Source organism: Odocoileus virginianus, chromosome 10, assembly GCF_023699985.2.
Source record: "Odocoileus virginianus isolate 20LAN1187 ecotype Illinois chromosome 10, Ovbor_1.2, whole genome shotgun sequence".
In the NCBI taxonomy this organism is placed as follows: domain Eukaryota; kingdom Metazoa; phylum Chordata; class Mammalia; order Artiodactyla; family Cervidae; genus Odocoileus; species Odocoileus virginianus.
Genome location: NC_069683.1, coordinates 2,873,850 through 2,943,789, shown reverse-complemented (window position 1 = coordinate 2,943,789; position 69,940 = coordinate 2,873,850). Strand labels below are relative to the sequence as shown.

The 69,940-nt window shown below is 55.5% G+C and overlaps 1 protein-coding gene and 2 long non-coding RNA genes across 4 annotated transcripts; 1 reads left to right on the top strand and 2 right to left on the bottom strand.

Moving 5' to 3' along the window:
* Window positions 1-11,585: 11,585 nt before the first annotated feature.
* On the top strand, window positions 11,586-18,667 carry LOC139037056 (uncharacterized). The gene is made up of 2 exons (XR_011489842.1): window positions 11,586-11,661; window positions 12,666-18,667. It is a non-coding gene; the product is annotated as an uncharacterized lncRNA (long non-coding RNA).
* LOC139037055 (uncharacterized) lies at window positions 15,945-45,382 on the bottom strand. 2 transcript variants are annotated; one of them, XR_011489840.1, is made up of 4 exons: window positions 41,579-45,382; window positions 41,329-41,439; window positions 28,486-28,594; window positions 15,945-20,981 (listed from the first exon to the last, which is right to left on the bottom strand). It is a non-coding gene; the product is annotated as an uncharacterized lncRNA (long non-coding RNA). The 2 variants fall into 2 exon arrangements; XR_011489841.1 differs by having other exon boundaries at window positions 28,486-28,591.
* A 1,560-nt stretch (window positions 45,383-46,942) lies between these two features.
* Window positions 46,943-68,570, bottom strand: TNKS1BP1 (tankyrase 1 binding protein 1). The gene is made up of 12 exons (XM_070472928.1): window positions 68,487-68,570; window positions 68,034-68,141; window positions 66,334-66,964; window positions 64,738-64,807; window positions 59,112-60,851; window positions 54,908-56,988; window positions 49,643-49,985; window positions 49,303-49,453; window positions 49,084-49,211; window positions 48,302-48,459; window positions 48,014-48,087; window positions 46,943-47,373 (listed from the first exon to the last, which is right to left on the bottom strand). Exons 2-11 carry the CDS (start codon window positions 68,092-68,094, stop codon window positions 48,027-48,029), a joined length of 5,424 nt encoding a protein of 1,807 aa, XP_070329029.1. The 5' UTR covers window positions 68,095-68,141; window positions 68,487-68,570; the 3' UTR covers window positions 46,943-47,373; window positions 48,014-48,026.
* Between the last annotated feature and the right edge of the window lie 1,370 nt (window positions 68,571-69,940).

Below are 69,940 nucleotides of genomic sequence, written 5' to 3'. Positions count from 1 at the left end.
ACGGCCCGGGGGACTCAGCTCAGGCAGCCTGGATGGGAGGGGTCTGGGAGAGAAGGGATGCAGGTGTATGTATGGCTGAGCTCCTTTGCTGTCTACCAGGAAAAAAGATAACAAAAAGATAATGGAGAGTAAAAAACAAAGTTACAGGAACTGAATGAGCAAAAAATAAGAAGAAGAAAGCCATTTAAAAGAAGAAGAAGAATGTACAGGGGGCATGATGGCTGTCACTATGACCCAACAGCAAGCTTGGATGACAATGGTTAACTTCCAGCCACGTCACTGGAAAAGACTCTGATGCTGGGAAAGACTGAAGGCGGGAGGAGAAGGGGACGACAGAGGATGAGATGGCTGTATGGCATCACCGACTCAATGGACATGGGTTTGGGTGGACTGCGGGAGTTGGTGATGGACAGGGAGGCCTGGCGTGCTGTGGTCACAAAGAGTCAGACACAACTGAGCAAGTGAACAACAGCAAGACTCCATCAGTGATGACCTTGACCTGTCAAAGGGACCTAAGGCCTCCTAGGGACCAGTTCAGGTCAGGTCGCAAGAGATGGCCCTGTTATGAATAAAAATGACTACCCAGGACCTTCCAGGATAAAGGCCAAAATCAAGACTCCCAGTGAATCCAGAGCTGCTCTGGTTCTCTCAGAAAGATGTGCTCTTTGCAGTTAGGAACACAGAAGGATGGGAGCAAGTGAGCTTGGAGCATCCCCCAAATCAGCCAGCTGTTCTTGGCTGCTCCCACTTGAATCCTGAGGCAGACAGGAGCCTGAGACCCCTGCGGGAGAGGATGCTCATCCATTTCTTTAATCCTCTGGCCTCCAGGCTCTCTGACTCAGACAAACAGTTAATCTCACCAGAGGAACCAGACCCACTGAAACGGGAGGGACTAAGGAGCTAGGCCCAGGAGGGGGCTATTGACTGGGGCCAGAGGGGCTGGAATGTTGATAAGATCTGCCCCTCCTCCCTGCCCCGGCCAAGAACCAGCTGGAACCAGATGGTCTGAGTGCCCCTAAGATGGCAGCCTGCCCCGAGCAGCCAGCCCGCCTCCTCTCCCAGGCTGACACCCGAGGCGCCTGGTCACCCGGTGCAGAGACGAAAGTTGGGTCAATGGGACCAGTCTCAGGGAGCTGACCTTACATGCCCCGAGGCTCAGAAGTCAGCCCCCCCCAGAATGAACTTATGGTCGCCACGGGGGAAGGAATAGCTAGGGAGTTTGGGATGGACAGGTGCACTGTACTGCGTTTAACGTGGGTAATCCACCAGGACCTGCTGTAGCAGAGGGAACTCTGCTCCGTGTTACGTGGCAGCCTGGATGGCAGGAGGGTTTGGGGGAGAGTGGATACGTGTCTATGCATGCACGAGGCCCTTCTCACCCCTGAAGCTATCATAGCATAGTTAGTGTTATACCCTAATACAACATAAAAGGGTTTTTTAAACTATAATAAAAAGTGTTTTTAAAAAAAGAAAGAAAAAGAAGTTAGCCCTCCCCGGGCAGAGCGTACCTGGGCAGAACCTGCTCTTCATTTCTTTCCCCTTCAACCTGGTGCTGGTGTGTCTGCTGAGTTAGAGCCGAGGGAACGTGTGCTCAGGGAAAGGATAGAAAAAGGCCGTCACCTCAGGGCGGCTCTGCTGAACTGACGAGGGTAACTTTTGCTGAGTCGACTAGAAGCATCTGCCCTGAGCCATCTGGCAGACCTGCAGCAAGGCCAGAGCCTTGGCCCGTGTCCCCCTGGGCTGGCCTGCCCTGGAGAGGCCGGGCAGGTTTCCCGGAGGCCTTCTCCCTCTCCTGGGTGATTTCTTCAGGGTATTGTGATGAGCCTGGCAGCCCGGCGCCCCGGACCTGCTGCGGGTTCCTTTGAGGAGCGCCCAGACTGCTGGGGGCAAGGGGGGTTTCTGAGTCAGGGAGTCCATTGCCCTCACCCACCCCACCCTCACGGTTGTGGTCCCAGGCCCAAAAAGCAGAGACTGGCTTGGCCGGGGCTGTGTGTGTCTGTGTGTGTCTGTATGTGCCCGTGTGTGGTTGTGTGTGGCCGAGTGTGGCCGTGTGTGGTTGTGTGTGGTTGTGTGTGGCCGAGTGTGGCCGTGTGTGGCCGTGTGTGGTTGTATGTGGTTATGTGTGGCCATGTTTTTGTGTGTGGCTGTGTGTGGTTGTGTGTGGCCGTGTGTGGCCGTGTGTGGCCGTGTGTGGCCCTGTGTGGTTGTGTGTGGCTGTGTGTGGCCGTGTGTAGTTGTGTGTGGCCGTGTCTGGTTTTGTGTGGCCGTCTCTGGCCATGTCTGGCCGTGTCTGGCTGTGCAGTCGTGGGCAGGCGGGCTCACACGGGGCAGCTGTGAGCAGTCGGGAGCTGGGTGTGCCTGGGTATGCCTGTGTGTTGACTGAGGGCGCTGTGAGGACAGGAAGAGCGCCTCTCTCTCAGAGCTGGGACGAGGGCACCGCGGAGCCTCGCCTGCCCGGCCCCAGGCCAGGACCTCAGGGTGGATGCCTGCCTCCCCGCCCGCGGACTCACACTCCTCCCCGCCGCCAGCGGCAGCCCCCTGGCTCCTAGACTCTGCTGTGCACTCCAGCGTCGGGACCCACCCAGGCGTGGGGCCTTTGCCCCTTTCCCTCGGGCACCAGCGTCGGGACCCACCCAGGCGTGGGGCCTTTGCCCCCTTCCCTCGGGCACCAGCGTCAGGACCCACCCGGGCCGTGGGGCCTTTGCCCCCTTCCCTCGGGCACCAGCTGCACTCCTCACAGCTGGATGCGGCCTCTGAGCGGGCCGGGTGGGGTGGGGGAGCGGGCGGGGGGCCCGTCTTGGCTTATCTGACCACAGCAAATGGCCAGCTGCCTCTGGTCACTGAAGCGGACCCACATCCTCAAGGGCCCCTTCTCCCCCCTGGCCATTTGGTGCTCCTTCAAAGCCCCAGCCAGGACTCCAGGACTCTTGGATGTCCTGGGATCTCGGGAGAGCAAATGCAGGAAAACCCACTGGCCTAGGGGCCAGAAAACATGAGCTTTTTCATGTTCCAAGATGACCAATTTCATCTTGATCATGAATCCATTCACTCAATAAGCAAATACTTATTGAGCAGCTACTATACTGTGAACAATTTAGACCGCATCCCTGATCCCCTGAACATACCTTCTAGAGGCAGGAAACGGACAAAATAAATAAGTCGTCAGTAAATGCAATGATCAGAAAGTTATGGACAATGACAGAGGAAACACAAGGAAACGGTCGGCTTTTGACAAGGTAGACCACCGAAACCTCCCTCCTAGGAGCGCCAATGTTCTGGCCGAAACCTGAATGACTGGCGCACTGTGACCCTAGACAAGGCTCTTCCCCTCTCTGAGCCTCAGTTTCCCTGTCGGTCCGTGAGGATGCTGAGCCAGCAGGCACTAGTTTTCTGCAACTCTGGGGATTGTGGCAGTGGCTCCCAGAGGTGATTGGAGAAGTGGATTTCCTGTAAAAAAAAAAAAAAAAAGAAAGGTCAAAAGAAGGAAGCAAACTGACTCTCTGGGTGAGAAGTCAGTGATGGGCAGTGTCATCTTCCCCGTCATGGAACCAAACCCCATCTAATGGGTTGTTGGTTAGACTGTCAGTAAGAAGAGGGGTCTGGAAGCCTCTCCTTATCTCCACACCCGCCTCTCTCACCTCTTTACCCATCACTACCCACTTCCCCCATGACTGAGCACAGCACCCTACACCTGGTCAGTCGCTAAGTCATGTCTGACTCTTTGTGACCCTATGGACTACAGCACTCCGGGCTTCCCTGTCCTTCACTGTCACCCTGAGTTTGCTCAAACTCACGTTCATTGAGCCGGTGATGCCATCCAACCATCTCATCCTCTGTCACCCCCTTCTCCTCCTGCCCTCAATCTTTCCCTAATTCCCTGAAAAGACCCAGCCTCGGGGTCTTTTCCAGCGAGTCAGCTCTTCCCATCAGGGGACCAAAGTATTGGAAGTTCAGCTTCAGCCTCAATCCTTCCAATGAATATTCAGGACTGATTTCCTTTAGGATGGACTGGTTGGATCTCCTTGCTGTCCACCCTAGACTTAACGGATCACTAGTAAATACGCAGGGACGATAGGGCTGCAGGCGGAAGGAGCACCATTTCTATACCTTCAGAGGTGCCCAGGGCTTTCCTCAAGACCACCTGGATGGAGGGCCAGTTTCCCATGACTTCCAAGAGGAAAGACTCCTAACTGGTGCTGAGGCCGTTGATTCCCAAGCTGAGGTCAGGGGCCCTGTGAGGACAGGTAACGGGGGAGAGGAAGTCTCCGGGAGCAGCATCAGCGTTTCATAAAGCCTGGTGCCCCGCCGCCCCCTGAAGGAGATCACCCCGTCTGCCTGCTGGGCTTGGATTTCGTGCCTCGCCGCTGACTCTGGTGACCCCATGCTGCCCAGGGTGCCCCGGTGAACAAAAGCTGGGAAGACGCATCCATCATCATTGAACAAATGGAGTGGGCTGGATAAACAGACTCCTCCAAAGTGATGACTCCTTAGTGAGGGGAGGTCAGGAAAGCGGGCAGAGTGGCCTTTGCTGGTGAGGAGCTGGCAGCCGCTTATCCGCTGTGCACACTTGACTTTGCCGAAGAGGAAAGTGAGGCCGGGGGAGGGAAGGGGAGCGCCTCCAGGCTTCCCCATGGGACCCAGCCCCCATCCCCTGCCCCCCTGGGCCTCCCCCTCCCATCCCTGGAGGTCGCACCCAGAGGAAGCCCCTCTGTGAGGCTGGGAGGGGAGGGGGCCTCGAGCAGGAGACAGCAGGACAGGAAACAGCAGGGCCCGGAAAGAGGGCAGGAAGGGGCGGCCGGGCTGGACCTCCACTCACACCCCGCTCCATCGGCCTGCAGGAGAGCTGCTCGGTGTTGCCAAAAATATATACAGTGAGTCTAAACTAACAGAGGTGCCGGACCGGCGCTGACAATGGGAGGATGTGTGGCCCGGCCGTCCAGGGGAGAGACCAACGCAGTCAGAGACGGGAGCTTCGAGCCACTGACAAGGAAGTCAAGGCTTTCCCCCCACCCCAGGCCAGAGCCCGAGCTAGCGCTGCCTGTCCAGGCTGCCTGCAGCCCGGCCCCCAGTCCCAGGGTGGGAAGGCATCCCAGGGCCTCAGAGCTGCTCAGAGCGCCGTCAGCCTGCCACCCTGCCCCCACCCTGGAGCCTAAGCTGAGGGTTCGCATCCTCCGTCTGTTACACAGAAGCCACATGCGCCTCACACTGTAGGGAGAGCAATCCTCCTCGTATTGTATTTGATACCCGCAGCTCAACCTCATTCGCCCTGGCCACCTCTCGAGTGCTTGATAGCGACTGTGGCAAGTAGGTAATGTGCAGAAATGTCCTCCACGGCACCTCGGTCCAAGGGCCATCATTCAGCAGCTTCTTGAATACCTCTGCTGACCAGACACTCACTCCTGCCCTGGAAGCGCATTCCAGTCCCATCTGGAGCATACCTGCTCCATCCACAGGCTTCCTTCAGTGGAGCAGAGTGGTTCCGAGCCCAGAGCTACCGCTCACCAGTCGTGTTGTGTTGCCGTTGGGTGAGCCGCCCAATCATTTCAAGCCTCAGTTTTCCCGTCTGTACAATGGGAGTCATGGTAGTGTCTACCTTACAGGGTTAGTATGAGGTTCCACGAGACAGTAGTGATCGCTACTTGGAGACATCGCCAGGGAGGCGAAAAGACGTGGGCAGAAGTACAGAGATGCGAAAGAAAGAGCAGCAGATGTCCTGGGGCTAAAGACAGATCAGGCTGGGAAGTCGGCCACCACGACTGCCGTTACAGAGACATCGAGGAAGTCCCGGGCGGTCCAGAGGGTAGGACTCTCACTGCGCTCACTGCCAGGGGCCTGGGTTCAAGCCCTGCTCAGGGAAGTAAGATCCAAAAGTCAAGGGGCATGGCCAAATAAAACAAAATGAAAAAGAGACGCTGAAGAGCTGGACCGGTGCATTACCCACTTGCTACAGCACTTCAAGGACTTGAAGGGTGGCCAGGGTGAATGAGGATAAGTTGCAGGATAAAATACAATGCAACAGGGGCCTCCCTGTGGTCCAGTGGTTAAGGCTCTGCCCTTCCAATGCAGAGAATGTGGGTTCAATCCCCGGCCAGGGAACAGAGGTCCCAAATGCCAAGTGGAGCTGCTGATGAATAAATAAAAATGCCATGTCAGATAGCGCATTGGTAAGCTTTTATATTGATTGCACATCAGCTGATGCTTTGGATACATTGAGGCAAATAAAGTCTGCAGTAAAATGAACTTCACTCGTTTCCGTCACTTTTTCAGTGTGACTACTGGAGAAAGTAAAAGCACACGTGTCGTTCCTATTATATTCCTATGGGGTAGCGCTGAGCTAAGAGGGTCAGATCCAAGCTTTAGAATGATCACTCTGGAGACCTTCCGGGTGGTGCAGTAGTTAAGTCTTCACCCCAGTGCAGGGGGCCTGGGTGCAATCCTTGCTCAGGGAACTAAGATCCCACGAGCCACACGGCACAGCCAAAAATAATAACAAATGAATAAAAATACACAATTAAAAAGAGATGACGGCATCTTTGAGGGGTGTCAGAATAGAGATGCTTGTTAGGAAACAGGGGCAGCTGTCTGGACCCAGGCCTGGCCTATGGAGAGGACTTGGGGATTTTTTGGCCACAGGTAGATTTGAGAGGGAAGGACTTCTCTCCTTAAGAGCCACACAAATGCAACCACTAGTAGTAGGTGAAACTTATCAACCAAAGTGATTAGTAAAGTGCGTCGGGCACGGCCCACACACGGAAATGCTCTTCCCCATGTAATTTCACAAAATGTTTAAAAATTCATTAAAAAAGAAAAAGGCTATGTGCTAGAGAATTGATGCTTTTGAACTGTGGTGTTGGAGAAGACTCTTGAGAGTCCCTTGGACTGCAAGGAGATCCAACCAGTCCATCCTAAAGGAGATCAGTCCTGGGGGTTCATTGGAGGGACTGATGCTGAAGCTGAAACTCCAGTACTTTGGCCACCTCATGCAAAGAGTTGACTCATTGGAAAAGACCCTGATGCTGGGAGGGATTGGGGGCAGGAGGAGAAGGGGACGACAGAGGATGAGATGGTTGGATGGCATCACCGACTCAATGGACATGAGTTTGAGTAAACTCTGGGAGTTGGTGATGGACAGGGAGGCCTGGCGTGCTGCAATCCATGGAGTCGCAAAGAGTCAGACACGACTGAGCAACTGAACTGAACTGAATAGAGTCTGTGAAGTTCTCCTTTTTGGAACAATCTATAAAGTCATTTTTTTTTCCTTGTTTTTTTTTAATGACACTTTCTTCGTTTCTCAGGCCAGGAAAGGTAGCTGATCTACCTGCCCACGGCTTCGGGAGCTGCCAGTGGGACAGTCAGCTGCTGGGTGTGAGCACAGACGGGTCCCTGTCTGGACGCCACAGGGCTCCACTGATGACTTTCCCATCAGCTCCAGGGGTACCACAGGTATCCAAGGGCTGCGATCTTTGCCAGGAGGGCCCGAGGCAGGTGCGCCAGCGTCTCCCACCTTTGTGACTGCGGGGGCCCAGGGCTCTTTGCGGAGATGGACGTGAGCACTGGAGACGGTGCAGAGCGCACAGGAGTGCAGAGCGACCTCCCGAGTTACGGATTGCGGGGGCCTGGCGGGCAGCGGCAAAGCCCCTGACGGCTGTGCCATGCTGCCCTCTGGTGGACGCGAGCTGGAACTCAGTCTCCACCTTCCTCTGAGCCCGCCTGACTTCTGGAAACTCTGCCGCTGGGCGGAGACTCCACCCGCTGGGCGGCCAGGGGGCTCAGGAAAGGCAGGCCTGTCCTTCCTCTAAGCTCCCAAGTAATCTTGGAATTGCCAACGCCAGAATCTTCCAACCCTGGGGCTGTGCTCAGAATCCTTAGCAAAGAGGGGCATGCGTGCTCAGTGGCTATGCCGGACTCTGCAACCCACCGACTGGAGCCCACCAGGCTCCTCTGTCCGTGGGATTCTCCAGGCAAGAACACTGGAGCGGGTTTCCGATTCCTCCTCCAGCGGGATCTTTCTGACCCAGGGATCGAACCCACATCTCCTGTGTCTCCTGCATCGGCAAGCGGATTCTTTCCCACGAGTGCCACCTGGAAAGTCCAGCAAAGAGAACTCAGAGTCAAACCAGCTGATGATCCAGGCTTGACCGTGTCTTAAGCTCAGCTCAGGCCTCCAGTCTCCTGGAGAGTCGAGTGCCAGGCCCCGACACGCAGCTCAGAGTTGTGAGCTATGCGTTCTCTCCTGAAATGTGGTTATATTGCGCTGCAATTATCCAATATCATTTTATGACTCCCATATAGGAAAGGAAATGTTCCTACCATTTTCTCTCTGGAAGATGCCTGCGTAAAAAACCCAGAGACATTGAATCATCCTCGATATGACTCTTCAACAAGCATGTCATTCTCTGAAGATATCCATGAAAAGGAAAAGCATAACTCTGTTTTGTTAAAGAAAATTATGGACTGGAAAGAGACTAAGGAATCTTGGTTAAACAAACTGTCACTTAAAAAAGGTTGAAGGGTTAGTCCTGAGGCAAGTCTCATGACTGGGCACCCAGCGCCACCTTGTGGCTACTCACAGAACAGCAATGCCAGCCTCCACTCACCCTACATGAACCGTCCAGCCTTTAGGAGAATGTAACTGAGAATTGATCAGCATCTTCTCTCTTCATCAAATTTGTACTGAAACCTCTCCTATTACACCCACCAATTTGTAGCATGAAAAAACAGGCAGAAGCACAATCGAGTGGGCCCAAGCAAGAAGTGTGAATCTAGAAAAATTCTTTACCCATAACCCCTCTAGCTCGCCTGGTAAAGAATCCACCTGCAATGCAGGAGACCCCAGTTCAATTCCTGGATCAGGAAGGTCCTCTGGAGAAGGGATAGGCTACCCACTCCAGTATTCTGGCCTGGAGAACTCCATGGAGTCCATGGGGTCACAAAGAGTCGGACACAACTGAGCAACTTTCACTTCACTTTTCATAACCCCTCTTAGCTATTCCAGTCTTAGCCACATAGAGATTTAATTAACGACATCTCAACAGGTGTGCATGCCTTCTTCTTTTCCTCTTTCTAGAAATGCCTTTCCCCGTTTCTCAGGCCCCAGACGCTCAGATGAGGAGTGATCTCCAGCACAGACAGGTGTAGGACAAAGCTCGTGGGTGACCGAGCCAGGCCGGAGTTCTGCGCTCTCGCGACTCACTCAGCAAAGGTTTCCTGGGCTTCCCCTCCTTGGGAGATGCTACGCTAAGTTCACTTGTGAGCCAGAACACTGCCAAGGCCTCTACCTTCAGAAGACCAGGAGCCTGGGGACACACAGTCTTCGGAAACGGGAGCCTGGTGTGTCTCCCTTACCTGGCAAAGCTGTAAAGCCCACCCTCTGCACTTCACCCACACCTCTGTCTGCAGGATTTGATGTGGCATCGATGTGGAGACGCTGGGCTTTTGGAAAAGACAGAAAGAAAGAAAGAAAAGAAGGAAGGAAAATGGAGGGATGAAAAGAAAGAAAGAAAGGAAGGAAGGACAAAAAAAAGACTGAGAGGCTTGAGGGGGAGACAGATTTCTAACTGTCAGATTAACCTGTCTAACCGACAGATTTCTAAATTAGACAGATTTCTAACTAATGATGTAAAAAAGCAAACCTGCAAAAGTGGAAGGAGAATTATTTCCACAGCCAGAGTTTAGATCCTGATTCCTTGAGGCTTTAAGTACTGAAAAGATTATGACCTCCTCCACAATCATTTTTTTTTTTAAGATTTTGTGATGTGGACCGTTTTTAAAGCCTTTATTGAAGTTGTTACTTGGGCTTCCCAGGTGGCACAGTGGTAAAGAATCCATCTGCCAATGCAGGAGATGCAAGAGATGTAGCTTCAATCCTTGGGTCAGGAAAGTCCCCTGGAGTAGGAAATGGCAACCCACTCCAGTACTCTTGCCTGGAAAAGTCCATGGACAGAGGAACCTGGTGGGCTACAGTCCATGTGGTCACAAAGAGTTAGACACGACTGAAGTGACTTAGCATGCAAACAACACCTCTTAAACATGGGCTGGACCTACTGACTTGCTTCCATAGTCTGTGGGATTGCAAAGAGTTGGACATGGCTGAGTATTGCTTCTGTTTTACATTTGGTTTTACGGCCGAGAGGCATGTGAGATCTTAGCGCCTCACCCAGGGATGGAACCCGCACCCCTTGCACTGGAAGATCAAGTCCTAACCACTGGAGTGCCAGGGAAGTCCCCACAACCAATGTGGAATAAAAACAAACAGAATCAAAAGATAAGTATTGGGGGATTCCCTGATGGTCTGATGGTTAAGACTCCGTGCTTTCACTGCTGAGGGTGCATGTTCAATCTCTGGGGAACTGAGACCCTGCAAGTCTGCAGCACAGCCAAAACAAAGCAAACAAACAAAAAACAGATAAGGAGAGTGAAATTTCAAAAGTCTTGTCTTTCCCATGCTGACTTCTTTGAAATGAGCATCTTACAAAAAATTAGGAGTGACCGTGTTTCACTAACACCTGAAATACAAAATACATACTCAGCCTGCCTCTTGGGGAATCCAGGACTGGAGATATATATATATATATATATATATATATATATATATAAAGAATTAAGAAAGACTTCCCTGAGAAAATAGTAACTTCTCTGGGAGCATCAAGATGAGAAGGCAGATAGGAGAAAAGGCTGGCCAGTACTGGGCAGAGCATGTGCAAAGGTCCTGTGGCAGCCTGGAGCTTCAGTGAGCTGAAGCCAGAAGTCAGCGGGTGAGACTAGAACAGAAGGCAATGCGGGGCATGTCCCACGAGGAGCCAGGAGCCAGGCCACACACGGTTTTGTGAGCCACCAGGAGGCGGTTCATCTTTATCCTCCAAGCCCTGGTAAGCTGTCAAAGGGCTGAAGTTAGCAGGGTGTGTGACAAGATCCAGTGGGTGTTCCAGAAAACCTGCTTGGGTTGTATGTGGGAAACGAATAGGAAGGAGTTCAATTAAGTGATGCTTGTCCCCAGAGAAGATGAGAGGAGCCCTGATTAACAGCACGGGGGTCCGAACGGAGAGAAGCGAGTAGACGGCGGAGATATGTGGGATCAGAAGCAGGTCTAAGGACAGGGAGCTGTCAGGGAGCCTCTTAGGTTTCTCACTTGCTGGAACTAAATGAACAGGGGTGTCATTCATGGAAACGGGGTGTGGCAGGAAGTGGTAAGTGAACCCCAGGATCTCTTTTCTCCTTCCTCCGGTGACTGCATCGAGTCCCGTACGGGCCACTTCAGGCCCCCTCGGCCCCTCTCCCTTTGCCTCCAGCTCTGCCAGGGCTCTGAAGGGGCTGCAGGCACCGCTGGCGGGACGGACCGGCGGACGGGCGGACGGGCGGACCGGCGGGCGGACGGGCGGACGGGCGGACCGGCGGGCGGACGGGCGGGCGAACCCGCTGACGGACCAGCGGCCGGATGGACGGGCGGACCGGCGGACGGATGGACGGGCGGACCGGAGGACGGACGGGCGGACGGGTGGACCCGCTGACGGACCGGTGGACGGACGGACGGGCGGACCGGCGGACCGGCGGACGGCTCCGACCGCCGGCGCAGACCACGCCTCCTCCCCGCCCACGCTGGGGCTTCCTGTTGACATGGCCGCTGCCTGGCGTCCTCGAATTCCGAGGCAGAACAACAAAAGGGTGAGCACCCCAGGGGACCAACTGGTGACCCTGGGAGACAGAAGCCAGAGGAAAAATTCTTCCGGCATTCTCTCCCAGAGGGCTGGTCTGCGCAGGAAGTTTACATAACTCAGAGTAGTCTCGCTCCATGTGGGCCAGTTCATAATGTGCCTCGTCCTCTTAACGTTCCCTTCTTCCTGCCTCACGCTTCTTATTACTTACTTCTATCCCTTATTAGAATTGAATAGGGTAAGTGATATTCTATCACTTATTACTGACTTCTACTTCTATCTTATTACGTACTTCTGTCTTCTCTCTGGGGTTTTATTCCCTAATAAAATTTATTAAGACCGCAGAACTCCCCTGCCTCAGACCTTTCTCCTAGGGGACCTCAGTCTAGGCGGTAATCAGTTCAGTCACTTAGTCGTGTCTGACTCTTTGCGACTCCATGAATCGCAGCACGCCGGGCCTCCCTGTCCAGCAGCAACTCCCGGAGTTTACTCAAACTCATGTCCATCGAGTCGGTGATGCCATCCAACCATCTCATCCTCTGTCGTCCCCTTCTCCTCCTGCCCCCAATCCCTCCCAGCATCAGGGTCTTTTCCAATGAGTCAACTCTTCTCATGAGGTGGCCAAAGTATTGGAGTTTCACCTTCAGCATCAGTCCTTCCAATGAACCCCCAGGACTGATCTCCTTTAGGATGGACTGGCTGGATCTCCTTGCAGTCCAAGGGACTCTCAAGCGTCTTTCCAACACCACAGTTCAAAAGCATCAGTTCTTCGGTGCTCAGCTTTCCTCACGCGGTAATATAACCCCGCAAACTGTAACTGGGGACGCAGCTGCAAGACTCGAGCTGGGGCGCCCAGGCTCCCCCGCTTCAGCCCGCTCCCAAGCTGCAGCCTCCGGATGCATCCATGGGACAGAAGCAGACTGTGAAAGGCTTTTTCTGGGTCATATCCTTTTTTATTAATATTTTTATGGGAGTATAGTTGCTTTACAAAGTAGTTTTATTTTCATTGTACAGGAAAGTCAGTCAGCCGGATGCACACACAGATCCCCTCCCTCTTGGGTCGCCGCAGAGCCCTGAGTAGGGTGGCCCCTGTTATCCGGTAGGTTCTCACCAGTCATCTGTTTTATTTATAGTAGCGTACATGTGGGATTCCCTGGTGGCTCAGAGGGTAAAGCGTCTGCCTACAATGAGGGAGAGCCGGGTTCAGTCCCTCGGTGGGGAAGATGTCCTGGAGAAGGAAATGGCAATCCACTCCAGTACTCTTGCCTGGAGAATCCCATGGACGGAGGAGCCTGGCGGGCTACAGTCCACGGGGTCGCAAGAGTTGGACATGACTGAGCGACTTCACAGCATATATATGTCAGTCCCAGCCTCCTAATTCATCCCACCCCGTCTTCTGCCCTTGGCGTCCACACGTTTGTTCTCTGTGTCTGTCTCTATTTCCGCATCTTTTAAGAAGGAAATTGGCAACTCTTCACTTTCTTCCCCCTCCCCCCGCCCTTGGTCTGGCACAGGATGGCCCAGGTGAGTCAGCTTTGCCCGGGTGGAGGAAGACAACATCTTCGGGAGTGGGAAGCAGCTGGGCCGCTCCTGGAGGAGAGCTGAGCCGCCCTCCTGCCACTCCGTCCCACAGCTCGACGTGCACCATAACCCGCAGGTAGGACAGAGAGGAGGAAGGCCAGGTCTGCGGGAGGCCCACGAGTCCAGCTTCAGATGGTCTATATTTGAGTAGCCTTTGAGAGATCCAAGTGAAATGGCAGCTGATCAGTCAGACATGAGTCTGGAACTCAGAAAGTAGGTTTCGACTGCAAATATGAGTTTGTAAGTCATCTCCCTCTCTCGTGTGGCTGGTAATTAAAGTTTAAAGGCATCCAAGGCGCAGGGAGAAGAGAAGGGAGCCTGTGGCAGGCAGCTGCGAGGATGGCCCCGGTATAATCTCCACCTCCCGGTAAAGAGCCTGTCAGTGCCGGAGACATAAGAGACACGGGTTCAATCCCTGGGTCAGGAAGATCACCTGGAGGAGGGCATGGCAACCCACTTCGGTATCCCTGCCTGGAGAAGCCCATGGACAGCAGAGCCTGGTGGGCTACAGTCCATAGCATCACAGACATGACTGAGGTGACTTAGCATGCAAACAGTATCTCTTAAATGTGGGCTGGAGCTACTGACTTGCTTCTAAAAAGCAAAGTATAGTAAAAGTGATGGGTTGTCATTGCCAAGGTTAGATTACAAAGTCTGGCTTCCAGCTTGGCTGTCCTTTCCTCCACTCACTTGCCCTGAGGGATGCCCACCATGGTGCAAGCTGCCCTATAGATGGACCCCACGGCAAGGACCCAGGGAGACCTCTGACCGACAGCCGATGGGAGCCTGACACCCTCCGTCCAACATCCTGTGAAAAACGACTCCTGCCAATAACCACGTGGAGGAGACTGAAAGCAGCTTCTGTGGTCTTGGTGGAGATTTCGGGTGATGACTCAGCTCCAGGCAACATCTTCACGGCTGGTGAGACTCCTGCCAGGAGACACCTAGCTGTACAAGAGCCAGACTCCTGACCCAGAGAAACGGATCATGAAAGCCTGCTTTCTACGCTGCTAAGTTTGAGGTTCCTTTGTTTCTCAGCAACTGAAAATTAAGGCAGAGTCCAGGCCAGGGCCTTGAGGACCCCTCTCAGCGGCTAGCAGAGAGGAACGCACCTGCAGAGGAGGGAAAGGAGGTGGTCCAGGTGGGTGTCCAGTCACCGCGTCCAGGAGCAGAGGACAGTTCAAGGAGGAGGGGACAGGTGATGGTGGTGGGATGCTGCTGACAGATGGACTAAGATGAGAGAAAAATACCTGACGGACACGGAGACGTGGAAATCCCTGCTGACCTTAGAAATAAGCCGCTCCTTCAGGACAAATGGGCATGGAAAACCTGTTTAAAGTCGCTGAGGAGAAGGTTGGAAATGTCCAGAACTTTTACTAGAACTTTGGCGGGGAAAGCAAAAAGAATCAGAGCAGCGATTGGAGCCAGATGGAACTTTTTTTCTTCAATGGCAAAAACTTGAGTTTAAAAGCCAGTGGGGACTTCCAGATTACAGGGTGAGGGGTTCCGCCTGCCCCCCAGGAAACAAGCTTAACTAATGACTTACTAAACCCAGCCACTTCCAGTCACCGGGAGTCGTCCTACAGGACAGCAAGTGAAGAAACAGCTATTCAAGAGCTAAGTCTCATGGAGAACAGTAAGCATCTGTGAAACCTGAACTGTAACACATTCCCTCTCTCCACATCTCAACAAAACAACGGCAGCTGTGCTTAAAACATGAGCCTTCCTACCCCCTTAGTTCCCAGTCAAGGTGTAAACTGTTTCACTGTGAAAGGCAAACTGTCGTTTCTCGTTTCCCCAAACTCCCAAGTTGCAAAAGCGAAACTCCTGGCCTATGCAATTGTGCTAAATCACTTCAGTCATCTGACTCTGCGAGCCCATGGACTGTAGCCCACCAGGCTCCTCTGTCCATGGGATTCTCCAGGCAAGAATACTGGCGTGGGTTGCCTTGCTCTCCTCCGGGAGATGCATGACCTAGGGATGACCCAGGCATTTCCTGTGACTCCTGCACTTCAGGCAGATTCTTTCCCACTGAGCCACTCTTGGCAAAGGCAACCAAGATATGAGGGCGCACTTACCCCCACCAAGTCTTCATCATGATCGGAGAGAGGCTCCATGCCAGGCATTGCCAGCCAAGAAGAGGGGGACCCTGACTGCCCTCACCCGAGTTCATGTCAAGAGAGGCAAGCGGAGGACTTCCCTGGTGGTGGAGTGGATAAGAATCCACCTGCCAATTCGGGGTCATAGGTTCGATCCCTGGTCTGGGAACATTCTGCATTCCACAGAGCCACTAAGCTTGTGTACCACAACTACCGAGCCTTCGCTCTAGAGCCTCCAAGCCACAGCGACAGAGCCCACGTACCGAGATGACTGGACCCTGAGTGCCCCAGAGCCTGTGCTCTGCAACAAGAGAAGCCGCCTCAATGAGAGGCCTGTGCACTGCAACTAGAGAGTGGTCCCCGCTCCCCACACCTGGAGAAAAAGCAGCAGCGGAACCAAAAACCAGCAGAGCCAAAAAGTTAATAAATAAACTTACATGGAAAAAAGAAAGGTGAGCTGAGAAGACTTGAGACCACCCTCTCTGCTCAGTGCCCTGCTCATAAATCAGGAGTGTCCTCTGAAAAAGTGGACCACGGTCCGTGCCCCCAGCTCTGGAGAAAGACTTCAGAGATTTCACCCCAGAGGAAAGGCAGTAAGAAATGGAGAGCTCCATAAAGACAGACAGCACTGACATTTATTTCAGTGGGTAGAATACAGCCTCCACGAATAAACCCTCACATGTACAGTCAATTGATTTTTGGCAAGCATGCCAAGACAATTCAATGGAGAAAGAAAAACCTTTTCAACAAATAGTGCTAGAGAATGGTATAAAGGAATGCTGTTGAATCCTTATCTTAGGCCATATAGAAAATTAACTCACAGCGGTGTGTGCGCATGAGTGCGCAGTTGCTTCAGTTGTGTCCACCTCTTTGTGACTCCAGGGATGGCAGCCCACCAGGCTCCTCTGTCCATGGGATTTTCCAGGCAAGAATACTGGAATGGGTTTGCCAATTCCTCCTCCTGGGGATCTTCCCAACCCAGGGGTTAAATTCCCACCTCCTGCATCTCCTACATTGGCACAAGGAGTCTTTACCACTGAGCCACCGGGAAGCCAACTCACCAGGGGCCAAGATCTAAATCTAAGAGCTAAATCTGTGACGCTGTTCATAGGAAGCATAGGAGTAAATCTCATGACCTTGGATTAGGCAGCAGTTTCTTAATATGACACCAAAGCACAGACTGCAACATCAACAAAGCCTCAAAATGGGTAAATTGGGCTTCATGCAAAATTAAAAACTTCTTTGCATGTTTTTATCCATTAAAAAAAAAACAAACCCACCATCAAGAAAGCAAAAAGACAACCCCTAGAACAGGAGAAAATGTTTGTAGTCATATTGCCAATAAGAGGCTTGTATCTAGAATATAATAAAAGAACTGTTACAACTCAATAATGGAAAGATAAATGACCCAATTAAAAACTGGCAAAGGATCTTCACAGGCATTTTTCCAAAGAAGATATAGAAATGGCCAATAACCACATGAAAAGATAATCAACCTCATTATCCATCAAGAAAATGCAAAGCAAAACCACAATGAGATACCATTTCACACTCACAAGGATGGCTGTAATCACAAAGGGAGATGATGATAAGTGTTGGCAAAGATGTAGAGAAATTGAAAACCTCACGCACTGCTGGTGGGAATGTAAAATAATGCAGCCACTTTGGAAAACTATCTGGCACTTCCTCAAAATGTTAACGATAGAGTTACCACGTGCGTGTGTGCTAAGTTGCTTCAGTTGTGTCCGACTTTGTGACTCTGTGGACTGTGGCCTACCAGGCTCCTCTGGGATTCTCCAGGCAAGAATACCAGAGTGGGTTACCATTCCCTTCTCTAGGGGATCTTCCCAACCCAGGGATTGAACCTGTGCCTGCTGCATTGCAGGTAGATTCCTTATGGCTATGACCAGAGAAGGCCTAGAGTTACCATCAGTTCAGTTCAGTTCAATCACAGTCGTGTCCGAATCTTTGCAACCCCATGAACCCCAGCACGCCAGGCCTCCCCATCCATCACCAACTCCCAGAGTTTACTCAGACTCATGTGCATCGAGTCAGTGATGCCATCCAGCCATCTCATCCTCTGTCGTCCCCTTCTCTTCCTGCCTTCAATCTTTCCCAGCATCAGGGTCTTTTCCATTGCGTCAACTCTCCGTGTGATGTGGCCAAAGTACTGGAGTTTCAGCTTCAGCATCAGTTGGATCTCCTTGCAGTCCAAGGGACTCTCAAGAGTTTTCTCCAACACCATAGTTCAAAAGCATCAATTTTTCAGGGCTCAGCTTTCTTCACAGTCCAACATCCATACATGACCACTGGAAAAACCATAGCCTTGACTAAATGGACCTTTGTTGGCAAAGTAATGTCTCTGCTTTTTAATATGCTATCTAAGTTGGTCATGACTTTCCTTCCAAGTTACCATATGGCCCAGCAATTCCACTCCTCAGCATGTACCTGGCAGAAATGAAAATATATTTCCACACAAAAACACATACACAAATGTTCATTCAGGCATTATTCATAATGACCAAAAAGTCAAAACAACCGAAATACCCATCAAGTAAAATGTGGTATAGCCATACAGTGGAATATTATTTGGCAATTTTTTAATCATGAAGTATTAATACATGGCTTCCCTGGTAGCTCAACTAGTAAAGAACCTGCCTGCAATGCAGAAGACCCCGGTTCGATCCCTGGGTTGGGAAGACCCTGGAGGAGGGCATGGCAACCCACTCCAGTATTCTTGCCTGGAGAATCTTCATGGACAGAGGAGCCTGGCGGGCTGCAGGCCATGCACTTGCAAAGAGTCGGGCTCAACTGAGCAACTAAGCACAACGGTACCCAATACAAGAAGCTGATTGTTTAAAGCATCAAGAATGAAAGCTGGTTTTTACTACTCGGAAGAAGTCAGTAACGAAGAATCACAAGGTGTATGAGTCCATTTACTTAAAATGTCCAGAACAGGCAAATCTATAGAAACAAAGTATATCAGTGGTTGCCTAGGGCTGTGGGGCAGGGGAGGTGAAAAGGGAAATAATTGCTAATGGGTATGAGAGTTTTTTCAGGGTGATGAAATGTTCTAAAATTGGTTGCAGTGTTACTTTTCTGGATTTTGTGACTTTGTAGCATTTGCCATCTTTTTAAATTTTGTAATCTGTTGTGATTTGTTCCCATTCTAAATAGTCTCTTCTGTAAAATGAATTTCATCTGCAGAATCAGAAAAAATAAAAAAGTAAAACTGATCACTATGTTGTATAACAGGAAGAAATATACTGCTGTAGGTTGATCATACTTCAAAACCAATCAATGACCCAAATAAACAAAAGAACTCATCGAAAAAGAGATCAGACTCACATTTTTTCTATTTCTTTAATGTTGCATCAATATCTATATAAGATGATGGATATTCACTAAACTCTTACACCATATCTGCTGTAGTCAGTCACTCAGTCATGTCCAACTCTTTGTGACCCCATGGACTGTAGTCCACCCAGCTCTTCTGTCCATGGGATTCTCCAGGCAAGAGTACTGGAGTGGGTTGTCATGCCCTCCTCCAGGGGATCTTGCCAACCCAGGAATCAAACTGGGTTCTCCTGCTTTGCAGGTGGATTCTTTACCAGCTGAGCTACCAGGGAATACCTTACATTTATATAATGCTGTATGGCAATTATATCTCAGTTAAACTGGAACCAAACAAAATTTTTTTTAAGTTTCTTTAAAAAAACAACTGTAATGATGATTGCATAACTGAATACACTAAGAATTATTCAGTTGTACACTTAAATAGGTAAGTTGTATATGAATTATATATTTTTAAAACTTTTATTTTTTTAAGCTGTTATATGAAAAATAAAAGTCAATAGGAAGGATCCCGTTGAAAGAAAGTAAAACAGATGAAGGCAAAAAGGTTTAAAGATAATTAACGGGGGAATGGTCCAAGGCTGAGGCGGGAGGCTGGACCCTGGTTCCTCAGAGGGTTGGGGTGGATGCACACGTCGGGAGGTCAGAGGCTTGAGAAGACAGCTGCTCTCGTCGGTCAGGTGAACCATCGGGAGGTCAGAGTTTGAGAAGATGGCTGGTCTCGTCTGCCGGGTGAGCCATTGAGAGGTCTGAGTTTTGAGAAGATGGCCCTTCTCATCTGCGGGTGAGCCATTGGGAGGTCAGAGCTTTGAGAAGATGGCCGCTCTCATCTGCGGATGAGCTGTCAGGAGGTCAGAGCTTTGAGAAGATGGCAGCTCTTGTCTGTGGGTGAACTGTCGGGAGGTCAGAGGTTTGAGAAGATGGCCACTCTCATCTGCAGGTGAACCATCAGGAGGTCAGAGCTTTGAGAAAATGGCACCTCTCATCTGTGGGTGAACCGTCAGGAGGTCAGAGATTTGAGAAGATGGCCACTCTCATCTGCAGGTGAACCGTCAGGAGGTCAGAGATTTGAGAAGATGGCCACTCTCATCTGCAGGTGAACCATCAGGAGGTCAGAGCTTTGAGAAAATGGCACCTCTCATCTGTGGGTGAACCGTCAGGAGGTCAGAGATTTGAGAAGATGGCCACTCTCATCTGCGGGTGAGCCGTCAGGAGGTCAGAGCTTTGAGAAGATGGCCTCTCTCATCTGCGGATGAGCTGTCAGGAGGTCAGAGCTTTGAAAAGATGGCCCCTCTCATCTGTGGGTGAGCCGTTGGGAGGTCAGAGCTTTGAGAAGATGGCCGCTGTCATCTGCCCGGTGAACCATCAGGAGTTCAGAGCTTTGAGAAGATGGCAGCTCTCATCTGTGAGTGAACCGTCGGGAGGTCAGAGCTTTGAGAAAATGGCCCCTCTCATCTGCGGGTGAGCTGTCAGGAAGTCAGAGTTTTTAGAAGATGGCCCCTCTCATCTGCAGGTGAGCCGTCAGGAGGTCAGAGCTTTGAAAAAATGGCCCCTCTCATCTGCGGGTGAGCCGTTGGGAGGTCAGAGGTTTGAGAAGATGGCCCCTCTCATCTGCGGGTGAGCCGTCAGGAGGTCAGAGGTTTGAGAAGATGGCCCCTCTCATCTGCGGGTGAGCCGTCAGGAGGTCAGAGGTTTGAGAAGATGGCCCCTCTCATCTGCGGGTGAGCCGTCAGGAGGTCAGAGGTTTGAGAAGATGGCCCCTCTCATCTGCGGGTGAGCCGTCAGGAGGTCAGAGGTTTGAGAAGATGGCCCCTCTCATCTGCGGGTGAGCCGTCAGGAGGTCAGAGGTTTGAGAAGATGGCCCCTCTCATCTGAGGGTGAACCGTCGGGAGGTCAGAGCTTTGAGAAGGTGGCTGCTCTCATCTGAGGGTGAACCGTCGGGAGGTCAGAGCTTTGAGAAGGTGGCTGCTCTCATCTGCCAGTGAACCAGAAGACAGAGGCCTGAGGATGATGGAGAAGGTCAGAGCGCCGTCGTGGACGGGAGACATGGACTGCTGGGATGCCCGATTCCGCTTCCCTGCAGCTCGCTGTGGTCCTCACACAATTCGAGGGCTTCTCGAGCGCAGGCGCTTCTTAGGGGGTGGAGGGAAGTGGTGATCCGGCCAACGAGCCATGGACCAGCTTACTCAGGTCTGAGAAGCAGCGAGTGGGGAGGCGCCCAGAGGGGAGGAGGGATCAGAGTGGAAAGCAGAGACGGGACTCCCCTGATGGTCCAGCAACTCCGGCGCTGCACTTCCTGCGGGGAGAGCAGACACATGTATGTCCGTACGGCTGAATCCCTCCACTGGTCTCCTGAAACCATCACAGCACTGTTGGTCCGCTACACCCCAGTACAAAATGAACAGTTCAGAAAAGGAAAGACTGCACTTCCAGGGCAAGGGGTGAAGGTTCGATCTCTGATCGGGTAACTAAGCTCCCACATGCCGTGTGCCGAAGCCAAGAAATTAATGAAGCATTTTTAAAAGGAAGAAGGGGAGGAGAGGGAAGTGCTAGCCACCCGGAATGTTCTGAACCACGGGCACCCACACACAGGCCCAGCATCCTGGGCAGACACCCTGTCCCGCTGTGCAGCACGCACGCTGAAAGGAGCTCCACGCTTGGCCAGCGGCTTTACTGTCCCGGTCTTGAAATTCTTAATAATTTTTGAACAAGGGGTTCCGCATTTTCATTTTGCATTGCCTGCCCGCCCCGCCCCCCCAAATTATCCTACCCCCTAAAGAAAACTCAGCCATCCAGATTTGGGCCCAGAATGGCTACCCTAGTCTAAAAATGACTTCTGCATAGCTAGAGGGAAAGATTATAAAGCTTAGACTTAGGTTAACTCAAGAAAGAATCCTCTGATCAGACCACCTATCTCCCTACTATCTATGCATCTCCCTATCTCCCTAGCCTACTTACCCTTTACACAAAATTTCAGGGGGGGTCTGGGGTAATTTTGCTGTTCAGAAACATTTACTGCTGGCTTTCTGGGAAGGGAGAATTGTGCCTTCCCACCCCACTGCCATCTGGCTGGGTCACAGGGTTTGCTTTAGTCAAGGAAATGTGTCACTTCTAGGCAGAAGCTGTTAGACCCAGAATGTGGTTTGCCATGCATTACTTTTCTTCTATTATAAGAGTAGTAATGTGCCTAACATAGGGCTGCCCCATCAGCTGATTTTGGAGTGAAAAACCATTAAGGCATGCCACAGTGGCTTCCCGGGGGCTCTGGTGGTGAAGAACCTGCCTGTCAATGCAGGAGACGTAAGAGGCAGGGGTTCCATCCCTGGGTCAGGGAGAGCCCCTGGAGCAGGGCATGGCAACCCTCTCCAGTATTCTTGCCTGGAGAATCCCATGGACAGAGGAGCCTGGCGGGCTACAGTCCACAGCATCACACAAAGTCGGACACGGCTGAAGCAGCTTAACAGACAGTGCTATAGTGGGCACCCCAGGTGGCATTCGTGGTAAAGAACCTGCCTGACAATGCAGGAGACCTGGGTCTGATCCCTGGTTCGGGGCGATCCCCTGGAGGAGAGAATGGCAACCCTCTCCAGTATTCTTGCCTGGAGAATCCCATGGACAGAAGAGTCTGGTGGGCTACAGTCTGTGGGGTTGCAAAGAATCAGACACTCCTGAGCGTGCGAACACACACACACACACACACACACACAATGCTATGGTGACTGAAACTGTGAAGTGACCAAGAGATAAATCTCTGTTGCTCTAAGCCACTGGAATTCTAAGGTCATTTGTTACTACAACATAATCAATTTACCCACACTAACACAGAACAGCCTCTGTTTTCCAGGACCACATCAACTTAAAATCAGCAAATCTTGAGATCCTAGATGGCTTTTCTCTGACCTCTAGAACCTGACAGAACACATGTATTTGCTGAATTCATAGTTGGAGAATCCTGTTTCCTCAGCATAATACCCAGACTCCTCTGTCTGTATTCAGAACCCTCCACGATTTCTTTACAACTTTATCTCCCACTACCCCCAGAACAGCTAAGTTTGCTCATGCATCTCCACATGCTTTTCAATTTTTCATGCATTCATTCTTTTACCCAATATAGGAAATATAGGAAATAGTGGTACCCACTCTCTCCTGGGGATTGTGCTGAGTGCAGAAATGTTCACCAGTCCTGGTCTGCCTGCCCTGGTGATTCTCAGAGTCCCAGACTTTGGTCACATCACTTCTCTCTGCCCAGAGCATCGTTTCCACCCCTTACTGCTTATTTCAGCGGCTAACCATCCTTCCAGACACAACTCAGACCCTACGTCCTTCTGCTAACCTGCCCACTGCCCCACCTACTCCAGAGCACTCTGCCCCTCCTCTCAACTCTTGGCAGCAGTCACGTGCCCACAAAGCTTGGCAGTTAGTTACATCCTGCCTGGTGGTCTGTCTCTGTTGTGTTTTGCAGAGCTAGTTAAGTCTCATTATTAAAAGATTTGTGGGTTTTGTCTTGTCCTTAAACAGGCATGCAGAAACATCACGTTGCTTGCTAAAGACTCAAAGTCAAGCCTTAGTTATCTTACAAGACTTAAGTTCAACCAACTTTTGACCTAGAAACACGGCAGCCTGCTGTGGTTCGACCTGATCTAGTCTGAAACATAATCTGCTGGCTCTGGAGCAGAACATACGCGACCTGTCCGCACCAGGGTGCCACTCACGGCCTCTTCTGCTCTGGTCTGAAACCTGGAAGTCCCAGCTCGCTGTGACACCCACCTGCCTCAGAGAGTGTCGGTGGGTGTTAGGGGAGAGCTGGCTTCTGGAACATCAGCTTCTTTCAAGCTCCTGACCAAGCCCTGCCCTCTTATCTTGCACTAGGAATACTTCCCAAGATGCAGCAGAAAGAAAGGGAAAACCAAAAAGGAGGGTAAGATGCTGACCATATGCAGCGTGCAGGCGTTACGTGGAGGCATGCATGGTTACTGCTGCAGGACCACCTTTAGAAGTGAGTGTCCCGGGTTTTCCAGAGAAGAAAACAGGCTCAGAGACAGGAAGAGCCCGGTCCACGGCCACTCAGCAGCAAGACTAGAGCGTCCTTGTCTGTGACGTCCGTTCAGCCCATGTAACGGGCGTTCTCCGAGAGAATCTCCCCGTCTGCCATCATCTCCCCGACCCCTCACTACCTCCTTGCTTGGGTGCGGTCTCCGTCTCGCTGGTACAGAGCCAGGCCGCCCCCCTCCCCCCCAAGACCTTGAGCCTCGCCTCTCGCATCAGGGCAGGGAGGGCAGAGAAATGCTTCCACGGGGTTCCCAGGTCATCCCATGCAGCCTGGCGGACTTGGCACGACTGAGCCGGCAATGTGATGCTCCCGCAGGGCCGCTGAATAATCAGAAGCAGCGCGGCCTGAGTCTTAACCACTCTCATTTTAAAGATGATTATTCACAGTTATTTCAGCTAATTAAGCCTTGAGTGCCAGCCAGCTCGGCTTCCAACTCCAAAAGGGAGTGCAGGAGCGTGTCTTCAGCTCTTCTCTTGGGGGGGTGGGGGGTGGAGATGGAGGGTGGGGGGGTTGGGAAGCAGTCATAGCTGCTGGTTTGTGAGGACCAGGGGTGCGGGGGGCCAGGCACCTCCCCCAGCACCTCCCATCAGGGAGAAACAGGAGGTCTGGTCCCTCCCGCTGAAAATGGACCTTTGTCCTCTCTGGGGAGTGGACAGCCTGCCCCTATGGGTCCAGCAAGGAAGAGTCGGGACTGGCGGGAAGCCTGGGGTGAAAGCCAGGAGCAGTAGTCACAGCCTCAGCTACCGGGCTTAGCAGCCGTGAGAATCGGCAGAATCTCCTTGCTCTCACCGGCAGGCTGTCTGAAGTTCAGCTTTGGTGCATCAGTTAGGAGGCATTACAGCCTGCGTGCTGTGCCTATGCAGTGCAGTGCCCACGTGCCCACACGGCTTATAAGGGCTGTTTTCATTTTAATTAATTAAAATTAAATTAGGGGCTTCCCTGGTGGTCCAGTGGGTAAGAGTCCTCGCTTCCACTGTACCAGGTGTGGGTTCTGTCCCTGGTTGGGGAACTAAGATCCCAAAAGCCTAAAGAAAACAATTAGATTAAAATTTTAGTTTCTCTGTCACACTAGCTACTTGTAAGCGCTCAGGAGGACTGCTCTAGTGAACGGGGCAGGTTTGAGACATCTCCATCATCACAGAATGTTCTACTGGACAGCTCTGCCCTCTGATGAAAGGTATGAGCACCCACGTTTGAATCATGGATGCAAACTGCAGCACCATCTCTTACTGGTCATCTTTCTTGCCTACAAAATAGGGGATTATAGCGCCCAGCTCCTAGAGTTCTTGTAAAGACTAAATGAGAAATAGATGGAAGACACTTAGAAGAATGCCAGATAATAGTGTTTAAATGTTAGCTCTTATTATGTGTGTGGGGGCACATATTCCCATGGACATGAGTCTTTCATTTTACAAAGCGATTTCACAACCGCTGCCTCATCTGCGTTTCACAACGGCTCTGTGAGGCTGGTTTGGGGCATGAAGAGCCAGCTCAGCCATTTTACAGACAGGCACCCCAAGACCCGGAGGTTACCCACCTCTCAAGTGGCTGGCAGAACTGAGACCTGCACTAGGTTAATAACTCAGCTGCTAACATCTGAGGATTCTTTCCTGCCTGGCGGCCTGAAACAGCCTGAAATGTCAGAGTTCAGCCTCAGCCTAATCCCAGGAGGTCAGGAACATTCCTGCCATTTTAGTGCGGTCGTAAGAGGGAAGCCATCCTGACGCTCACTGGCACGCACACGGCACCGACTCTGGGGCAGGCGCCATCCTCAGCGCGAATCTCATCTCCGCAACAACCCCGTGCAAGTAGGGACACTGCTGAGTACTAAGGCAGGCGAGGCGCTGGGGGGCGACTTCCGCAAAGTCACACAGCCGGGGGTCAAGGCGCGAAGCCAGAAACAGCCTGACTCCAGCCTGCTTGGAGGTCTTGGGCTTTGCTCAGCCACCCCCAGTGCGGGTGGAGGACAGAGCCCACCTGCCCCCCAGGGCCACTGTCTTTCTCTGCCCTCGGTATCCCAGGGGCGGAGAGTTCAGGTGGCTTTCCCAGCCCCAGGGGCAGGGCAGTGGCCCGCAGCCCCGGTGCTTGCCCCGCCTGTCACCGTCGCCCTCTCTGAGTCTGCTCGGGCTACCAGGCCTACCGACTGGGCAGCTTCAGCTAGGCAGATGTGTTTTCTCAGCTTGGGAGCCTCAAGATCGAGGTGTCCACAGGGTTAGCACCTCCTCAGCGCTGGGAGAGAAGGGCTCATTTCAGGCCTCTCTCCTTGGCTCACAGACGCCCATCCGTGTCTTCACAGGGCCTTCCCTCTGCAGGTTTCAAAATCCTAATTCCCTCTTCTCATGAGGACGCCAGACGTATTGGGTTAGCATCCACTCTAATGGGCTTCCCAAGGCAGGAGACATAAGAGAAAAGTTTCGATCCCTGGGTCGGGAAGATCCCCCGGCAACCCACTCCAGTATCCTGGCCTGGAGAATCCCACGGACAGAGGAGACTGGCGGGCTGCAGTCCATGGGGTCGCACAGAGTCAGACACAACTGAAGCGACTTAGCATGCTTCACACACATCCACGCCACCTCATTTTCACTTCAATGACCTCCTTAAAGAGACCGATCGCAAAACACCATCACATTCTGAGGCCCAGGGGTTAGGACTCTAACACGGGAATTTAGGAGCGAGGGAACCCAGTTCCACCCAGAATCTGCCCATCTCTGCGCTCACTGCCCAACCTGGAGGAGCCGACGGGAGCAGGGCTGTGGGCAGACAGCTATGGGGAGCGGGTGAACACGGAGGAAAGCGGACATTCTGGGAATCCAGGGACAGCTCCAGTCACACCGCACCAAGGATGAGCGGACGGGACCTAAGGGGAGGAAACGGTATTGCTGCCCACCTTCTCTCTGCCAGGCCCTTTAACGCATCGTCTCATTCAGCCCCGTGAGCAAGCCAGCAGAGTGGGTTTTCTTGAGTTGTTTTGTGTTGGCCATGCTAGGCCTTAGCTGTGGCATGCAGGATCTTTTTTTTTTTTTCAGTTGTGGCATGTAAGATCTAGTTCTCTGACGGGATCGAACCCAGATCCCCTGTGTTGGGGACGCAGAGTCTTAGCCATTGGACCACCAGGGAAGTCCCTGCAAGTTGATATTGTTATCCTGTTTTATAGACGAAGAAAACGATACTCAAGGTGACTGGGGAAAAAAATCATAAGTGAGAAAGCCATGGAGTTAAGAGTCATGGGTCCTAACTTCTCAGTAAAACAGCCAAATGCTTGGTTCTGTTTGCCTGGTTATTCAACTCCTTCTCACCACGGGAGCTGCGAGGACGTCTTCCCATCTACGAAGGATCCATTCCACCGGATCTTAGTTCATTCCTGCTCCTCCTTCGACTATACATTCAGGTATTTCCTCTTTGGAGAAGCCTCTCCTAAACCCCAAAGTTCCTTGGTGGTTTGTTCTCATAGCCCCATGATCCTACTACCCTTATACTTTATTCTGAGAGGTTGGGTCACCCTGTTTCCACTACACGGTCAGGGACCGTGTCTGTTTATAAATATCTGCTTGTATATTCCCAGCACTGAGTACAGTATATAACACGTAGCAGATGCTCCATCGATACCTATTCAGGGCCTTCCCTGGCAGGTCAGTACCTAACATGCCACGTTCCCAACACGGGTCACGGAACTAGACCCCACATGGCACAGCTAAGACTTGGTGCAGCGAAATACATAAATAAGCCATTGAAATGAATGAGTATTGTGTCCTCTCCACAGCCTTAATTAACACCAGGCTTCCTTTCTCCAGTTAGTCCCTATGACAGCTCACTTTTATCTCAGCACAACTTACAATGAGCTATTCTAGTTATATCTGTCCCTCTTTCTAGATCATGACTCTTTGAAGATAAAACTCAGGTCGTATTCCTTTTTTATACCAGGAGCCCAGCCCATAAGCTGCCCCAGAGTAAGCAACCCACTGTGAATGGAGAGGAAGTGAGGAGAGTGAAAACGCATTCTGGTGGAGAAATAGCCACCATCACTAGTGTTCAGAGAGCCATATATGTATTTTGGAGAACCAGTGTATCAATCAGGACTCTTAAATCACTGAAAAATTCATCAGCCTTCAGATACGGTTTGATCCAGGAGCTCACACGCTATAGCATCAGGATGTGGCGTCTGTCCTTCTCGCAACACTATGTTTTGCTGGGTTAGCATTGGGGAGAGTTTCCCCTGTACCCATTAGCTTCCAGAAGTTCCAGGCTCATATTCTCTGACATGAGTCCAGTGAAAAGAGAGATTTTATTCCCCCACACTCAAACAAAAGTTCAGAAATCCCATCTGACCAATCAGGGACCCCTGAAGCTGGAACTGGTCAGGTTCAGGTCACTCGCCCAGCTCTGGAGCTGGAGCCAGCTCTGCTGAGCCTGTGGGTTTAGAGCTGCTCAGTAACCAGGAGACAGGGCAGCAAAGACCCACTATGTTCATTCTGACTTGTGTTCACAACTCAGCTCTGTCCACACCAGTTGTTTTCACTCTTCCCTCAGGAGTCACAGCTCCTAACACTCCAATGAGGCTGCAAAGCAGTGCTTCTCCTTGCCGCTGAGATGTAGCTTCAGTGAAGCACCTCCCGGCTTCCCACCATCCTGCTCTCCTTACAGCAGCCCAGAAACTGGTGGACTACAAGCCAGAGACCCTCAGCTGTGGAACCCGGAGGTGGACAGTCTCCCACCCCTCCCCATGCAGCTCTTCACACAGAGGAGCACTCACTCCCAGGAGAGGCGCTTAGCCTTGATGCTGGCTTCCTGTTGCTGCCCTTTCCGCAGAGACGTCATTGGCCTTGGCTCCCTTCCAGATATGTCTGTTTTTCTAGCTCCTGCTAAGGAGACAGCAGAACCGTAACAGAGTTTCTCCAATATCCCCAGTAATTTCAGGCTTCAGCTCCCTGTTGGTTAGAGACACCTTTGCAAAATCCAGAGAGTGATTTTTTAAAATTTTGTTGAGATCATTGCGTGGACGGATGGATGGATGGATGGATGGATGTGTGGATGGATGGATGGAACGCAGGCTGGACGAATTGGTTCCAGGTGCCTCAGGACACTCTATCTCCACGTCTCTTCCTACTTACCATCTTAGGCTCCAGATTTCTGTAAAACTAGAACACCCTTTCCTTTGTCCTGCAATCGGTTCACATTCCTCCCTTGTAACAAAGACTGATATTTACCATGGCTAATTATTACCAGGCACTGAGTAAGACTCTCTCAGAATCTTCACCACATCTCCATGGGCTGGTCGAGGAGCTGCTACTGTCTTAAATTTATGGTTTTGAGGAAACCAAGATTTAGTAGTAATTTGTCCAAGACACACAGCCAGGACTCCATGCACATGACTTTAACTATGTTGTACGGCCCTGTGTGCAAGGAAACCTCAGCTCCATCCACACCAATTGTTTTCATTCTTCCTTTAATAAGGCATATCTTACTCACGCTGATCTGCCTGGAGTAAGAGTTTCCCTGCCCCCCTCTAGGTACACTGATAGCAGAAAATACATTTGTTGGGGTCATGCCAGGCTAGCATTGCTTACCAAATGAGTCCCAGTCTCAGCAGTTCATCACAACAAAATGTATTTATTAGAGATGGCTTCTAGCAGAGGGAAAAAGAGGTGGAAGGGGAACACGGGAACTTAACTGCCTCGGTCTGAAAGGAACATGTGTCCTTTCTGCTTACATTTCTTTGGCCTCAACCAATTAGCCTGCGGACATTTGATAAACACATTCTGTCTCTGCCGCAAAGAACCACACAGCTCCTGCCAAGGGGCGAGGAAGAAAAGGTCAAGACAACCAGCTCAGCCCACCCGTGCAGATGGGAGTACGGGGATGAAGGCAAAAGGACCAAGATTCGGGACGGTGGTTGGGAAGTAGGTGGCGATGGGTCGGAGTCAAGGTTTGACCGAGTACCACAAGCCCCAAGCTCTAGTGCTTGGGCGGGGTCCCACTGCTATTGTCTGAAAGCAGTGAGCCAATGCGGAACTTCTTGGCTAAGACTCGGAACTCTTGTTATCTAGATTTGGGGCTGCTAATTACAGGATTTGACCTGAATTAAGGGAACAATGTAATAAGGATAACAATTCCTGACTTTTCAGACTTCAGCGTTTACAAAGCATTCTCACAGCTATAATCTCATCTGACCCTCACAATAACCCTATGACGTAAGTGTGTTATCTCCACTGTAGGGTAAGGAAACTTGTAGGGAGATGATGTCATGGACCAAAACCACACAAAACCTGAGCGTGCGAGGGTAGCTCTCACTGCCAGTTTTCTGAACCCATGCTCAGGGACCCTGATACAGCTCAACCACCTCCCAGGCAAACATCTATGGAAATCGACAACGTGAAAACGAACATCAGCAGGATTTGGATTCAAGAGCCTGGTCACTCTTGAATTTGAGAAGGAGGAGTTTCAGCATGCAGGGGTTGAAGGCAGACAGCCTGCGTTTGAATCCCAGCTCTGCCCCTGAGGTCTGGGTGAGGGCTGGTGACTCCATCCATCCGGGCTCACTTCCCTCATTTGGAAAACAAGGGTGAAACCCTGCCTAATCCGTAAGCCACGGTGGGGACTTAAGGAGATAATGAGCATAAGATGCTTAGTACAACGCCCGTCTTGTCAAAGCTGTGGTTCTTCCGGTAGTCACATATGGATGTGAGAGTTGGAGAATAAGGAAAACGGCGCCGAAGAACTGATGCTTCTGAACTGTGGTGTTGGAGAAGACGCTTGAGAGTCCCTGGGACTGCAAGGAGATCCAACCAGTCCATCCTAGAGATCAGTCCTGGGTGTTCATTGGAAGGACTGATGCTGAAGCTGAAGCTCCAATACTTTGGCCACCTGATGAGAAGAGCTGACTCACTGGAAAAGACCCTGATGCTGGGAGGGATTGGGGGCAGGAGGAGAAGGGGACGACAGAGGATGAAAGGGTTGAATGGCATCACCAACTCAATGGATATGGGTTTGAGTGAACTCCAGGAGTTGGTGACGGGCAGGGGAGCCTGGCGTGCTACAGTCCTTGGGGTCGCAAAGAGTCAGACACGACTGAGCGACTGAACTGAACGGAGTACAATGGCTGGCTCAATGTGAGAGCTTAATAAACATTGGGTGCTGCTGCTGAGATCCTTCTTGGAGACAAAATGATGGCCCTAATCCCCCTCCTTCCTCCCCAGGGCATGATGGTGCCTACCATGCTACGTTCTTGGCTTCAATCACAGAAACAATCTGACCCCTAAGCAGCTGTCTGCAAAAAAAAAAAAAAGGAACGTTCCTTTTTCTGTTGCTTTGTTTTTGTTTACACCACTTTATTGAGGTATACTTGGTGCATAAAATGCTGTACATATTTAGTTTATACGGCTTGCTGAGCTTGGAGGTAAGTGTATACCCATGAGACCATTACCATCATCTGTGCTGTGCCATCGATACATCTGTCCATCGCCTCCAAAGGTTTCCTCCTGTCCTCATCACTGTGTGTGTGATAAGAACACTTAGTAACAGATCTACCCTCTTTGCAAATTTTTAAGTATACGACACAGTATTATTAACTATAGACACAACGCCCTCCAGGAGCTCCGAGTCCTTTCTAATGGTGTAAAACCTAAACTTTGCGGCTCTTGATTAACAGCTCCTCATTTCCCCACCAGCTCCTGTCGGCTGTCAGTCTACCCTCTGCTGCTGTGAGTTGGACTGTTTTAGACTGGTTATGTAAATGATAGCATGTTGTATTTTTCTTCTGTGACTGGCTTACTTCACTAAGCATAAACGTCCATGTTGTTGCAAATGGCAGGGATTCCTTCTTTTTCACAGCTGAGTAATATTCCATTAGGGAAAGACAACGAAGCCCAGTGTCTGCAGTCCCATGGGGTCGCAAAGACTCACACACGGCTGATCGACTGAACAATAACAAGTGCACATTTCGCATCTTGGCTGTTGTGGACAAGGCCACAGTGGACATGGGGCAGGTGTCTCTTCTACATCCTGATTTCAATTCCTTTGTCTACATACCCGGAAGTGGGATTGCTGAAAAACAGAGTAGTTCTGTTTTTAATTTTTGGAGGAAACACCATACTCTTCTCTTTGTCTCAGCATCAGCACTGGCCATAGCTGCCAATCCCTGGGTCTTCATTTCAGTTTCGCTGCCACTCAGACATACCTGCAGTAACAGTCAAGTTTGTCCTCGGAGTACAGAATGAAGCAGGCAAAGGCTAACAGAGTTTTGACAAGAGAACACACTGGTCACAGCAAACACCCTCTTCCAACAACAGAAGAGAAGACTCTACACATGGGTGTCACCAGGTGATCAATACCAAAATCAGAGTGATTACATTCTTTGCAGCCAAAGATGGAGAAGCTCTATACAGCCAGCAAAAACAAGACCAGGAGCTGGCTATGGCTCAGATCATGAACTCCTTAATTCCAAAATCAGGCTTAAATTGAAGAAAGTAGGGAAAACCACTACACCATTCAGGTATGACTTCAATCAAACCCCTTACAATTATACAATGGAAGTGACAAATAGATTCATAGATTCAAGGGATTGGATCTGATAGACAGAGTGCCTGAAGAATTATGGACGGAGGTTCATGACATTGTATAGAAGTCAGTGACCAAAACCATCCCCAAGAAAAAGAAATGCAAGAAGACAAAGTGGTTGTCTGAGGAGGCCTTACAAATAGCTATGAAAAGAAGAGACGTGAAAGGGAAAGATATCCCTAACTGAATGCAGAGTTCCAGAGAATAGCAAAGAGAGATAAGAAGGCCTTCTTAAGTGAACAATGCAAAGAAATAAAGGAAAACAATAGAATGGGAAAGACTAGAGATCTCTTTAAGAAAATCAGAGATACCAAGGGAACATTTCATGCAAAGATGGGCTCAATAAAGACAGAAACAGCAAGGATCTAACAGAAGCAGAAGAGATTAAGAAGAGGTGACAGGAATACATGGAAAGACTATACAAAAAAGGTCTTAATGACCCAGATAACCACGATGGTGTGGTCACTCACCTAGAGCCAGACATCCTGGAGTATGAGGTCAAGTGGGCCTTAGGAAACATCACTATGAAAAAGCAAGTGGAGGTGATGGAATTCTAGGTGAGCTATTTCAAATCCTAAAAGATGATGCTGTTAAAGTGTTGCAGTCAATATGCCAGCAAATTTGGAAAACTCAGCAATAACCACAGGACTGGAAAGGGTCAGTTTTCATCCCAGTCCCCAGGAAAGGCAATGCCAAAGAATGCTAACTACCGCACAATTGTACGCATTTCACATGCTAGTAAAGTAATGCTCAAACAGCTGTGCTCATTTCATCCACATGTTAGCAAAATAATGCTTTGCTCAAAATCCTCAAGCTAGGCTTCAACAGTAGGTGAACCACGAACTTGTAGGTGTACAAGCTGGATTTTAAAAAGGCAGAGGAGTCAGAGTCAAATTGCCAATATCTGTTGAATCGTTGAAAAAGCAAGGGAATTCCAGACAAAAAATCTACATCTGCCTCACTGACTACGCTAAAGCCTTTAACTGTGTGGATCACAACAAACTGAGGAAAATTCTTAAAGAGATGGGAATACCAGGCCACCTTAGCTATCTCCTGCGCAACGTGTATGCAGGACAAAAAGCATAAGTTAGGACCAGATATGGGGCAACAGACGGGTTCAAAATTGGGAAAGGAGCACATCAAGGCTGCATATTGTCACCCTGCTTATTTAACTTCTATGCAGAGCACATCATGAGAAATGCTGGGCTGGAGGAATCACAAGCTGCATTCAAGATTGCTGGGAGAAATAGCAACAGCCTCAGATATGCAAAGGATACCACTGTAATGGCAGAAATTGAAGAGGAACTAAAGCGCCTCTTCATGAGGGTGATGGAGGAGAGTGAAAAGAATGGCTTAAAGCTCAACATTCAGGACTTCCGCGGGGCCCAGGGGCTAAGACTCTGCCTTGTAATGCAGGGGACACTGGTTTGATCCCTTGTCGGGGACCTAAGATCCCACATGCCTTGGAGCAGCTAGAGAGTTCATGCATCTCAACAAAAGATTTCACGTAATGCAATGAAGCCACCAAGTGCCGCAACTAAGACCTGACACAGACAAATAAATACATAAAATTCCACACTCACAGAAACCAAGATCATGGCATCCAGTCCCACCACTTGTGGCAAGGAGGTGGGGACCGTGTGGAAGCGGTGACAGATTTAATTTTGGGGGGCTCCAAAATCACCATGGACAGTGCCTGCAGCCATGAAAGTAAAAGACGCTTGAAAGTTATGACCAACCCAGAGAGCATATTAAAAAGCAGAGACATTACTTTGCCAACAAAGGTCCATGTAGTCAAGGCCATGGTTTTTCCAGTGGTCATGTATGGATGTGAGAGTTGGACCATAAAGAAAGCTGAGCACTGAAGAATTGATCCTTTTGAACTGTGGTGTTGGAGAAGACTCTTGAGAGTCCCTAGGACTGCAAGGAGATCCAACCAGTCCATCCTAAAGGGGATCAGTCCTGGGTGTGCATTGGAGGGACTGATGCTGAAGCTGAAACTCCAATACTTTGGCCACCTGACGCAAAGAGCCAACTCATTGGAAAAGACCCTGATGCTGGGAAAGATTGAAGGCAGGAGAAGAAGGGGGTAACAGAGGATGAGATGATTGAATGGCGTCACTGATTCAGTGGACAAGAGTGTGAGCAAACTCTGGGAGATGGTGAAGGACAGGGAGTCCTGGCGCGTTGCTATTCACAGGGTTACAAAGTTGCACAAGACTGAGTGAGTGAATAGCAACAACATAGAGGCCATTTCCTGCCATGCCAGCCTTCATCTCAAAGCGTTCCGTTTAGGACAGTGGTTCTCAAAAAGATGATGGGGACCAGAGGAAGGATGAAAGCGCATCTAACTTTTGGAGGAAGCTGAGGCTTTTGAGGGTTGAAAGAGTCCCACAAAGACTTCCGTGGTGGTCCAGTGGTTAAGACTCTGCACTCTCAATCCAGAGGCCTGTGTTGGATCCTTGGTCAGGGAACTAGATCCCACATGCTGCAGCTATGAGCTGGCACAACCAAATAAATAAAGCAATTTTTAAAATTCTCTTAAAATAAAAAAGGAAAGAGTCCTACAGGTGCTTCTGACATGTATCTCCCCTCTATACCACATGAGACTCACTGATTTAAACAAAACTCAGGAAAAGAGAAATGAGAAGCAGGACGATCTCATCTGTTTTCACCAACACCAGGAATGTATATTGCTTCCAAGAGGTATCAGCTCTGCCTCAGGAATGAAGCAATGTTTTGTTTCTGATGCAATTCTCCAGCCAGTAAACACAGGATCGGGGAAGTTATGTAATGGCCTTTCCTAATGATTCTTCCAAATCAACTGGGATAAGGAACTTGTATGGAGAATACATAGAGAACTCTTACAACCCAATAACAAAAAGACAAATCAGAAAAGGGTCTGAAGAGACATTGCTCCAAAGAAAATATACAAAAGCTCAATACGAAAATGGAAGGTGATCATCATCGTTACCCATCAAGGAAATGCAAAGCAAGACTACAAACATACACCACTTTATACTCATGAGGATGGCTGGAATCAAAAAAAGGTGTTGGTAAAGAGTTGGAGAAATCAGAACTTTCCTGCATGGCTGGTGGGAATGTAAAATGGTGCAACTGCTTGGAAAACAGCCTGGCAGTTTCCCAAAAGGTTAAACATCGAGTTTCTGTGTAACCAGGCATTCCATTCCTGGGTTTGTACCCAACAGAAATGAAAACATATGTCTACACAGAAATATGTGCACAAATGGAACTGTGAAACTCAGACTGAGTCTTGAACACATGGTCTTTAACTGAGGTCACACACACACCTGGTCTCAGGACTTAATGAAGCTCAGGTTCTTGATGTCTCATCACAGAAAGAATTCAGTGGGAAACAAAGTGATAGGTAAGAAGATTTATTTAGAGAAAAACACACTCCACAAAAGCTGAGCCATCTCAGAAGGTGGGAGAGGTGCCAGGGGTTGAGGCTGTCAGTTTGATAGGAGTGGGGAATTTCATAGACTAGTGAGTGGGAGAAGTACTCCAGCTATTTGGGGGGAAGGGTAGGGACTTCCAGGAATTGGGCTACTGCGCACCTTTTGACCTTTATTGTCAGACTGGCGACTCTCACGGCAGCTGCGGGGTGTCATTTAGCTTGCTCATGTGTTACAGTGAGCAGGTACTGAGGCTCGAGGTCTAGTGGAAGTCAGTCCATCCACCATCGTGGACCTGTTTGGTTCTAATCAGTTCGTGTCGTGTCCTCAGGCTATGTCACCCTTTCAGAGGTTGTGCCCTGGCCCCTCTCCCTCCTGTTTCACAAATATGTATAAAACCACTCTTCTGAACAACCAAAGAGTGGAAACAACCCAAGCCTATCAAAGAGAACGGAGTAAAGTCCTACAAGGAATATTACTCGGCAATAAAAAAGGAAAGGTACCTGCCACAACATGGATGAACCTTGAAAACACGCCAGGTAAAAGAAGCCAGACACAAAAGACCACACATGATTCCATTTATATGCAATGTCTAGAAGAGACATATCTACAGAGGCAGAAAGTAGACTAGTGGTTGCCTGGGGCTGGGGTCAGGGGAGGGCAGACAGTTATGCCCAAGGGGTGCAATGTGTCTTTATGAGGTGAAACAAATGTTCTAAAACTGATGGAGCTCGTGCCACTCTGTGAATATCCTAAATGCCACTGAATTGTACACTTTAAATGGGTGATTTGTATATGTAAATTATATCTCAATAAAGCTGTTAAAAATAATAATATCAGTTAGACTCTTCCTGGTACACCTGCTTGAAACAAGCACAACTTCTAAGCACCTGCATTCAGTCTAGGTCACAAAAAAAAAAAAATCAGGGCCTTCTGGAAGGCAGGACAGTTGTACTGCAGTGCAACCTTCTAGACCCAGAGGGCTTCTCAGTGGCTGCAGCCCGGCAGGGCCTGGCTCACTGGGGCTGGAGGACGCACTGCAGTGGGCTGCCCACAACACTGCAAAGACAGCAACCCAGCTCCACTGACCTTGGACATGGCTGCGAGCCTGGGCAGGTCAGGAAGCCCTGCAAGGTCACACATAGGCTCCAGACCTACAGGCACCTGCTGTGATGAGAAAAACACAGAGAGAAAGGAGCATGGGCATCCGCAACAATCAGATCCGACTTGGCACCACACCGCTTCCCTATATTACTTCCACGACCTTAGGGCTTTTCTTCGTCTGAAAAAATTCAATAATAATTCCTATCATATACACTCCCCTCCTCCCCACTCCATTTCCTTTCGTTTGGCTGGGCTGACATTTATGGAAGGCTTACTCTGCCCAAGCTGATGCTGTCCACGCACTATTACCTCATTTAGTCTTTGCTGCAGTCCTGGACAAAGCCAGGGCTATTTATTACTATGCCCTTTCTACAAAACTGGGGACTGGAGGCTCAGAGAGGTCAGACAGCTTCCCCACTGTCACACAGCCAACAGGAGGAGAGCCACTGTGCCACCTCTGTCTGCCTCTTTAAGTGCCGCCCTACGCTCCACCCCCCAGCAAGGATGCCATTCTCAGTGTAGGCAATGAGCGTGACCCAGAGCTGCACTCTCAGAAAAGAGTCCCAAGAGCCGGGATACTGAAGTCCTGCTCCTGGAGCAGGGTCTCCACCCAGCGGCCGCCGAAAGGACCCCTGGAGGTGGGGCGGGGGCGGGGGGTAATGGTGCTTTTGATACACAGGTCTCTTGAGCACTCCCTAGAGAAGGAAATGGCAACCCACTCCAGTATCCTTGCCTGGAGAATCCCATGGACAGTGGAGCCTGGCAGACTACCATCCACAGGGTCGCAAAGAGTCAGACATGACTGAGCAAAGAGCACCCTCCTCTCTTGAGCACCACATGCCTGGCACTGTGTTCTAGTGTTCTTTGCACAGAGCAGAGATTGTCTGTACTCCCCCAGTATTCCACGCATGCCCCTCTTCAGGAGCTTCTGAGAGGGAGGAATCACATTCTTTCTAGGAGAGGCCTTTGGCTTCTGGGGTGGGCAAAGCAGAGGATCAGTGGACAACTGGCCTAAAACCAGGAAGACTAGGTCTGCAGAGTGGCCCACAAGATGAGACCACAGCAGGGCTCTGAAGCAGCAGGTAGGCTCTGGAAAGCAGATTTTCTCGCCATTTCCCACCCAGGGAGAAGGCTGTAGTCAGCCTTCCCAAATCCAGCCGCTTCTCACCCCGTATTCCAGTTATTATTGGGGTAACCAATGACTCCCAAACCTGGTAACTTAAAACAGCCATTTAATTATGCATTCCGTGAGTCAGGGACCTGAGAAACAGGTCAATCAGGGCAGTGACTTGTCTTTGTTCCATGATGTCCTCGGGCTCAATGGGGCAGAAAAGGCCAAGGATGATGGACATCGGGGGGCCGCGACCCTCAGGGACCCGCTGACCCACCTGCCGGACGCCTGGGCTGCATAGACTCGAGACGGATAGAGCACCCACGTGGTCTCCCCTGTGGCTTGGCCTTCTTACATCACGGCGGCCTCCGGCGGTGAGACTTCTCGCTTGTGGAGCCAGCACTCCAACCAGCAGCGTTCCAGCAAATCGGGCAGAAGCTGCCTCATCTCTTATGTCTCACCTAGGAAGTCCAGCGTCGCTCTCCACACTCTTGGTCAAAGCAGTCACAAGTCACCCAGATTCAAGGGCAGGGACACTTTGCCAGGAGAAATGCCAAGGAATTTTGGGGCCAAGTCAAGGGGCATATAAGGAAGAGACTGAGGAGGTTTTGCCCTGTTTCCTGCAGAATCCAGTGGGAGAATCTCTCAGATGTAACAAGTGTCGAAAGAAGCCAGAGGTAAAAGTATACGTCCCCTATGATTCCCTTATGTGATCTGTGTGCATGCTCACTGGTCAGTCGTGGCTGCCTCTCTGGGACTCTATGTCCACCAGGCTCCTCTGCCCAAGGAATTTTCAGCCAGGCAAGAATGCTGGAGTGGGTCGTCATGCCCTTTTCCAGGGGATCTCCCCGACCCAGAGCGCAAACCTCCATCTCCTGCATTGGCAGGCGAATTCTTTACCCCTGAGCCCCCGGAAAGCCCACTGATGGGCCTTCAAGGAGGAAACTAATCTACAGTCAGAATAGTGGTGACCTGGGGGTGGGGTGCAAAAACTGTAGAGGAAGGGAGTCTTCTGGGCTACATACATTCTATAACTTGATCCGAGTGGTGGTTACACAAACGTATTGGTACGCAAACATTCATCAAAGCTCTGTGCTTAAAATTCATGAATTGGGCACGCTAGGTCAACAATTTTTTTTTTTTTTTCCTTTAATCATTCAGCGGAAGTATTCACCTCACCCTCCATCCCGGCCAGCCAGCTTCCGGTAAAGTCCTGGGTGGGAGGTGGCGCAGAAGGGCTCTCGGGGCGCCTGTTCCACGCTCTCAGCTCAATCGGCCCTTCTGCCTCCATTTCCTTCTCGTTTCGGAATCCTAGAGCTAGTGGCCGAAAAGGCCGGGCCCTCGTGTTAAGGAGGAGGAAGCCGGAAACAGCGGTGGAGGGATCTGAACGGGGGACCTCACACCTCCTCGGGGCCCACGGCCCACGATGGCCGGCGCCCTCCAGGCAGAGCTCCGCCCGGCTTCCTGCGGGTGGAGAGCAGGCCTGAGCGCTCATTGTCCACCGGGCGCTGCTTGGAGAGGTCTTCGACCAACCCTGCCCATCCAGATGGGACTTCCCGACAGCAAGAAGGTTTCCGACAAGACAGGCGTCTGGGACTCCCACAGCGGGCGGGGCTCCCACTCGCCCAGGACCGGGGTGGGTGGGGGGCCTGGCCCCTGCTCGGGGCGGGGCCCCGATGGCCAGCCCTGCAGGGAGAGGTAAGCCTGTGAGATCGCGCCCCGCCCAGACTTTCCAGGCTGCTGGGAACAGGAACAGATGAGCTCCTTTCACTTTGCAGCTTAGGACGAGGTGCGGGCGCCCCCGCGTCCTGTAAGGTAGAGCTTAAGGCAGACAGCCAAGGCCTCAGCTGACCCAGCTCCGTCCACGCCCACCCCCAGCGGCCCTCCGCGTCCCACAGGCCACTCCTCTTCCCACAGCCTCAGCTGTGCCTTCTGCCCTGCAGTCACATGTAGAAATTCCCCCAAGGCCTCAGACTGGGACCGTGACACCGTCCTTAAAGAGGGCGTTCTGTGGAAATGAGGGCATGTGGGTGGGCCCCAAGCCACTATGATTAGTGTCCTTATAAGAAGAGGAAGAACTTCCCTGGTGGTCCAATGTCTAAGACTCCACACTCCCAACGCAGGAGGCCCAGGTTCAATCCCCGGTCAGGGAACTAGATCCCGAATGCCACAAGAGTTGGTGCCGCCAAATAAATAAATTTTTTTTTTTTTAAAGATTTTAGGACAGGAACATGCACAGAGGGAAGCCCATGTGGAAGACACAGGAGATGGTGGCCACCTACCAGCCATGGAGAGAGGCCTGTCACTTAAGCTGCCCGACCATGGTGTTTTGTTATAGCAGCCGGGGCAGACTAAGACAGCTCCCATCGTCAGCGTCACACGTTTTCACCCTGGCTGTGCCCAGGCTGACCACCCCTGATCCACCCACCCACCTGGGGTGCTGTTCCTTCGCTCGTGCCCCGCCCCCACCAGCCCCCAGCAAGCCCCACCTTGCACGCTTTGCTAAGTGGTTAACAATACTTCCCTTCAAGCTCACCCAGGTCAGCATAGCACTCTGCCCTGTCTTGCACTGTACCTAGTCACCACGACTGTCTCTGTGACACCGGATTTCAGTTTACCTCCTGTAGTCATCTCTCTTGACTCTGAGATGCGGGCTATTCCTGACTCATCTCCACATCCCCAGCATGAGTAACAGATGGCCCGATAAACGTCTGTCAGATTGCACTGCATGGAGAAGTCTGCGGAGTGTCTCAGCCTAGCCCTGGCCTGGGTCCCGGGCCCTCAGAGCTCATGACTTCCCATTCTGTGCCTCTGCCCTGCCCCCTGCACAAACACTCACAGAAGACTTTAAAGTCCGAGGAATTACAGTGCCTGAGGGGCTTAGGAGACACTAGTGGTAGAGAACCCAACTGCCAGTTCAGGAGACGTAAGAGATGTGGGTTCCATCCCTGGGTTGGGAAGATTCCCTGGAGGAGGGCATGGCAACCCACTTCAGTATCCTTGCCTGGAGAAAACCATGGACAGAGGAGCCTGGCGGGCTACAGTCCATGGGGTCGCATAGAGTCAGAGACAACTGAAGTGACTAGCATGCACACACGATCATACAGAGTGCATATTCTAAACCAAGAGCCCCAGGGAGGACAGTGCTTGACTTAAAGATGTGGGTTGCTAATGATGACGATCCTGGCTGCCAGGGGCTGAAAACTAGCAGACTTGGGGGCGGAGGCTGCCTTCTTATCTTCCTAGAACCCCAGAGCTTGAGTCAATGGCTTCTTCTCCTGCTGGGTGCAATCATTCCCAAACTGGCTGTGAACCTGAGGAAGCATGTGTGTGTCTGTGTATGTGAGAGAGAGAGACAGGAAGGGCTGCCTATGTGTGTATCTTGGAGTGGAAAAGACCCCAGACTCACCCGGGTGGCGAAGCAAAGCTAAAAGCTTCTGGAACCCCGGAGAGAGCACAGCAGGATGGGCAGACCCGGGGTTTGACGTCTCGCTCCTGCCCTGCCAGGAGATGAAAAGAGCTGAACACTTGGATGAGAGGGCCCGACGTCTCGCTCCTGCCCTGCCAGGAGATGAAAAGAGCTGAACACTTGGATGAGAGGGCCCTGCAGAGCGCCTGGCCTTTGGCAGGTACATCTCCGATCTTCCCCTTCTCCTGACCTCTCTTGTCCTGGTACGGAGCCCGGAGCACAGAAGGCATCCTGTTCGGAGCCAGGCCGGCAGGGGTTAACAGGAGAAGGCAGGTTGCTTCTTGAAAACAAAGGGCCCCGGTCAATAGACGCGCTGCAGCAGCCATTTGTCAGTGAGGGCAAAGTCTCCGTGGGGAGCTGCCAGCCGGCTTCCCTGAAACCTCCAGAACAACGCGATTGGGAAAGCCAGGTTGAGGCTCCCAAGGCCCCATGGTGCGCCTGGGCTGGGGGTCGATACCCACAGAATACAGGGCTCCTCCTGTCTCTCCACCCCCTCGACCCCTTGGGAGCAGACTCCAATCACATGTTGGAAGAGCTGGATCTCCCCGGCATCCACCAGCTCCTTTTTAAAACCTGGGGTCCTTGTTAGGAACTCAGCCATCTGTGAACTTGGAGTGAGGGGGAAAGATGTTCACTAAGCGTTTAATAATGCCAACCGAAGTGGAGTGTTTCTACTGTGAACACAGACGTCAAACCACAGTAGAAACAGGAGGACCTAGGACTCTCACTAGGAAGCAGTCATCAAACGACTGAAAAGCAGATTTGTGCCATGGTGATATATACGTTTATCTGTTAATGCATTAAACAAGCTCTGGAGGCCGGTCCAGTAACTACCGCAGTTCTGAGGTTGTGTATGAACAACGGTTTAAGGATTCTGCCGTGACTGCAATGAGCGAGAAGACACTTCACGGCGGAGAAGTCTCCCCTGCTGGCTCAGATGATGAAGAATCCACCTGCAGTGCAGGAGACGTGGGTTCAATCCCTGGGTCAGGAAGATCCCCTGCGAAGGGCGTGGCAACCCGCTCCAGTATTCTTGCCTAGAGAATCCCCTGGACAGAGGAGCCTGGGGTCACAGAGTCGGACACAACTGAAAGATTCACGCTGTAGAAATCTGACAAACACTGCCTCAGCTAGGTGATCGGGTTAATAGAGTGACAAGTCATATGGATAGCAAGTACCTTTATTTTTAAAATTTTCATTATTTATTTTTGACCACACTGGGTAGCATGTATCTTTGATATGATATCATAAGCATGGTGCTTTGCTTCTTTTTTTCTTTTTTAATGTTTATTTATTTAGCTGCACCAGGCCTTGGTCGCAGCATGTGGGGTCTAGTTCTCTGATCAGGGATCGAACCCTGGCCCCCTGCATTGACAGCTCAGAGTCTTAGCCACTGGACCACCAGGGAAGTCCCCCGGCACTTTACCTCTCCCTCCTAAAAACCTACAACTGGTGTCTAATCAGGAGAAAAACATCACACTAACTCAAGTTTAAAGGACATTCTACAAGCACTCCTCAAACCTGCCGGATCATCCAAAATCAGGCAACTCTCAAACAGTCACAGTCAAACAAAGCCTCAAGAAACATGACAAGGAAGTGGAACGTGGGGTCCTGAGTGCGTTCCTGGAACAGAAAAGGAGTCTTAGGTAATGACTAAGGTTCCTTTGTTGCAATCCAAGTACCACGCTAATGTCAGATATTAACATTAAGGAAAACTGGGTGTGGCTTGAGAAGAACTCTGTACTCCTTGAGCAATTTTAATCTATTCTAAAATAAAAATGAGTCTTTTTTAAAAAAGGTGTAGCTGGGTGGTAAACAGACAGGCAATTCCTTCTTAATTGTATTGATATTTCTCTGTATTTTCTAACTGGTCTACCATGAATCTGTTTTGCTTTTCTCATGAGAAAAAAAAAGAATTCGAAAAACTTAAAGTATTTAAAAAAAAAAAAGAATGAATGGGTGTTTGGCCCTTCGGACACAGAGTGCCATATAAATGAAAGTATAATTAGAGTCAGTCTTTGGGCAGCGGTTAAAACCCACTTGATCATTCTGTACCCAGGAGGCTGCAGACGCGAGGGCCTGGCCCTCTCTCGGGCTGGAGGGCTGCATCTCTGAGACCAGCCAGCGTGTTTCCTGTCTGCGATGGGCCCCCTCTGGCAGGGGAGGGGCCGGGAGGCAGGGCAGCTGCTCGGGAGCCAAAGGCTTGTCACAGATGAACCTACACGTCTGGCTCAGCAAGGTCCCAGAGGCAAACCAGCCCTTGGGAAGCCCTGTCCACCACCAGCTTCTAGGCCCAGGGTCAGCCTGCTCCAGGCCTCTGAGTCAAGATGGATCCAGAACAGTACCTCTGCTCCCCCCACCTGAATAAACAAAGGCAAGAAGGCAAAACCAGCCAGGACCACGTTCTCTGTCTCAGGTACGTTCGTTGCCACCATTTAGACCTCGAACAGCACTGCAGAGCAGATCCTCTATTTTACAGCTGTTTTAAAGCTGAGGCTTGGGCTTACCTTAAATACATTTAATTCGAAAGTGAAAGTGAAGTCGCTCAGTTGTGTCCAGCTCTTTGCGACCCCATGGACTGTAGCCCACCAGGTTCCTCTGTCCATGGAATTTTCCAGGCAAGGATACTGTGATGGGTTGCCATTTCCTTCTCCAGGGGATCTTCCTGACCCAGGGATCAAACCCAGGTCTCCCCCATTGCAGGCAGACGCTTTACCGTCTGAGCCACAAATAATAGACTCAGGAAGGGTCCCTGAGGGTCAAAAGCAGATAAAGTCTGACCTGCTTCACTCCTCCACTGGGACTGCCCATCTCTAAGCGTCTCGGGGATGGGCTCTAACCATGGCAGATGGCTGGACCACTTTTGGCGGGGGGTGGGGGGATAGGATGCTGGTGGAAGGACAGCAGGCATCACTAGTAGGTAGACTTCCCACAGCACCCACCACCACCACCCAAGTACCAAGAGCGCCACGGGCAACCGTCCGCTTGTCGTCAGACTCAGCCCAACATGAATCCCAACCTCGGGCTGCAGGGAACGTGGGACAGACCGCTTTGATTCCTTTAGAAACACATTGACTTGTTGCCTTTAAAGGGGAGCCCTCGGGACCTTCCCTGGCGGTCGAGTGGCTAAGACTCAGTGCTCCCAGCACAGGGGCCCTGGGTTTGACCCCAGGTAGAGGAACTAGATCCTGTCTGCCGCAACTAAGAGACCTCGCCTGCTCCAAGGAAGATCTAAGATCCCGCACGCCCAGTGGTGGTGGTTCAGTTGCTAAGTCGTGTCCAACTCTTGCAACACGATGGACGGTAGCCTGCCAGGCTCCTCTGTCCATGGGATTATCCAGGCAAGAATACTGGAGTGGGTTGCCATTTCCTTCTCCAGGTGATCTTCCTGACCCAGGGATCGAACCAGCGTCTCTTATGGCTCCTGTATTGGCAGGCAGGTTCTTTACCGACTGAGCCACAAGGGAAACCCCGAATGCCCAGAGCAGCCAGATAAAGAAATATTACTATTTTAAGATATCAGAGGACTGGTGATTTAAAAAAAAAAAAAGTGATGCCCTCGAAGTCTGTATCTTTATTATAAAGACTTTTCTAAAGCTCACTCAACTCCTTAGAAATTGCCTTCAGAGTCACCTTTAACCAAAATTGATGAGCCTGCCTGACTGCCCAAGGAATTCCCCAATCCAGGCATCCGAGTGACTCAGTTTCCAAAACTCAAAGCCAGGTTCCACAGACCTGCCCCTCCGAGGCCACTCCCAGGAACCCCGGCACGGCTGCGCGGTAGGAACACACTTTTCCGACTGTCCTCAGACACTTGCCGTTCATCTCAGAGCTTGTGTACGCTGCTCTCCTCTCTCCGACCCCCAACGCGGCGGTCCTCGGGCGGAGGGAGGCTGGGCCGCCCCCGCCCCTCAGCCCTGGCTCCGCCTTCTCCGGAAGCAGAGCCCGGCTCTCGGACCCGCCGGCTCCATTCTCCCCGCTAATGAGTCCTGAGTGTTTGGCTTGGGCCCCTGCCAGGCCTACTCCTGCGAGGAGGAAGGACAGAGCTCGGCTCCGCCGGCTCCCAGGAGGGCTGGCGGGGCCGCACGGCAAAGACGCACCCCGGGCACGGCCAGGCACCCGCGGGAGGGCCCCTGTCTCTCCCCTCCTCTCCAGGGGGCTTCCCAAAATGCAGATCCCTGGGCACACCTACCAGATCGCAATTCTGGAATGCGCATTTTTAGAAAGCACGCTAGGAGGCCAAGGACCACAGCTCTAGGACGGCAGGGATGGAAATTCCGGGCTGGTTTGTGCATTTCTCTAGAGTCCACAGTGTTGGTCAGACTCTCGAGTTACATTAAGACCCCCCCCCCCACGCAAGTGGTTCTGTTGGGCCTCCATCTTCCCTGGTGCCTCAGAAGGTAAAGAATCCGCCTGCAATTCAGGAGGCCTGGGTTCAATCCCTGGGTCGGGAAGACCCCTGGAGGAGGGCATGGCAACCCACTCCAGTGTTCTTGTCGGCAGAATTCCATGGACAGAGGAACCTGGTGGGCTACAGACTGTGGGGCTGCAAAGCACCGGACACGACTGAGCGACTAACAGTTGCACTTTCAAGGTGAGTCCACACAAGTCTCTCCCTTCCCCAAAGCTCAGGGAGAGATGATGCCAGCCCTGGACCAGGCTGGCACCTCTAGGGTGACAGAGAAGACAGAGGAGTAGGCTGAGGGACAGCTGGATGCCGATGGGCAGGGGTTAAAGTGGGGAAGACCAGGGCTGGGGAGACATTCTAGAATATATGCGTTCAAAGGACCCTTCAGGATCACAGGAACCAACACCCTCCTCCCGTGAGAAGGATGAGTTTTTACCAATATCTGGTTCTCTCTCTCTCTCCCTACAAACATCTAAACTGCATTCTCCCTCACAGTCAGCAGGGGGCATGAGCTGAATTTTGGCCCGTGAACCCCGGGTCTCCGGAAGGATGGACCCCTCTCCACTGGATGCTATGGAGACCCTAGGGCCCCTGACCACGGCTGAGTCACAACAGGGAAGGGGCCTGGGTTCTGCAGGACTGTGAGGTTCACAACCCTTCTCCAGGGGGTTTTCCCGACCCAGGGATTGAGCCCAGGCCTCCTCTGTTGCAGGCGGATTCTTTACCCTCTGAGCCACCAGGGAAGACAGGGGCCAAACAGAATCACCCGAGCTGCAGCTAAAGCTGAGCCTGGAAATCATGCCGTCCACCAGAGCTGCTGAAGCCTTTCGGGTTTTTTATTATTATTATTTTTAGGGAGTGTGGGGGCTATTACTATAATTTGACAGTTAACCCACCCCAAATGGGACTCTGATTGATAAAGAAACTTTTGTATGTTAAGCTCTGTAGATTTGAGGGTTGTCCGAATCGGGAATCACCTACTGTAACCAAGACACCTTCCTCCGGGTCCCTGATCCCAGGGAGTGCTAGGGAAGAGACAGGCTGGGCATCAGTACAGGCTCCAGGCTGGGCCAGGGTGAGAGCTGGCACCTCCTGGGTTCAGCCTCAGACGGAGGAGACATGCCATGACCACACATCACAACCGGGGCAGCACCAATTCCCAAAAAACTTTATTGTTTCAAGTGGCAAAACGTTATCGATTTCTGTGGGGCCCCTGGCAGGGCGGAAGGAGACGTGGGGGTGGGGCTGGGCTCCGCCCATTACAAAAAAATCAAAGGCTTTTATAAAAAAGGCTATAAACTGGTATCAAAAGAAAACCCAAGGGGGGCTGCAGGAGGAAGCAGAGAGGGAGGCAGGAAGAGCGAGGGACCAACACCGTGGACCACGGAAGACCAGCAGCAAGGGGCGGTGTAGGGGAGCTGGGACGCTGATACAAAGTGCATATCGGGGCCTCCCCCCGACGCCCCCAGAAGTGGACGGGCAGGGGCTGTGGCCTGGGGCGTGGGGGGACTCAGCCGTCTCCCCGCCGGGGACCCCATGGGGACGGGCACTGCCTGAGACTGCCAGGTGGGAAGGACCTGCAACAGACGCAAGAGAAGAGGCTGGATGGGGACGTGGAAGCAGAGAGGACACTCCACCTCCCTGCCCGGGCACCCCTCTGCGAGGCCCAGGGTGAGGAAGGCCCTGCTGGGACCTCCAGCCTTGTGAGTGCCCCCCAGGGGTGCCAGACCAGAAAGGCAAGCGTACCACACTCAGGCCACCATCCTTGAGCCCTAGGAGGAAGGTAGGAATGGACGCCCCCGAGCTGAGGGACCCAGGACTCTAGAGCTTGGCCTTAGCCATCTCCTTCCAGCCTTGCAGTGTGTGAGTGGCTCAGTCGTATCCGACTCTGCAACTCCATGAGCTGCAGCCCGCCAGGCTCCTCTGTCCACGGGATTCTCCAGGCAGTAGTACTGGAGTGGGTAGCCATTTCCTTCTCCAGGGAGTCTTGCCGACCCAAGGATGGAACCCAGGTCTCCCGACTGCAGGCGGATTCTTTACCAGCGGAGCCCCCAGGGAAGCCCAAGAATCCTGGAGTGGGTTGCCATGCCCTTCTCCAGCCTCGCAGGGGAGGGCCATAAAAGCAGGTCTGGGCCTCCGGAGGCCTCAGGGAAGGGCCCCCAGCGGCCCTGAACCAGCCCTCAACCCCAGAGAGGCCAAGCCCAGTCCTGCCCGCACCTCTGTTGACTTTTTAGACCTTCTTCTTCTTCAACTTCAGGGCTTGCAGCCAGTTGGGCGATGATCCTTCTGACCTAGAGGGCAGCGGGCAGAGGGAGGAAGGGAGTCAGAAATGCCCTCCCGCCAGGAGGGGTGGCGTCGGGTTTGTCTGCAGAGACCAGCATCCTGGCACCAAGTGAAGAGTGCCGACCCGTGGCATGACACCCCCTCCAAGCCTCCCTTTCCCTGTAAAGCAGGGTTTTCCTTTTAAGACCGAGCTGGCTAGTTCCTGGCACGCAGATCACCTACCCTGAGGACTTGTCTGGCTTCGGTGGGAGCGCGTGGGGCTTCCCCAGCCCAGGGACCTTGCAGGACTTGGAGCGCTGGATCACCAACTCCTTCTGGCCCGCCTTGCCCTCCGTGGGCTCCCCCTCGTCAGCCGAGCGGTTCCGCGAGCGCAGCTTGGCCTGAGACGAAGCCGGGGCATGGACAGACGTCAGCGGGGCCAGCGGGGGCTCCCAGGGAGGGCCAGGCCTTCTCCCCAGAGTGCGGCGTCCCTGGCCCAGGCCCAAGCGCCCTCCATGGTCCTCTTACCCGGGGAGAGGAAGTCTCTTAGCGATGACCTACCCCGAGAATGGGCTGTGCCTGGCACCCCGCAGGCCCTGGGGGAGACACTGCTGACCTGAATTCAGCCTGAGAAGGGGATGCCCCCGGGGCTCTGCACGCCCTGCGCCCTCTGCCTAGGATGTCGCCCCACTGCACACACGAGACGCCAGGCGCCTCGAAGCTGTGATCGGACGCTCACCGGAAGCCTCCCAGAGTCCCGCACCCCGCCTCCCCACTCGCTTTGAGCAGCCCGCCCCTGCCCTGTACTCCCAGGGACACCTGAACCCCCAGCCCGCTGCACCATGGTCGCCCCACCAGCCCGTGGGGTTCTGGGACCCAGACTCTCCCCGTCCTTCCCTCCATCCCGCCTCGCGCCCACCATGGGCACAGCAGGCGCAGAGGACGGACAGGGTATCCGGGCTGCTTAGATGGACGGATGGACAGAGGGCAGGCTGGATGCCAGGGGCGGCACGGCCAGAGGATACCTTAAGGGCCGACGGGCTCAGGCCGGGGAACAGGCTGACTTTCAGGCCCTTGGTCACCCGCGTCCGGCGATTCTGAGGCTCCTCGACCACCTCCTCATCCGAGGACGGCGCCTGCGAAGCCCGTGGCTCTGCAAAGGCCGAGGCAGGAGCTCAGCCCCGGGCAGCGACCCCAGAGCCCTGCCCCCCGCCCCCGGGGCAGCGACACGGAGGCCTCCCTACCCGTGGAGTCCTGGAACAGCCTCGCGTCCGACGCTGCGGCCTCCGACAGGCCCAGCGTGCCCCCGGGCCGGATGGCCGGGGCGCGGTGGCCGCGCTTGCGCCCCAGGTTGGCACGGCTCCGGTACATGGCGCTGTCGAGGATCTCGGTGTCCTGCGGGGGATGGGGGTACACGCGATTGCCTTCACCTAAGCGGAGCCGCCCCGTCCCAGCTTCCCGCCCCCCTGGCTGAGACCGCCCTGTGAAGAGGGAGGTCCCGGGGTGAGACCGGAGCTGCAGCACTCACGCAGCCCCTCCACCCCAACGAGAGCCCACCACTGCCCTCGGCTCCCCTCCACTGACCTCGATGAAGGAGAAATCCTGGCTTGGGTCGCTGGCCGGCGGAACCTGGGGGGTCTGCTCGCCCTGCCTGGCCCCTGCGGCGTCCCCGGTCCCGTCTACCACGTCTGTCCAGCTGGCCTCCCCGTCCGGCTGCGGCCTCCAGGAGGGTAGAGGGTCCCGGCCGGGCTCCCGGGGCGCCCCTCGGTCCGCACCTGTCGCGGCCCCTTCCTCCTCCAACGGGGCCCTGGGCCCTGGGGACACCGACTCCTGCGGGGCCACGGCCTCGGGGCTGTGAGCGGCCAGCCTCTCCCCCGGCTGATCTTGGGAGCCCGCCGGCGGGGAGCGGGCCGAGTGATCTCCAGGGCTGCGGGGACAGAGCAGAGGCCGAAGTCATGCGGGGCCGCGGGGCCCGCCCAAAGCCTGACCCCCCGCCACGCAGGGCGCCTTTCTCGGCCTGTTTCCCTGTTTCCTGTCCACGCCTCCCCCCGGACAGCACGCCGGGCGCGAGCTGGGGCAGCCCGGCATGTTCAAATGCCAGGCTCCCCTCTTCCTGAGACGACGGGGCGTCCCTTCACCCCCCAAGGGTCTGCTAACTACAGGGGCACCGGGGGCGCGGAGTGAGACTCTGAACACCTTGCACAGAGCCGCGCGCAGAGGACCTCAGGAGCCTTGGGGTCTGCTAAGTACGGAGTCGCTGGCGGCGCGGAGTGAGACTCTGAACGCCTCACACGGGGCTGCGCGGGGGGCGTGCCCACCTACGCGGATCTTTACTGCGGCCCTCTCAGGGTGTGGTCCGCCTGCCCAGCCGGCCTCTCAGCCGCGCCCCGCCCTCCAGCTCAGCCCTCCCTGCGCGCGCCTCTCTGCACACGCGGCCCTCGTGGACGGCCGCGTACCCAACGGCGCGCCTGGACAAGCTGATTTTGCCCAGCAGGCACCCCGCCCCCTAGGTCAGCCTGGATTCGCCCTGGGGAGCCCCCGGGCCCTCCCCCGAGCCCTGCACACCCTGGGCTGAAGCTGCCAGCCCCTCTGCAAGTCCAGGTCGTCTGAACCCACGGCCCGTCGGCGAGCAACGCAGGGCCCCGGCCGCCTGCGTCCCCCGCGTGGCCCAGGGCCTGGGACAGAGCGGACGTCTGCCAAGGGGCGGGGACGCCACCTTGTCCCCGAACTGCGTCTTCTACCTGCTGCGCCCTCGAGACACGACCCGTACCACCCGGCAGGCACAGCGCGCTCACCAGCTCGCGCTCCGCACCGAGGAGCTTGTGTGTGGCCCAGCTGCCCGCCGGCCCCCGAGACACACACACCTGCACACACTCACGGTCTCCTGCGGGAAAGTGGGCACCGTTCACTCCTTCCACATACCGGCACAAGCACCGCAGAGCCACACCCGAGACACACACACACATTGTAAACACACACACAAGCACCGCAGAGCCACACCCGAGACACACACACACATTGTAAACACACACACATTGTAAACACACACACACACATTGTAAACACACACATACACAAGCACCGCAGAGCCACATCCGACACACACACACATTGTAAACAAACACACACACATTGTAAACACACACACAAGCACCGCAGAGCCACACCCGAGACACACACACACCCTGCACACGGGCGTGGGAAAGGCGGGCCGTGCCCGGAAGCCAGGCCACGAGCCCCGGACCCCGGGCTGGACAGGAAGAGCGTGAGGCAGGTGAGTCAGCACCAGGCCGGAAGCGGGGAGAGAACGGGAGCGCGAGTCAGTCTGTCCTTCCCCAGGCTGCTGACCGACAGAAACTAAGGCGACTCGGGAGGTGGGGCAGAGGAGGCGGAGGCGGCCACGGAATCAGGAGCGCCCTTGAGGGAGGGCAGCCCCGCCCAACAGCCTCTCCCGGGTGGGGCGGAGGGGAGGCTGGGGGCAGGCTGGGGCCAAGGGGCTGCAGACCAAGGGTGGGCGGAGACGCCCACGCCAGAGGGGACCCGGCGGGCCCGCAGCCCCGTGGGCCCTGGGGGAGGCCCTGGGGGGGGGGAGGCGCGGAGGGGAGCACGCATCCCGCCCACTGTCTGAACCCCACTCACCCTCCCCCAGCGCAGGGGAGGCTGTCCTAACCCCGAGCACCAAGGACCCTACAGCCTGAGCCTCGGTCTGGCCAGGACGCGGGGCGGGGCCTGTCCTGAGAACCGCCTGCTGCGCCCACACAGGCTGCACCGCTACCCCACTCGGCCCGCAGCCCTGGCCAAAGGACGCATCCACACTGAGCCTCAGCCTCTTCATCTGTAAAATGGGAATAACGTAAATACCTATACTTTGCTGGGTGTAGAAGAGCCTGGCAACCCCCTCCAGGATTCCTGCCCGGAGAATCCCACGGACAGAGGAGCCTGGCAGGCTTGAGCGACTCAGCAAGCATGCGGGCCCTTTTAGGATAATCCTCCTCATTCTCTTAGGTTCCCGGCCTGAGGGCCCGTCTCACCTGACACCAGCTCTCGCCTGTCAGGAGGATCCCGAGGGCCGGCACTTGATTCAACCCCACCCTCAGGGCCATTCCAGGACAAACACGTGGGTCAGCGTGTAAAAGGCTCGTTTCCTCATGCTCAAGGCTCCAAGACCCAAAATGAGAGCGGTCGGGAAGGAAGCTGGAATGATGTTTGTATAGGAGCAGCAGCTGACCTTGACCCCAGAGAGACGGGAAGAGAATGCCCACGGGCAGGGGCCCGAGGGAACGCCAAGGGGCAGCGTTCATAAGCCACGGGCCCTTGAGAAAGTCGCGCTGCCTCTCTGGGGCTGCTTCCCCCGCTCACAGAAGGATGGGGCTGGCCCTCAGAAGCCCTGCGGGTCCTCTCACGCCCTGCGCAGACCCCCCAGACGGCTCGGAGGCTGCTGTATACCTGGGGGCCAGGGCGGAGAGGACCAGGAGGTGAGAGAAGGGGGGGTGCAGGAGCTCGGGGGGCCCAGGAGCACCTCTCCCCCAGGACAAGGAGCCCGAGACGCGGGAGGGCCACGCCGAGCACCCGAGCCACTCTCGTCCCAACTGTCGGGGCAGCAGCCCAGCTGATGGCTGCAAGCCAGGGGGCCTCCGTCCCGTGCAGGACAGTGGCCAGAAATGTCCCCCAGGGCCTCAGTTCCCGGACAGCTCACATCCGTCCACGTCTGCCAAGCAGGTGTCAACACTGGAGGTGAGCACCTGGCTGGCGCTGACCATGCATGCACCAGATCTGACACTCCCTGCACACGGACCCCCAGCCCAAAGGCCCCCATGGGTGTTGGGAGTCAATGATTCCCACTCATCACAGGCGTGACGCTGGAGCAGTGACGGGACCTGCCTAGGGTCACGGAGGCAGTGGCAGAACCAGGCCCCAAGCCTGGCAGATGGGCCCAAAGTCAGGGGCTCTGAGCCATCCTCGAGGACTTCCCGTTACCGGGAGAACCTGCAAAACTTCCTGCAAAGAGCAACTTTCCCAAGTGTAGAATTTCCCCAAGTCAGAACACCAGTCCCATGGATATTAATCAAATAAGCTCAAGAAAACTCGCACTGGAGAAAGGTAAACAGGTTTCCATTACTGCTGTATTTTCAGTGCCAAGAGCCCTACTTTCTAAGTCTCCGTATGTCCAAGCACAGTATTTGCCAAATGTACAACACAGCCCAAAAAAGCTGGGCATTTTCAAGGTGTGATGGAGGCCAGAGTTCAGAAAGCTGAGCTTCTCTGCCAGAACCCTGCCCCTGCCCAGACCCCCAGCCAGCCTCTCTCTCCATCCTCAACAACGGGAGACTCTCTCCCCCTCCCCACCTTCAGGAACAGATGGAGGGCAGTGGGTTCCACTGCCTGCAAGTCCAAAAGCCTTGAAGACGTTTAAGACCCAGAAGTCAGAAAGTGGCATTGCTGACTCGGTGACCTTAAGTGGGTCACACCACTCGACCTGCAAATTAGAGGTGATAAAAAAAATCCCCTTTCCTGCTTCACAGGGCAGGTGTGAAGATCACCAAGGGGAGGTGTGCGGGACGGCGGAGTTCTGACTTCCTGGGAAGAGGACTCATGAGCAACCTCGGGCGGCCTACGCTCCCCCCCACCCCCGCACCTGGAAAGTCACAGCTCAGACAGGTCCGGGAACTCATGCCTTTCCCTGCATGCTTTGCCCCAGACGGTGCCCCTCCAGTTCCCCGCAGTGGCTGGACCCTGGGGATGCCCCCCAGGGCCTCACCCTGGCCCCAGGCTCTGCCCACTTCCCCCGCCCCCATCCTCAGCCCCAAATGCCTCTACCGACCCCCTCCAACACCCCAGTCCCCTTTAGAGCCTTCCTGGTGCCTCCAGCCCCCCCAGCTACCAGCCAACCCCTTCCCCACTGCGAACACAGCTCCCACCCAGCACCCCCTCCGTCTCCCCTTCATGTGAGAAGCCCCTGGGCTGGCAAAGGTCCAACCTGCGACTCAAGTCAAGGGAATTAAACCTGATTTCAACAGACGGAAGTGACAGCAAAATAAACACGATGCCTTTTGAGCACCCTTAGAACAGAAAAATCTCAGAGACAGACTATGGTTGACTCATAAAACTGTTTTTTTTTTTTTTGGAAAGTTCTTTTTCAGCCACCCTGGGCGTGGAGGCCAAAAGGTCACCGGGCCTGGAACCAGGTCCCAATGTCCTTCAGGTTCCTTTTTGAACCAGGGCTTATTCTCTGCTGGTGTGGCTGTTTTTTATTTATTGGCCACACTGCACGATCTGCGTGCAGGATCTCAGTCCCCCCACCAACCAGGGACTGAACTCGGGCCCACAAGCAGTCAAAGCGCGGAGTCCTAAGCACCGGCCCACCAGGGAAGTCTTGCCCTTTGGAGCCTTAAGACAGAGCAGGCAAGAAGCACGGAGGTCCTCCCAGCCACCAAAGATTAAGCACCACTGCCCACTCCACCCTGCACCTGCCCAGGCCAGGATCATGCCAGGCCTTGCCCCCCCCAGGCCTACGAATGCATCATGCCCCCCAGGCCAGGAGCACCCGGGGCCTGCCAGAAACCATCCCCAACAGGAAGCTTCCTCCAGCACCCACACAATCACGCTGCAAAAATCACACCTCAACCATCAGTCATCGCTTCAAAACGAGAAACTCACCTGTGTGTGTGTGTCAGTATTCGATTTAAGAAATAAATAAATGAAAGAAAAATTCACACTCGGAACCATCCCAGTTCTCCGAACACTAGAAGTTTTGGGGGAAGAGCAGCTTCCACCCTGCTTAAAAAGGGGCCGTTTCCAGGGGGCCCATGGGCCCTCACGCCCTCCCACCCCGGCGTGGGGCTCCCTTACCTGGGTCCGAAGGCTGGGGACTCCTGAAGCCCGTATCCGTCCTCCTCTGGGCAGATGACCACGAGCGGCAAGAAGGGGTCTCCATCCTCAGCATCCAGCCCGCTCATCTCGCCCACCCCGAGCTCCCTGGCCTCCGAGGGGCCTCGGGCCTCCAGGCGAGGGGTTGAAAGGGCATCATTCCCCACGCCTGGTTCTGGGGACTGGCCGACGTCCCCCACGCCACACTCCCTGGCTTCACCCGGGAGCTCCACGTTTCGGAACTCCGAGTCCTGGGCCCAGTCCACCTGGTCCAGCCCGCGTCCCCGTGGCCCCTGAGAACTCTCCGTGTCTAGCTCACAGGGCACCTCCAGATGCCTCAGGCCCAGACTGTCGCCCCAATCCACACCACCGGGCCCAAGCTCCCGGTCTCTCGGGTCTGGCGTCCAATCTGCCTGACCCACTCCGTGCTCCCTCGATTTAAGGAACTCTCCCGCCTCCGCGCCCGACCAGTCTGTCTGCCCCACGCCACCCTCTCTGGCCTGGCTGGGGCCTCCAACATCGGAAGTCCAGTCCTGGTCCCCGACACCAAGCCCCCCGGGGGCCTCCGCCCCTCCGCCCTGCAGACGGCCGGCCAGTCCCTCGCCCGTCACACCCCCGCGGTCTGCCCAGCTCGTCTGTCCCACACCATCCTCCCTGGCTTCGCTGGAGCTGGCAGCTCGCACACAGCTGGACACCTCCAGGTTCCGGAGGCCCAGCTGGTCAGTCCAGTCCACGGCCCCCTCGGGGGGCAGGAAGGGGCCGCCTCCCAGCTGGCCGCAAGGGCTCAGGCTGGCCGCGCCCGCCCTGTCGTCACCAATTATCCCAAACTGGGAGCTCCGCTCCGAGGCCTCTGCGCAGAAGCTGCCGCCCCAGCCCCGCCGCCCTGGGCCGAAGGCTGCCTCTGGTTGAGCACCCACTCCAAGGCCGAAGTCTCCGGCCCAGCCCCGCCGCGCCCCATCCCTGTCCTCCGAGTCAGCCTCCCCCGGGCTCTGGGCGCCCCCCGCCTGCGGCCCACCAACCTCCCTAGAGGCAGCGCCGCCTTGCCAGCCGCCCGGGTCCCTCTGCCCCAGAGCCCCATCTTGCAGCTGCGGGCCGCTGGCGGGGAACACACCCCCCGTCTCGGGGGTCTCGGGCCAGCCCACGTCCCTGCCGGCCACCCCGGGGCTCGCTCGGCCTGGGGTCTTCTTCTCAAATTCTGTGTCCTGCCGCTGGGCCTCCTCGAGGCTGAACCCGGCACTCAGGGCTCTCGCTCCGAAGTCCCGCGGGAGGCCGCCGCTGTAGTCCGGCACCCAGGCGCTCCTGCCGAAGTCCCGGCCCGGCGTTTCTGCACCGCGGGGGCCGTAGGCGCTCCGTGCAGGGTTGCTCCTCCTGAACCCCTGGTCTTGCTGCCCTGCCTCCTGGCTGCCGCTGTATCTGCCAAGTGGGTCCTTCTGCCCTGATTCTGGGCCCTGCCCCTCTTCATCCCGGCTAGAGTAGGCACCCAGGGCATCTCTCTTCCCAAAGTCCCAGTCCTGAAGGCTTGCATCCCGACCGCTGTAGGTCCCCAGAGAATCCCTCTTTCTGAACTCCTGGTCCTGGAGCTCTGCATCTCGGCTGGAGTAGGTGCCCTGGGAATCCCTCTTCCCGAACTCCTGATCCTGGAGCTCCACGTCCCGGCTGGAGTAGGTGCCCTGGGAATCCCTCTTCCCGAACTCCCAGTGCTGAAGGTCCACCTCGTGGCTCTGCAGAGTGCCAGGCTTCCCGATCGCCCGGTCCTGGGTGCCCAGGCTCCCCAGGGCCCCCGCTCCATGCCGGTCTTGGCCGCCGACCTCGCCCTTCTCCTCCCGGTCGAGGGCACACCTGCCAGCCCACTCCCCGGGGCGCCCCTCCCTGACTCCGTGCCCACACTCGCCAGCCCAGTCCCTCTCTCCGAGGCCTGGGTCCCCCAGAGGGCTTGCACCCCCCAGGACGTAGTCCCGAGAAGCGTCCTGGGACCAGGTGGAAGGCCGGAAACCGCCGGGATGTGGGCCTCCTGCAATCCCAAATTCGCTCTGCAGGTCCTTCTGGGCCCAGCCGAGGAGTCCCTGGGAATCAGAGAGAGAGACACACACAAAGAAACAGGGCCTGGAATTAGGGTGGCGATCGGCCCAGAGTGAGCGCGCTGCCGAGTGCCCAACTCTGGCTTCGGAGAGCCTGGGGTTTGGATGTGGGCTGTGTGACCTTGGGCAAATAACCACTCTGGGTCCGCAGGGTCCCCGTTGTTCAACGAGGTCAGTTCCTACGACACGGGGTAGGACGAGAGGATTAAACGGAATCAGTGAAGCCGAGGGCTCAGCAGAGGTCCGGGCACCCCGTGGGGCCTCCACGGTCGATCTCGAGGTCCTGTTTACCGCCCTTGGGCAACACCTGGCGAGGCGCCAGGAGCAGGGATGCCTGGCAGAGGGGTCTTCCCGGGGCATTGGGGGCGGGTGTGCCCTCAACGAGGAGCGGTCAAGACCCTCCGCCCTTCCACGGCCCCCTCTCCAAGGCAAGCTCCCCAGGGCACCTTTCACCCTTCCAGACCACGTGAACGCCCGCCCCAACCTCCCCAAGGGAGCTCTCTCCTGCCGGCGGCTGCCCTGCGAAGCCCTCTGGGTCCTCACCGCCGGCCCTCAGGGACGGCCTCCTCCGTTTCAGGGAGAAGACCCAGCCAGGGCTCCGGGAACCCCACCCCGTCCGGAACTCGCTGACTCACTCGTGCGGCCGGGGGAGCCCTGGGCTCGGGGCTGCGGAGCCGGCCGGCCTCGTCCCGCAGCGCGGCGTTGGCCAGCAGCCTCTCCAGGACCGACACGCTGGGCTCCCTGTCCCCGGGCCCGGCCATGGTCCCGGCCTCCGGTCCCCGCCTGCCCCGGGGCCCACTGGGCGCAGCGAGTGCTGCGACGGGGCTGGGCCGCTCCCCTCGCCCGCCCGGACCTGTCCGACGGCCCTGGCCCCGCTCCCTGCAGAGCAGCTGCAGCTCTCTCGGCGGCCCCGCCCGGGAGCCAGTTGAGTCACCGCATCCCGGGACGGACACACCTACCGCGGACGGACACACCTACCGCGGGAGCCCAGCGGCCTTAACTCCTTCCTGCTCGTCCCCCCCAGGCCCCGCCCAGAAGCCCCCGGCTCCTCCCTCCTCCCAGCCCCGCCCCTGCCAGCCCCTGGCTGGGCGTGAAAAGTACGTTTCAAACGCCACCTGGACCCCAGCCCTGAGCCTACTGGGCAGCCCCGTAGGAGAAAGGGCACTGGCCTTGGAATTGGCGCTCTGGCCCTGGCCCGGCTGCCAGCTTGCTGGGTAACCTTTGCACAAGGCTCTGCCTCCTCTGAGCCTCTACAAAAACAAGTCTGAACTTCACAGTAGGAACGCTCGCAAGATGCAACGCTCCCAAGCACTCGTGATGGGTGGTAGTCTGAGTACTTCACAGGCACTGCAGCCATCACCTGTGAGGTAGAGCCCAGCACCATTCTTCCCATTTTACAGATGCAGAAACTGAGGTGCGGGCAGGAAAGTCACGCGTTCAAGGTCACACGTGGGCCAGGAGCAGGGCCAAGACAGCAACTCGGCAGCCTTGGTCCAGGGCCCGCGTCTAACTGGCTCTGTTGGCGCCCTGCATGAAACCACCCGTCGTCACGGATCGAACGCTCACGGGTGCCAATCCTGCACCCAGCGCTTTCCACGCCTGTCTTGCCCACAACACAAGCCTAAGTGTCCTCGGTCGCTCAGTCGTGTCTGACTCTTTGCGGCCCCACGGACTGCAGCCTGCCAGGCTCCTCCGTCCATGGAATTTTCCAGACAAAGAGTACCCGAGTGGGTTGCCATGCCCTCCTCCAGGGGAGCTTCCCAGCGCAGAAACTGAGCCTGTCTCCTGCACCGGCAGGCAGATTTTTAACCACCAGCACCACCCGGGAAGCCCCCAAGCCTATGGGGCAAATGGCATCGCTGTGAAAGGGCTCTGAAGATTGGAGGTCTGGCTACGTTCCCAAGACCACTCAGTCGTAGAAGCCGGGGTCAGATGCAGGCTCAGACTAGCCTCTAAGCAGCGGCCCACACCCTCTGCTCCGTCAGCTGAGCAGGCGGTATGGACCTCCGGGGCAGGGGCACAAGTGCCTGCTCATGGCTGGATCCCAAACTCTCAATACAGGGCATCCGTGTCAAAACAAGGAGGCCCCCCGAAGCCCCCCTCCTCACCTCGGAGCAGGCGCTAGGGGTCTGGGCATCCTTCAGCTCAGACGAGGCGCCCCGCCGGGCGCTGGGCGGGGGCGAGGCCAGCAGGTCGTCCAGCCACTGGGAGCTGTTTTCGGGCCCCGCGGGCTCGGGGGACGCCCGGCGGGGGTCTTGAACCGCTGTCCTAGGGCGGGTGGTCTCGGCCACGGCCAGGTCCACAGGGTCCTCCTCAGCAGACAGAGCCTGCCCGGGCTCGGGGGCGTCGACGAACAGGACGCAGGGCTGGTCGGGGGGCGCTGACTGCTCCTGCCCCAGGACCGGCTCCAGGATGCGCAGGGCAGCCTCCCGGGCGGGCGGAGGGGGCTCCTGTTCTGCGAGTGTCTCGTCCGCCTGCGGCAAAGCTGGTCCAGGTGGGTCCCCTGCTGTTGGCGGGAACTCCAGAGGATGGTCCTCCCCACCGCCAGTCGGGCTCCGGGAGGAGCCTGGGTCGTCCCCCGGCCCCCAGGAAGCAGGTCTTCCTGGTCCCTCTGCAGCCGACGGGGCCCCTGGCCCCGGATGGGACGCGCCTTCCTCCCGAGTAGACGCGGGCCAGTCCCCAGCCTCCTCGCGGATGGATGTGGCCCCGCCCCCAGGCTCCTCGCGGGTGGACGCGGCCCCATCTCCAGCCTCCTCTCGGGTGGACACGGCCCCGTCTCCGGGCTCCTCGCGGGTGGACACGGCCCCGCCTCCGGGCTCCTCGCGGGTGGACACTGCCCCGCCTCCAGCCTCCTCGCGGGTGGACACGGCCCCGTCTCCGGGCTCCTCCCTGGTGGATGCGGCCCCGTCTCCGGGCTCCTCGCGGGTGGACGCAGCCCCGCCTCCGGCCTCCTCGCAGGTGGACGCGGCCCAGCCTCCGGCCTCCTCGCAGGTGGACGCGGCACCGCCTCCGGCCTCCTGGCGGGTGGACGCGGCCCCGCCTCCGGCCTCCTCGCGGGTGGACGCGGCCCAGTTTCCGGCCTCCTCACCAGCGGACGCAGCTCCGTCTCCGGCCTCTGCGGCCTCCGCGGCTTCGGTGATGGGGGACGGCGGCGGGGAGTCCAGTCGCCGCACCCCGAGGCCTGCAGGCCGCGTCGGGAAGGTCCATTCAAAGGACTGAGATAAACTCCAGCTGGACTCGGTCCCGCTCCCCAAGGGGTGGTCCAGGGCGGACGGGCCCCCCTGGGCCTGAGGCAGGGCGGCCAGGGAGCCCCCCAGCTGCTCCCGGTCTGGGCCGGGAGGCCGCAACACGCCTTCAGAAAACCGCCGCTGGGCTAGGCCGCTGGCAGGGCGGTCCTCGTCCCCCGGGGCCACCCTGTCCCCGGATGCAAACGTCCGAGGCAGGTCCGGCAGCTCACCCCCTCCCGTAAGGGACTGGGACGTGGTGGGTAGGGACTGCTCGGGGCTGGGGTGCCCTGCTAGCTCTGGCACCTGGGGGCTGCCGGGTCTGGGGGCCTCCAGGGCAGCCACAGCTGGGACCCCTGGGCTCCGGGGCGGGTGGCAGGAGCCTTCATCAGGGGGGCCCGCAGCTGGGGAGTCCAGAGTCTCGGGGGGCCGGAGGGCAGGTCCAGGAGCAGCAGGGCTCTGGGCCTCTGGACGCTGGGGGTGGCGGGGAGAGCCCTCCTCGAGGGAGTCAAGGCAGGGAGACTCGGGGCCCGAGCCCAAGACTTCAGCGGGGAGACCCGGGCTGGGGGAGCCTCCATTCTCCAAGGTGGGGCCTGGACCAGGGGGCAGCCGGGGCTGGAGAACCTGCAAGAGAAAGTCAGGACCTGTCACTGCTCGGCCGGCTCGGGGAGGCCCCTGCCCACCCCCGAGAGACCCCAGGTCAGCAGCTAGTTGCCCAACGCTCTCAGTCCACGGGGGAAACCGGGGTCCAGGGAGACAGCCCCCCAGGACAACCACCAGAGGCTCTGGAATGACCTCCAGTGTTGGAGACTGCAGGGCCTGCAGACCCCTCCCACGTGGCCCTCCCCCCACAAAATGCACAGCACTCTATTCCCCGGGGATCACTCAGACCACGCCCACCGCACACCCAAGCCCAAGGCTCCTCTGAGTTGTTCCTAAGGGTCCTTGGGTCAAGTACACAGGCTTCGTGCACTTCCCCGGTGGTCCAGGGTTAAGGCTCCATGCTCCCAATGCGGGGAACCCGGGTTCGATCCCTGGCCAGGGAACTCTATCCCAAGTGCCAAAACTAAAAGTTTGCACCCCACAACTGGGGATCCCACCAGCTACAGTGAAGATAGAAGATCCTGCGTGCCGCAACTGAGACCCAGCGCAGCCAAGTACATAAATATTTTTTAAGACACTGGCTTTGTAAACAGAAAAGGAAACTCAAGAGTCTGGCTGTCTGGGTGTGCAACCTCGGGGCGGGACTCCACCAGGCCGAGAGCAGCTTCAGACCAGCTCCTGGGAGCAGCTCGCACCCCTGCTCTGAGCAGCCACGGTCCCAGCGCCACCCGAGGGGCAGCGGGCCCCAGGATACAGGCCAGAAGCCCCGGGGGCCATGAAAGCCCAGGTCGGAGACACGGGCACCTCCCTCGTCAACTGGACACCTTCCCACACGGGGTCTCTCTGAGCCCTGGCGTCCTGACCTGCACCCTGGGGCCGGGGCAACAACGTCCACCTCGCGGTCAGGAGAGGGTTCAGCAAGATCTGCGTACCCAGCCAATGGGGACAGCGCTCAGGGGAAGAACAGACACTCTGGAGAAGACCGGAAGCTCTGGGGCCCTGGGACCCCCAGCAGCTGGCCCTCCTTCACCCCTGCACCGGCCTGCCCCAGGCTGTGACCTGAGTCTTGCTCTATCTGACCTCTGCCCTCCCCAGAGGTCATGCTCCACCCCCCCGCCCTTCTCCTATGGGGAGCCGTCTGCCCCATCACCACCAGACCGCTGGGCGTGGGCAGGGGGGTGTCCTGCTCCCACGTCAAGGCCACCCTCCAATCCTTCCAGCCTCCGCACTCTCTGTGAATCTCAGGTTAACCTGGAGCCAGTGCCCTTAAACCGTGCCACCCGGGGCTCTTGCGAGAGCCCCAGACAGACCCCTCCGCCCCCAGAGCAGAGCTCCCAGACCACCCGAGAGAACATCACTTTCTATACTCAGCTCCCTGTATTCCCTCCCTCCCCACAGTTTAACCTGATTCAATACAGCTCTGCCCCAGCTCCAGGCCACACCCGGGCAGCTGGAGATGAGCCCGCCGCTGGGATGGTGGGCTCCCCACAGCCGCCCAGGGCTGACGGGCCCCAGAACATCCCAGCAATGCCACAACACCCGCCTTCGGCGCACCCCCACCTCCCAGCGATGCTTTCCCATCTGGTCTGTCCTCAAACCTCCCTGCCTCCACCCAGGCTCTCCCAGCCGGAGGACTCAGAGACCCCCGACCCGGGCACCCCGCTCCCTGCCTCGATCGCAAGCCCTCCCTGCTCAGAGCTCAGGCCAAGCCCTCCTCTCTCTGTCCAGCATCACAGATTTTTTTCCTTCTCTACTGGATCGTTTCCATCAGCACACAAACTGCTCTCATTTCTTCTGGCTTACAAAACACACACACACACACACACACACACACACACACACACACTCTGCAATCCACCCCTCCCGTCTCTCCAGCTACAACCCTTTCCTGAAACCCAGGACTCTGTGTTCAGCACCCCTCACCTCAGCTCCTTGGGCCCAGCCTCCGCTAAGGCCCCTCCAAACGGGCTCCCTTCTTGACTTCGCCATGCCCGCCACTCTGGCCAAGGTCAGCCGCGACCCCCCAGACCCCCCCATTCTCGGGGCACACCGTCTGACTGCTGACTGCCCACCCACCTCCCATCCCTCCCCCAGCCCAGGGAGCTCCCACACTGAGCGCAGGCCGGGTTCCCTCCAAGCTCACCTCCGCTCCTTCCTGCATCTCCTGGGCTCCCTCCCACACCTCACCCACCCCCTTGGGGGACCTCAGCTGTCTCCCGGCCATCTGCACACAGCACACCGACAAGTCCCTGCAGCTCCAGACTCAAACGCCCCACTGACCCCCTTGGACATCTACGAGGCGTCTCCAACTCAAGAGATCCAGAAGCAAGCTCCTCCGGTCTTCCCGACCCTACGAAGGCCCCCTTCTCAGTAAAGTAACCTCTGAATCACTTGGGCCAGAGACCCCCCAGCAGCATCCTTCATTCTCCACTCACTCTCCTCAGATCAGCCTGCCTGGAAGTCCTGTCCACTCCACCTTCAAACCAGAGGCCCCCCTCCGCCCACTGTCTCCCCCAGGGACCACCTCCAGGATCCACAGCACCGTCGTCTCTCACCGGGGTGACCCCAAGAGCCCCCCGACTGGCCCTGCCGCTGCCCTTGGCCCCCAGCCAAGATCTTGGGATGGGAGACTCCTTGCAACTGCAGCAAGGTCACCCCTCTCCTCCAGCCCCTCAACGGCCTCTTCCCCCTCCTGCAAGCCAGCGCCCCCCGAGTGGCCCATCACCACACAGCTCCACTGTCTCTGCAACCCAGACACCCCAGCTTCCTCGCTGGGTGGAGTCCACATCCTTCGTAGCTGCAGCTCCCTCTGCCAAGAAGGCTGTTCCCCAAGCATCCAACAGCTCACCACAACCCCTGCTTCCTGGCGAGGCCTTCCCCAGTCACCCTCGCCCTGGGACCGTCCAGGTAGGCGGCCCAGAAGCCTGTCTGACGCTCTACCTGTCTGCCGGTTCGCAGGACTCCCGGTGTTAAGAGTCTGCCTGCCCACGTCAGACGGTGCATTCCCCGGGAGCAAGGGCTTCCCTGGGGGCTCAGATGGTAAAGAATCTGCCTACAAGGCAGAAGACCTGGGTTCGATCCCTGGGTCAGGAAGCTCCCTGAGAGAAGGGAATGGCTATGTGCTCCAACATTCCTGCCTAGAGAACTCCGTGGACAGAAGAGCCTGGCGGGCTACAGTCCAGAGTCGCAAATGGTCGGACACGACTGAGCGACAGACGCAGGCTTCCCTGGAAGCAGGGGGACTGCGGACGCTCTGCCTGTGGCTGTCTCCCCAGCGCCGGGATCACAGCGGATGCTCGATAAATACGTCTGGACAAATGCACACACTCAGGTCTCTCTCCTTGCCGGACGGGACAGCCTCCGGCTAGCAAGGGCTCTTGGAGCAAGACGGACCACCTTTCGCATCCTATTCTCGGGAACGCAGATTGTCCACCCCCGAGCACGCTGTGGGCAGAGGGGCTATAACAGGACACCCCCTGAAACGTCGCCTCCCCTCTTCTGCGAGAGGGCAGACCTGGCCAGGGACCGTGCTGGACTCGGATCCTGCCTTCAGCCCCTGGGCAAGTTACTTGGCACTTCAAGCCCTGGCATCCACACCTCTTCCGTGGGACCGGAGGGGCCTACTAGGCCAGAGTCATGACCGGGGTTACGTCAGTCACCCTTCCCGAGGCTGCCCAGGGGACAGCGGGTCGTCAAGGGCAGACACTGCAGGAGCCTCGGGGCCTCAGCCACACTTAGCCAGGGTGGCCTGAAAGTTGAGGAATCTGAGTCCTGCGGCCAGTCACGTAAACCTCCTCCACGGCTTCTGTGTCCCCGGCTAAACTAAGGGAGGTGGAGAGGCACGCAAACGAGACCCTTCCAGCTCAGAAACAGCCCGTTTCTGCGTCATCACGGGCGGGGCACTCACATCAGTCGGGGGCTCAGAGACGGCCGGCTGGGCCAGGTCCCCATTGAAGGCCAGGTCCGAGGGGGGCTTCCTGTGAGGGAGAAAGAGGGGAGACGGAGGCACAGATCAGACATGCCTGGCACGGGTGGAGCAGGGAGGGATGATTGGGGGTCTGCCCGACGACCGGAACGGCACCCGACGTTCCTCCCGTCGGGGGCACGTCCTCCCAGGGGACAAAGGCCCCAGCAGCTCCCAGAGAGAGCACCCCAGACACAGCGCGTGTGCCCCACCTGCACACGGTGGGTAAGCCCCCCCAACCCTCTGGGAAGAGCCTGTGACTGGCCCAGCGCCCTCGGGGCTCCCAGTAAGACCACCAAGCCCCCAAGCCCTTGAGGTTCTCCCCCAGGGCAGCCAGCTGCTTCCCAGCCAACGCTTCTGGAGGACTGCAGGGGGAGGGAGATGGCCAGAGAGATTCTGCAAGGTCGAGGTTGCTCCTTTCAAGCCCGGCTGGGAGCAAACGAGGGAAGGAAGCAGAAGCCAGCCTGGACAGGGTGGGCCTCCAGCGAGCCCAGGGGGACAGGAGAGACTGGCAGGCAGCGTGAGTGCTCCCTGCCCTGGGGATGCTCCAGGCAGCTGGGACCCTCAGCCTCCTCCCCGGGGCCCAGGGACACTTCCAGGTCAGGAGCCCCCAGGACACGCTGGCACCGGCTCTGGGAAAGTGGGCACCACACGCGACAGTCTCCAAACCAGCTGTGCGGCCCGCACGCTCACAGCCTCTGGCCTGGTGTCAAGGGGCGTTCATGGCTTTCCTCTCCCGTCAGACTCCTCTTCACGGCCAGGCGGTTCCCTCCACACACACACACACACACACACACACACACACCAGCACAGACACACACACACACAATCCAGCACAGATACACACACACACACACACCCCCCAGCACAGACACACACACACACAATCCAGCACAGATACACACACCCCAGACACACACAGAGACACAGATACACACCCCAGCACAGACACACACATCCCAGCACACACACAGACACCCCCCCCAACCACACACCCCAGCACACACACACACACACACACACACACACAGACACATACACCCACGCCGCCCCCCAGCACCTGGCACACCGCTGCACCCACAGCATGGGCCGGCAGCTAACAGCACACACTGGAGTCAGAGAGGCCCTAATTCTAACCTCAGCTCTGTCTGTCACTTGCTAAGGGACCAGAGGAAGTCACTTTTGAGCCTCAGTTTCCTCATCTCTAAAATGGGCCTAATGTTCCCTTCACTACACAGGACGGCTGTGAATTAAGTGAGGCAGCGTTTGGCTCTTGATATTAAAAAAGCACTGAAAATAAACTTCCAAGCTATACATCTGAATTCTCCTACAAACACACGGACTCTGTACAGAGGACGACCATAGAATAAAGCACACACTAATTCGGTCTGCGGGGGGAATGGTCCGAGACTCCGTCCAGGGCTGGCCCCCACTCACGCAGCACAGCTAACCTCCAAGGGAAGATGGCCATCTCACAGGAGACTATCCACCCTATCCTCAGGCTGGCTGCAACCAGACACACAGCCCCCCACCCCTCACCTCTGCTCGGGGGTCTTGCTGGGCTCCTCGGGGCAGTCGGCAGGAGACTCCACGGGCCCCTCCTGGGACCATTCCCTGGCGAGGGTCCCAGCGTCATCCCTGGGGCCTGAGGCCACGCTGTAGTTCCTGGGACCGTATCTGGAGCTGCCATCGTGGTTGAAGGTGAGGCGGGAGCCCCAGAGGCGTTCGGGGCTGGCCGGGCCCTCCTTCCTGGGCTGGTCCATCTTGGCCAGGATCTCCTCCACGGTGGGTGCAGCGAAGCGCTCAGAGGCCGGGCGGAAGGGAAGGGGCGCCTTGCGCACACCCCCAGGGGCAGCACATCGGGCCGGAGGGGTCAAGGGGGGTGTCTCTTCTTTCCCAGGCTCCTCTCTCCCAGGCTCCCGGGCACCTTCTCCCCCAGCCAGGGCCTCGGCCGCAGGCCTTGGCGCAAACGGAAGGGGCCGCTTGTTGCCGCCGTAGGGCTGGGGTCCCGCCAGCATGTTCATCTTCCGGGCAGAAGGCAACTCGGCCAGAGGACCCCGGGGAGGCCGAGGCCCAATGGGCACCAGTAGGCTGGGCTTGGCAGGCAGGGCTGGCTTGGCAGGCAGGGCTCGGGGTTTGGGCTTGACAGGGGGTTTGGCCCGAGGGTCACCTACCAAAAGGAAAGGGCTGGTTGAGCCGATGTCAGAAGAATAGGAAGCAGAACTTCACTTCCCACCCTACAGACTCAGAATGTTCCCACACCCTTCCAGGTACAAGTCAAATGTCACTGCTTCCAGGAAGCCTTCCTGGATTTTCCAGACACATCCCAGAAACATCTTCCCCCATCTCCAAATTCCCAAAATGTCTAGCCAGTCACCCATACAAGTGAAAAGCCATTTAAGGGTCCAGCTGGCAGCTATTTCTTCTCACTGCACCCACTTTACACCTAATACACATTCTTACCAAGTGAATGACGAGATTGAGCAAATGAACTAATAAATGAACGCCTGCCTGCCCACACCAGGCAGTCAGCCCACCGTCTCCCCCAGTCTGGTCCTTCCCTCAAGCATGTCACTCTGCTAAACTACATCCACACCAAACTCGTTCTCCCAGCTCAGCTTCCCTACCCTGCCACCCTGCTGCCCCCCTCCTCCGGGGCACACCCAGGCCACCTCCCCGCCGTCATCCGCTGTGTGACCAGGAACGCAAACTCACTATTGACCTAAGCCAAACAGAAGGAAATCTTGCTACAGAAGAAAAAAAAAAAAAGACCAGAAACCTACCTTCTATATAAGGCATTTCAATGCCAAATAAAAGACCTTGAATTACTCATGGCCAAAGCCCTGCTACTAGGACCCTTTATCACCCACTCAGCGCAAGAAAGGCATCTAGACAGGGAGCCAGGAGGCCTGGGTTCAAGCGCATAGGTGCATGACCTTCCCCGCCCCCCCCCCACCCCCACACCCAGGCCTCAGTTTCCTCCTCTGTCAAACACGTGATTTGATCCACATCGTCTCCAAGGTTAGCTTGTTCTCTGCTGGAGAGCTGTGACCTCAGACAGTTCTGAAGGGTCTTCACCAAAGTGCAGGACTTCTCAGGCTCATCCTGCTTGTCCTCAGAACTCCTCCCTCCCTCCTCAACAAGGTCAGCCTTCACCCACCGGCCCCCAAGACCTAATGGGGGTTCGGGCCTCCATCCCCCCTCCCAGCCAGCCCACTCCACACCGCACCCACAGGTACCTGGCTCGGAGCCAGCGGATACCAGCTCCTCATCGGGCTCCCGGGGTGCTGGGGAGGCCATGGCTGCGCCTTCCCTGGGAGCAGACACTTGTATCACATGCGGCGGACCTGGGAGTGGGAGGCAGAGGGGTGTGAGCTAGGGGCGGCGAAGACCCAGAAAAAAAAAGAGCGCGCAGAGAGAGAGAGAGCCAGAGGGCTGGGTGCTGGCAGCGCGCTCAGAGAGGGAGTCTTCGACTTCTGGCGGAGGCCAGTGCGGGACAGGAAGTGGGCGCTTCAGCAGGGAGGCTGGGGGAGGTCACGGGAGGTCCCCCGGCAGCCACGTCCTCCCCTCTTCTCCCCCGCCCCACCCCGCCACAGCTCTCCAAGTCCGTCTCCTAACCTTAAAGTCCTGCAGGTCCGAGGAGCTGCCCCCTGCTCCCTCCTCCAGCCAGCTGTCCAGGGCACCCTACTTACCGCTCCCAAGGCACCCCCCCAACTCCTTGGGTCCGGGGGCCCCCCACTCGCGGGATTGACTCAGGGCTGGGGCAAGAGGGCTGCCAAGTCCGAAATCTCCCGGTGAATCACCTCGCGGGAGACGGGAAAAACCCGCTCCTCCCCAACCTGGGCCCCGCCCTGCTGCCCGCCTGCCCCGCGGGCCTCCCCTTCCCGCGCCCGGCCAGCCGCTGGGAGTGGTTCCCTCCCCGCCCCCCCCAGTCCCCCTCCTCCCTCCACGTCCCTGCCCCAACTCCCGCCTCCTCCAGAGCCGTCTCATCCAAACACGGAAAAATAAGGAATAAAAAGTAAACATCTGGAATACATTTTTTTTTCCTTTAATTTCTCAATCGCTTTGGCTTCGGCTCGGAATTTGATGAGGTAAAGTCAGGGCCTAGTCCTGTTGCCATAGCAATGGCCTCCCACTGGATTTCCAGAGCCTCGCCAAGAGGAAGGAGGAGCCGGCCCAGACCCAGGGCTGGGAGAATGGGACCGGGCTCGAGAACATCCGGGGGGCGGGGTGGCTTGGGGGAAAACTCCCTAGGGCTCCCCTCCTGGGCCCGTCACCATGGGAGGGTCCACAGCCCATGAGAAGGAGCTACATGGGCATCACTCACCAGCTGGGCCTGACCTGAGGGGTTTCCAAGGGGGCTGCAGAAGAGATTTTAAACCACGTGACACCAGCCTATGGCTGAGACCAAACGGGTGCCCCTCCTCTCGGCCTGTAACTGGAGCTCCGGGTCTGCTCCACCAGGATTCAAATGCTGGGAGGATCTCCTGCCTTCCAGCTCTGTGACCTTAGGCACGTTCCTCACTGCTCTAAACCTGTTTCCCTGTATGAAGAACATAGTGAGACTTAATACAGTGGTTAAGACTCCACGCTTCCACCGCACACTGCAGGCAGCACAGGTTCGATCCCTGGTCAGTGAACTGAGAACCCACATGCTAGGAGGTGTGGCCAAAACTAAAAAAAAAAAAAAAAAAAAAAGAGGCTCACACCAGAGGATCCATGCATGCTGAGGTCAGTGCCCAGCACCCAGTAAGTGGCCATTAAACAGTGGCTGCTATTACGAGGCTTCCCTTGGAAACCATCTCATCCTCTCCCCCAGCCACAGGCAGGCAGCATCGCAGACTATGCCTTGTCTCCCAAAGAACCACGTCTTGTCACCTGTTCTTCAGACACTTCACCACCTCTTCAGGTCCCATCCTGGATCCTGAAGCGCCATCCCACCCTCAAGAGCCCCCCGGACTGACCACTGCCCCGCCCCTTGATAGAGCCCCCAGCCCTCTGTTCCAAAAGAAAAGAGATGTTTCCTATCACCTGGCATGCATGGGGTCCCTGAGGACAACCCAACCCGCTCCAACCTGCAAGGGGCCCTGCCTTGCACAAAGTCACCCACTCCAGCTGGTCTGGCAAGACAGCACCAGATCCAAAG

Coding starts and splice junctions, on each gene's coding strand:
- TNKS1BP1 (XM_070472928.1), bottom strand. CDS start 68,094: ATGGCCTCCCCAGCACCCCGGGAGCCCGATGAGGAGCTGGTATCCGCT. Junction 49,986..54,907: donor TCCCCAGCCTTCGGACCCAG/GTAAGGGAGCCC, acceptor CTGTCCCCGCAG/CCCTGGAGATCACTCGGCCC. Junction 48,460..49,083: donor TGAGCCCGTCGGCCCTTAAG/GTATCCTCTGGC, acceptor GCTTCGTCTCAG/GCCAAGCTGCGCTCGCGGAA.